The 72,089-nt window shown below is 31.7% G+C and overlaps 2 protein-coding genes and 1 long non-coding RNA gene across 3 annotated transcripts; all 3 read left to right on the top strand.

The window, feature by feature from the left end:
- The first annotated feature begins 4,007 nt into the window (after positions 1–4,007).
- LOC127715214 (uncharacterized) lies at positions 4,008–20,378 on the top strand. Its single transcript, XR_007988234.1, has 3 exons — positions 4,008–4,130; positions 8,653–8,850; positions 18,904–20,378. It is a non-coding gene; the product is annotated as an uncharacterized LOC127715214 (long non-coding RNA).
- A 22,810-nt stretch (positions 20,379–43,188) lies between these two features.
- LOC127715150 (WSC domain-containing protein 2-like) lies at positions 43,189–47,072 on the top strand. The gene is made up of 5 exons (XM_052221172.1): positions 43,189–43,230; positions 43,488–43,676; positions 44,243–44,367; positions 44,953–45,091; positions 46,841–47,072. Exons 2-5 carry the CDS (start codon positions 43,508–43,510, stop codon positions 46,849–46,851), a joined length of 444 nt encoding a protein of 147 aa, XP_052077132.1. The 5' UTR covers positions 43,189–43,230; positions 43,488–43,507; the 3' UTR covers positions 46,852–47,072.
- Positions 47,073–67,218: 20,146 nt separating this feature from the next.
- LOC127715151 (uncharacterized) lies at positions 67,219–70,719 on the top strand. The gene is made up of 5 exons (XM_052221173.1): positions 67,219–67,274; positions 67,539–67,727; positions 68,280–68,404; positions 68,772–68,910; positions 70,596–70,719. The coding sequence occupies exons 2-5, from the start codon at positions 67,559–67,561 to the stop codon at positions 70,604–70,606; spliced, it is 444 nt and encodes a 147-aa protein (XP_052077133.1). The 5' UTR covers positions 67,219–67,274; positions 67,539–67,558; the 3' UTR covers positions 70,607–70,719.
- The last annotated feature ends 1,370 nt before the right edge of the window (positions 70,720–72,089 follow it).

Below are 72,089 nucleotides of genomic sequence, written 5' to 3'. Positions count from 1 at the left end.
GTCACAACAATAATACTGTTATGCGTACATAATGTTATTTAACAGGTGAAAAAGTCATAAAATTTACAAGCAGTAAACATTTAAAAAAAATAATCTTGAACTCTTTCGTCTTTCGTTCTATCTTGCAATAGGTCATCAACCAACCACACGAAGAGTTATTTAAACATCCTTTTATAAGCGGACTAAGTGACACCTTTTCAAACACATATAATCGGTACACGACTGCAGTATGAACAGTAAATCTAAAAGTCCTCAATTCTATTGGATGTTCTGCGTATATCACGTGCAACAAAATTTTAGAGATTGTACCCAATAGCAAGTGCATTATTGCTGAACGGAAGTAGGCAAATCATAGTGTATGTCCCAATAACCACTTAGGATTGTGGGACGAGGAAGCGTTCAATAAAACAAGTTACCGGAGAGTGAAGACAGATAGAATAAAAAATCCTTGTTAGCACAAAAACAAGCCAATCTCAGATGTTAAATAGATAGAAAAAAAAACCAATGAAACACGTTCATGGTGAAATGAACCAAAAATATACTCGAGATGATAAAGGGGGAGGGTTGAGATTATTAACAAAACACTCTTTAACCCGAACTATGTGTCCATGTGCCAGTTCCAAGTCATCAGGAATCTAGTCAGTTGTTATTTTAAGTCATATCTTATTATTTTAATGATCTGGTGGACATTTTGTTAACGGCAGATCTTCGGTCTCAGTTAAATTCACAAGTGTTCACAACTGTTTAGGCTAGGGGTTACTACGAACATGACATATAGTATGTATACTTGTATGTTGCTGGAGTCTGTATACTGACCTTTAAATTTAGGTAATTTATTTGAGATGCTGCATGATCGACTTATACCCCACTTCTTCTAATACTCATATGAGAAAGAGAGGAACCTAAAATAGCGCTTATAGAACAAAAAGATCTACTGTAGACGTTTTGAACAAGAACACCGAACATGCTTATATCAGTCATTATGGAAATTGAGAAGAAACATAAACAAAACGCTTGGGAGGCAAAAAATAAAAAAAACACGCTTATAAATAATTAAGGTTTCGTGTTGCTCATTATCAGTTTTCCATGTTGTGTTTTGTGTACTGTTGTTTGTCTTTTGGTCTTTTTCTTTTTTAGCTATAGCCATGGCGTTGTCAGTTTATTTCGACTTATGAGTTTGAATGTCCCTTCGCTATCTTTCGCTTTTTTTAAATACCATCTGCTGTGACCTTGAAACTAAGGTCATCGTCAAAATGATATTTTATAAGATAAAGAAGTTTTAAAATTTGAGGAAGAATAAACAGGTGCCCGTGAAACACTATACGTGACCATTATTGACGTAGATGACCAAGATATTGACATTTCTGTAGATAAACCATGACTTTCTATGTTCAATAACCTGCATGATCTTCATCTATATAAAGATAAATTCAATCATTTGATAGTTGTAAAAAGCTATAAAAAAGTTTTAAAAGTATTTAACAAGCTAACAAGTCTCCATTGATTAATTTGATATACCATTATTACGTGACATTTATGAATCATGTTGACAGGTAATTATTGATGGAGTAATATTAAAATCAATAATGATCGAAATTTAATTTCTTCCTAGAACGCATTATCAAATGTTTTCTTTGAAATGTTAAGCTATATTATATAGCACATCATATTGTATTTCAATTAACACTACCTATCTTAGGAACTTTACACTTAAGGTACTCTTATAGGCAATTATTTTGTGTATTGGAAGACAAACATCCAAGTGATCAAATTTAGTTACAACTCTCCTTCCCACTTTGCCTAGTATGTATTTGTATTACTTAGCAATGTTTGCTTGCTTTGAATAGGCAGGAAATATTTGCCACTGGACATTAATCAACAATCATCACATATGTTGAATTTAAGTCAAATTGAGATATTTTTAATGTAAACATTCTTATATGTATATGTACGCCGCAATAAAATTATACATGATAAAAATAACTTCTAGGATTGAATATTACTTTGGATATATTTTCTTAATTAATCGTTATGTTTACACTTAAAAATATATATATAAATATAGATATATAAAGTTAGATAAATGTTACTGGAGGACCTGTGTTGGATAGGTAACGAAAGAAGAATTCTGAAAAATTATATCATGTTCAGGAGGGGTATTTGCGAAAATACAAGTCGCGCGAATGTTTTTTTTTTCTTCTCAAGACTGGTATTTTTCTTAAATACACCTCCTGAACATGAGATATACGTTTACTTACACAGAATATCAGTCGAGATTATTATGTTAAAAACACAAATTATTATTCCCCTATATTTCTTTATATCTATACGTTAGCACAAACAGTCGCATATAAATAAAAAAACAGCGCACAAATAGTCAATCGTCTCTGTTGAAAAGGCATAAACGTTTTGCCAAATATCACTACAGGCAGGATACAAAGAGATACCCTCATGCATATACCCCGGCGGTAATCAAATATGAACGACATTCATTCGATAAAACAAAATACATGGAAAACATACTGACTTTATGTTTACATCTGTTTTGATGCGAGCAACACTGACGAGTCTTGTGTAAACCCGCGTCTGGCGTCCTATCTTATAAGCATGCTATCTTTGGTAAGTTTTTTTCTAAACCTATAAAAAACAAAATCCTTATCGAAGGTTTAATAATGAAAAACAATCCATGAAAAGATCTGAAATTAAACTATTAAGAATTCCTTAAATAAATGTTTTATTGAAGCAGTCTATATGCTCTTCACCAACTAAATAAGCATTCACATATCTATTTTCTTATTTTTACAGCATTGTGCAGCAGTAGTTTGATTTCACTAACAGCAACGCCATTGATACAAACATTTACCTCACATCCAGGCTATGATGGACATACACGATATCCTGACGGGTAAGTAATACACATTTATGTTTTAAATACATGCCTTGTACATAAGTTTATGATTAGTTTGTTAAGTACTTTATTTAAACATGAAAAATGATTTCTTGTATACAATTGCACAAAACGGAAGATATTAATAAACATGTAGTACAATGTATGTGTCTTCCAGTTTCTTGTCAAATGATGATTTACTTTATGTTATACATCTCGATAGAAAGGTCGACTACAATAGTCTTCTACACTAGACGATATTATCAAAATGCAAAAAGTTTAAGTCGACAACATATTTGCTAAGTTTTGTAGGGTTGACACACAAGTAAACTGTCGGTATACTAATGGGTACTTAGAGTGCATCTCTTCAGACTGACTTGTTGTACTTATATGAAGTTGACTAATACAAAACCTTCTCAAAAACAGAATTAAAATCGCCTTGCCTAGTTTTTTAAAATCAGTTTCAAATGTATGGATGGTTTCATGTCAGTCAATAAGTAAACCCTCAATTCAGTAAGTGCTTCTATCTCACATATCCAAGTGAACTTGACATTAGGGATACTATATAATTTAGAAGGTTTGCTTCATATTTGGGTCTTATAATCACATGGTATTAACATTTTCGCAATTTATAGATTATATGCGTGCATGTTCATATTATACGACTTCATTAATAGTAACAGGGGTATGCTCCAGAAGCCAAATCGCTCCAACAGGGTTATGAGGAAGAACGAGCACTCACTCATACAAAGAGTTGTTGCAACTGATTTAACTTTCTCATTCTGACCGTCCTTTTCTGCGTATTTATTCGCAGTCATAGGGGCGCCTCCCTCTAGCAACAGATTTTCTGGCGGATAGGAGAAGTCAAGAGGACCTTATTTCTGTGCCTTTGTCAATCCTTTGGATTGATTTTTTTCCAGTGTAGGCTTTTACCGGAATCATTTGGCCAAGTTTAATATGTTCATTATATAAACTGTTATTAAACTACATCGCATTGGACATTTTAGTCCTTTTGCATTCCAGATATCAAAATATCAATTTGCGTCTTTTTCTTGCCAAACAAAAAGAAGAAAAAATACAATTAATTTAATTATAATTCCTTTCTTTGTTTGTAGGAACTATACACAGGACTGGTATATAACAACAAACTGGATTAACCACACCATAAAAATACACTTTGATACTTGCTTCATAGAAAATTCTAAAGATGTATGTTTGTTTGATTACCTTTACGTGTATGATGGTAAGTATTTGATACAGGATAAATTTGTATTTACTTATACATTTAGATCATATTAACATTAAAACAGTAATTTTTATAAACTTCCTTTTTAGCTAAAAATGATGGTAATAAACTATGTTCTTTACTGTAGTTCAAAATAACAGCATTTTTAATGTCTTTATTAATTAAATAATGTATAATACTGCATGAAAACAACCCCAAAGATCCTGATTCATGCGCTCGATTTTAAGATAGATACTTGAGTTGAAAATGAGGATGTTTGACCGGGAAATATATCTCTGGATTTTCCATCTGAAAGGTGTGGGTAAAAACTCTCAAATTTTTTAATCAGAAGTTTTAAAAAGTCATTCTATGATTGCTAGGCAAAAATTTAATGGCATAGTATTAGTAAATCCCAGTTGGACTAAAAAAAAAGATATTGTCCATGGATATTGATTTAGTGATTTCCGACCAGTGTCAGATATTACATGCATACCAGTACTGTGATATCAATATGAACCCTATCCTGGATTTTTTGCGTGTTAGTTCATAAGGTAGCAATCCACAGAATAAAATTTTAGCCGGACAAATTATTTACAATTAGAGGCGACCAGTTTTTGCCTATACTTCAAATCTCTGGTGTGTCCCGGTGGTTTCAAAAACTCAATGAACAAAGGAGGTGGTATGATTAAAGCCATTATCCCCCACCCCCCAAATAGTTAAATTATCTAAGACTTTGAAATTATGTATGTTAATTTTATTGATAAATGAACATATTGATATAATCTGGACACCTTGTACAGAAAGGGTGCATGTGATGTGACTATGACGCCATTAACATTGAAAATCACATATTTGTAAAAAAAAAAAGACAAAATTTATCATTTTACGCATAGTTTTTTGACGAAATAGATATGGACCAAGGCTTGGCCTATAAAGATAATTCAAATACGTTAACATGTTTATAGTAAAACACACCTAGAGAAAAACGTTTGTTTGGTTGAAGCCTTGGCTCACATCTACATGTACATAAGATGAACCGATCCAAAAATGAGGCTTTTCGGCATTTTTGAAGTTATGCGATAAATCTAAGTAATTAATAAAGTTTCAATAATTAGAGCAAATGTAATTTCAAGAAAACATTCATCAATATACTAATGTCTTATGTACATCATTCTGCTTGATACATAATACTTCATGATTTTCAAATTCAAGGAGCCTAAACATTGGCCTTATTATACCTCCTATCACAACCAACAGCCTGTGAAATAGTTCAGAAAATTAAATATGTTTGTGCTATAATATTATTTATAGATAAGTACATTTCCTATGGTTTACAATAAGTCAACTAGCAATTTGGAGACCAAAAGGACAAAAATGTGAACAATTATAGGTCGCCGTGCAGCATATCTATAGTAAGCTATTATAATAGGCCCTAGGATAACAAAACGTGAAACAGTTCAAAATAAAAACCAACGACCTGATTGTACTACAATAACATATGACAAACAATTTGTGAGGACAGTAACCAAAGACAGCAACTGTATTACAGGTCCGTGCCTTTGAACAGGCGTATAAATAAATATGATTGTAATCGCTCGTCGCTCCCTTAACAGGGACAGTCGTGAAACAGCAAAACATACGAAAAAACTGTAATAATCAGGTATACAAGGTTTGACTTATCAGTTCGGCACGAATCAAAAAAGCTATGTTTGTGTGTTGTATAGTTTAAATATACCATAGTAACGTTACGCACGCTGTTCCTACAACCCCTAGGATTTAAAACAGAATCTTCGAAATTTCCTCCGCAAAACAAAATAAAAATGTTAGCAAACACGAACCACTATGAAAACAAATTCAGTATATGTTTTAAATTATGTTTTTATAGCTCTTGATCATATACTAAGTAATATCTAGTATATTTGAGGATTTAAATAACAAAGCTATGTGAAAAAAAACGGATGTCCAACGTTACATTTATGAAAAACTGTTTTAACTCTTATATATAGTGATCCTATTTCTTATTCTCTGATCTTCCTGAAACTTGGCAGGAACAAAGACATGTGTCGGTTCTCTGTGGCGTTAAAGCCGTTATTTTGCCAAATTTCATTTGACTTGGTGGCTGCATATTAAGCTTGAATAAGAAAAATGTCCAACGACGTTTTTCGTTAACTCAACGACTGAAAGTGAATTTTATAAGTAGATATAGCAGAAAATAAATAAAAAGAGTAACACAATAATAACATCTATCAAAAGTACAAATATTTGCCTCATTGTTCGTGAGTTCAAATATTGCAGATTCTATAAAATCTTCTCTACACAGTCGTTTTTCAAGCGGTAGCCATTTTGTCCAAGTTGATATTTCATTTTTCAAAGCAGTTAACGCGTATTTTTTAACTGATATTTCAATAAGTTATTTATAATTGATCAAAACAAAATTTAGATACACGAAGAGTACAAAATGCCAAGATTCTTTTCTTATTAACTACATGTTTGGGTTTTAAAGGAATAAAATGCTTCCACACATTACAAAACGGTAGCCAATTTGTCCAAACGTCTGAAAACGTCGAAAAATCCGAAAAACGCTAATTTCCGACGTTACATGTGCTAAAGTTTCAAATAAATGCTCATGATAATTAAAACAAATCGTGTGGTGAAATTTAGAAAAAGATGATGATGGCTGCCGAAAAAAAAAGAATATTGCATGTTGCTATAGACTCCGGCCGGGGACATAGATTCGACACGGGTTAACTTTTGCAATTTTCATTAATCGTTTATAGCTTTTAACGATTTATTTAAAAGAAAGGTGAAATGGAAAAAAAATCACATTACATGAACGAATACATGAACTTCGTTCAACTTTTGCAAAGACAAATTGGAGACACCAAGACCGTTCTCTAAATGTAAAATGCGAATTTTAATTTATGTTACGGAAGTACTCCGAAATAGATCATTTAAAGTCGTCACTTTAGTAAGGTGCATTCACCAATATTAAAAGACTTAATACAAGTCCACGGAATGTTTTACTTCGCGATTTGTCCTGCTATTCATGTTATAACTGTCGCGATGAAAGTAATTCCTGCACTAGCGAAGCCGGAACTTTTCGCAAATATAAACTTGTGCATGAAATGGAGGTAATTGAAAGACAAACAGCGACGAAAACCGTGTCATTGAATTAATAAAACCCGGGATTGTAATATTTTTTTTACGGACGATCCAGGAGTAGATTACTATATTCAAAATGTATATCAGAAGTTAAAAAATTTAAGCAAGCAACTTTAGATGACTTGGGAAATAATTCTCAAGCCAAGGTTCAAGTAATTGAAGCGGTGTATTTCGACAAATTATGTGCCAGGGAAAATACAATTCTATTCAAATTAACCAAGGGTAAAAATGTTTCGATTTACTTGTAGAGTATCAGATATATTTGCATTTGGGTTGAATTAAGATATAGAAATTTTAAAATGACAGATGATTTGCACCATGAAATTAAACATCCTATGATAAAAGTTTTGTACATCTAAAAAAAAATTATTTATTTATGGAAAACCGTATACAAGTACTTCCGTCCCAGTTTTCCTTCCTACATTACTTGCGACAGTACTGCATTTTTCGGCGAAATAACTTAAAGGGTAAACATTAGTAAATCAATTTCCACAACTTGAGGTAATTTATGATGAAATGACATCACAAAAAGAACAGAACCAGAATCAACCAACAACATATAAAAAAACGAATAAAACTTGCAAAAATTAATCAAAGTCAAAAACTCTCTTTGACGCTGCATTTTTAGTGTAACGTGTTGTAGGAACATCGTGCACAACGTTAGTGTACCTCGTTGTGTAAAGAAGGTTTCTAAAGTTAAAGCCTGTTCCCAAATCTAAATCAATATATTTTGAATACAATAGTGTTTCTACTAACAATAACAAAATCATTCTTGATCTCCACTTGAAGATATGTAATCCTTTTTTCTTTGAAATTAAAGTGCTCTTTTATCTATTTCTAAGAAATAAAGGTGCAGGGGCGTATGTCAATGTTACAGCAATCGAAATCACGAAGAAATGAAATGATAGCGTACTCTATGTTATAGGTTTTGATTACGTTGACCATTAGGGAATATTTGTGGTATGGATTAAGTTGCACTAGTCGTAACCACAATCTTTTCCTTCTTCCCTAGTTTGTGACATTGAAGAATGCAACTTTTCAAAGGATTGATGGTTGCCACTTGAACACATCAAATTTACCGACAGTTTTTGCAATAGCATTCCTTTATATTTTAGTACGAAAATGTTCGGAAATTCTCAAAGCACGACCCAGAAGGAAATGCTACTACTTTTGAATAAAGGTTATAAGTACTTTAAAGTTGAAAATTTACCAGTATCTAAAAGTATCAGAATTTAGGGAATTTTTAAAAATATTCAAAAAATTGCAAATATGAGCATGTCTTTATTTAATTTGAGTACTAGTATTGAAATGCTGCTTATATAGGTAAAATAGAATTGTAAATTTTACAATTCACGGACAGTTTTAAGTCTTTTTTAAGGGGCAAACTCAAGTAGTACAGAAATGATGAAAACCTGTTGTGGAGATAAACACAGTGCAACATTAGAAAGTTCGACTGGAGAGATGTATTTCTTGTTTGAGACAGACAATACGGTAGGAGACACTGGTTTTGAGATCGAATACTGGTCTAATGGTATCACAACGACAACTACGACAACGACAGTGGCTCCTTCTACCGGTAAGTTAGTTAAATATGTTGCATTCTCTATACTAATAAGCAAAGTAAATGTATAACATATGTGATCAGGTTTTTAACAGACAGTTCAAACTAATCATGTGGTCTTTTATATCTTCTTGCATGAAGTTTTCGAATATTGTTATTCGGTTTCATTTTACATATACTTATATTCTTTATCCTTGATATATTAACCATATTTTAGTTCAGTAGTGATAATTATAAAAGTTTGTGGCCCAAATTGTGAAAAACCTAATTCTAGTGATTTTGAAAACCCTTTTTACTCATTTAACGTCGTTGTATAACATATTGGAGGTGTACTTCTTCGTTTAATATATTTAACACTTATCGAGTATACCTTAATGAAACGAAAATGTTGAACTCTTATCAGAGGTAAAGCTAATATGTTTTATCTTTCATATACACATTAATTATAATACATGTAGATCATCAATGTATTAATCAATCTATCTATTTATTCAAGGTAGGATTTCAAAACTTCTTTAATTGTGCCGAGTGAAGAAATGTTATACATGTACATGCATACAATGTATCACTGAAAAATATTACTATATTGTTATACGTGTTGACCAAAGAGAGACAACTTTGCAAATTTTAAACGCTACAGACTTTCATTTTACACAATGTTAACTGATTCATGAAATACCCAAGAAATTATATACATAAGATTGATGAATAATTTTAATCATCAGTTCAAAATACTAAAATGGTAGAAAATAAATGCCTGTAGAGTATCTCAGGAGAAATATTTCTTATCTTAAGCGTCTTTATCATAAAATATCCATATGACTTAAACGTGTGTATAAATAACATACATGTAATATGTAAAATCAGCATTAGTACACGGATGTTGCAAATGCCAATTAGGAATTAGGACATGCAAAATATTCAAATTCTGCAGAATTTACAATATAATAGACTACTTTGGATTGGTTTTTGTTGAAAATATGTGTGTTTAAGTATTTATGCATTTAACTACTAGATACTAGCACAGACAGCACTTACATTACAACAGTGCAGATTAGCAGCGCAGGTAAAACTACAAGCAGCGCAAGCAGCAGCGCTACATCTGATAAATCTGGTACATCTGGTATGTCAAAATAAAATGTTGTACTTGATTTTGCTGATGCTTTGGTCCGTTTGTTTTGTAGTGCAATGCTATGTTTTATTGTAAGCTTATCAACAATTGAATACCACTTCATTCTTCTTCTAATTCCATTATCTTTATTAACCCTGTGAATTCCCCAAATATTCGATGTTTAAATGCAACAAACTAGAATTATTTTAACAGTAAAACGCTAAAATAAATTAGTAAAATTATTACTAAAAAAAGGCTGAACGTCCCTTTTCTATCAACTTTAAGATACTAAAATGGAGATTGTCTGAAGGAAGCTGAATGTATATTAAAAATTGACGATGTCATTTGTATGTGTATGATGATATATTCAATCATATATTCACTTAATTTCTAGTTAGTAAATATGCTACTATTGGTAAATATAAAAATAGTTGCGTAGACACATTTTATACTAAAACATTTATAATTTACATTTTTTGAAATTGTTAAAATCAAATCAGTTGCAATCGGATTTTACAAATAAGTGTACAAAAAGTTTAAACACTTCATTATCAGAAATTAAATGTATATCTTTATCTCTCAATTCAAGCTTTGTATACACACTCCTTACACTTGTATGCTTGTAGACGCAAGTGTGATATCAACAATTCAGTCCTCATCACATGATCCTGAAGCTAATACTGTTAGCACTATTTTAGATCAAAATTTTCAAACAACTACTGGCAATTTTTCACAAACGTTGGGTATCTCCACAAGCCGGGCCAGTGGTACTATTACGGGAGGAGCATTCAGTACTGAAACACATAATCCAAATGATTATAGCAGCACTGCTTCATTGGACGGTTCCTCTACAATAATAAACAAAGAAACTATTGGTACGTGACAATTTGTTTTACGTTAATTACGTAAATTACATTTTTTTATAGAAGGCTTAAAAAAAAAGAATTTAATTATTGCGATGTGTTCTTCACTTTGAAAAAAAATAAACATTAAATAATGCATGAACATTTTTATTAAAGCAACACAATTTAAGGTCAATCAAAATAAAGAAAGAACCGCCCCTTTGTAGCTATGAAGCGAATATGAAGTTTTTTTTCATATTGAAATATGATCAGTATAAATTTTGTCAATCTACTATGGTCGTTCAGTTCAGTAAGGTAGTATTATGATAATATCCTTATGGTAGAAAAAATCTACATGTCAACTAACCAGACTTTCAGTAATATCAAATAATTACTTTACGCAGAAGAAAGTAAACGAAATTTTATCCATAAATATACAGATATATCATTAGTAAATGCAACCTATAAGCATAGCACTTCAAAATAAAACGAGCTATAGATTTTCTTTGTATGATTTATACTGCAGACCAAAACTCGAACAGCAGCGCAAGCGCTTTCACAAGCACAACAATTACTATTGCACAACATAACAGCGCTTCATCAAACACCACAACTTCTCCCTCCACAGTATCAGATGATGGAAAGGGTAATATTTATGTTGCTTTTGTTGTTGTTGTTGTTGTTTTATGTTACTATTCGTCTATTCGATTTTTGCATTGTAGGAATTTTTTCTTCGACTCTCTCTCTCTCTCTCTCTCTCTCTCTCTCTCTCTCTCTCACGCACACATTGAAATGTTTAAACTTTAAAGTAAATCTATTTTTTTACATTTATGTGATTAGAAATATTTATATGTATGCATCTTTCAATGATGACTTAATCGAATGTAAATAGCGATTAATTCATTTTTGGAATGCCTCTTTTCTGTTTCGTCATGTTACAATTCCCTCAAAGTTGCAGACGATATTTTGTAACAAGACATTTTCCTTAAGTCCGCAAATCGAGCCATTGAACTATATTATTCCGAGTATCGCCATCAAAATCACAACCACATACATTGAACAGGTGGTTGTAGACAACAATGGGTATGTTTGCCTCGTACAGTGTGTGTTTTTGCTCAACAGAACGAACGATGCACAACAATTCGCCAAATTGGTAGTTCACTATATCAGTCCCAAGAAGAATATTTTATAGTTAAAGTTATACTCAAATCGTGACCCTGTGGTTACACCATTTATTCTATAACTCCTTAGATCAACCGTAAGCCGTAAAATTTGAAACGAAAGATCTAAACATTATTTGATTAAACCTTAATTCCTTATATGACTTATTTTCATTATCCCAATTTTTCACCGGAATGTAGAAGCTAGCGTCTAAAATATGAAATGAAATGTTGAGGCCCTACGTTTCTTCTGACTAAATTTAACAGTAAAAATGATTTAATTAACATTTGTTTTACAACATGAGGAGGAAAGACACCAGTGCGGTAGGTATAATACACAGACAAACATGTTTCGAAGTAATTAATATAGGATCATTACTAGGTTTGAAAAGACCGATTACATCTTACCTGTCATTGTCAAATGGAACATATGACAGCTAATCTATAACGGTCATTGCAATGTATTTCATCGAATTAAACTTCATAACGTACATTTTTGTAGTTTTTAAAGTATATTGTCTTTGCAAAACATTATTTATCTATATTTTGTCACTTTCTGTACAATAAAACTTTACAGAAACATCTCATCTATTTTTTCTTTGATTATGCTAGAAAGTATCAAAGTAATCAGAATCGTTAATTTACATTTCAGACTATATGTTTGTCTGCAGATTTTAATGCTCAGTTGCGTGGTATTAAGTTGTTCCGTTGTCAGAACTACGCAATGTTAGCCATATTTGTCTGCTTTTTGTCAATGTTACCCTTTAGACGACAAAATAGCTCTGCACTATTTTTCTTAAAAAACAAAACCGCCATTTGAATGTTCAATGATGAAATATGTGCGTTCACTATAAACAGATATTCCAAAATATAATTATTTTATTTATTTTTTTAAATAATTCCATTTTGGCAAAGCTGTTCCCTATTTGATTTCTAAATTGAACTATAATGTTTAACAAAAATAGTGGAACAGAGACCATGCCCATCATGTTTTACTTTAAATTTTCTGAAAGCTATTTCAATACAGTTAAATGAATAGGTTAACTATTTATGAAGATTTTTTTGATAGCTTTCATTCAAATAAGGTTGTATCTTAAGGTAAAATAAAAATAGAAATTGACCCCCTGTTATCGATCATTGCCAAAAACGGACAGAACAAATAACTAAATATTAAAATCCTAACTTAGTAACGTGTACTTTAAACTGAAACATGCCTGTCACGTTTAAGAACGAATTACAAATTGATTGATAAATTTGTGCTAAACGATTCAAAGAAAATTGAATTCTGCAATAAAAGGTTATTCTGATTATTCCACAGATCTATTCAGATACATATCTCAATTCTAGCTTAGTCTGATAAACGATCAACTTTTCCATTTTAAACCACCATTGTATACTGTATACATGTATGTATAAGATAAACTAAGTTATCGTATATACTAATAAGCAAAGTTCATGTATACAATATGTGATCAGGGGTCGTGTCAACGAAGCTGTCTTAGGACTAGGACGTGTCTCCGGATGGTCTTAGGATACGTCTTAGTCCTAAATCAGGTTAACGAAAGTCTCCTAATATAAGATATGTCCTAAATTTGGTTCTAAAGTTAGGATATATTTATAGGTGTTTAAGGATGTTCCTTAAAGTTACGTTTTCCTAAGTCGAAATAAAAAGAACAACTATGGCCTTCTGTCAGATTTGAAGAATTTATCTTTTTGTAGATACTATCCCATGTCTTCTCTTTAATACTAATCGTCGCCACAGTTGATAGCTTGTTGAATAAAATGCCCCTACGCTTTTTTACTTCGGCGAGCAGAATTTAATAATAATAATATTCTCTTTTTCAACAGGATAATATATTTAGTCCAAGGACTAGTTTACAATAAATTTCATTCATTATATACATATATTACAACATAAAGTATAAAATTCAGTAATAAAAATACTAATACAAATATTAAACTATTATACTGGTATTAGAATTAAACAGAATATTCTCCAATATATGTTTATTTTTAAAGATGCAAATGTGTTAAATTTGTAGACAAATTGTTCCATAAAACACTTCCAGATATCAACAAGGAGCGTTTATAGTAAACAATTTTAGTTTTTGGAACGAGTAGCATATTACAAGTATTTGTCTGTTTGTTCTAGAACTAACCTGATGCACACATCTAAATACATCGAGATATACTTTACGTACTAAAATTGCTATATACAAAATAATCTGAAAAGGGCATCCATCGCAGCTCTCCAAAAAGTATGTGTGACGATTTCATATAATTACGCTCATTTAAAATAATTCGTGATGCCCTTTAGGGGAGCTTAAAATTCTATCATTATTATCAATACTTTTTGCACCTGACCAATAATTTAAATGTGGAAACCATTTGAATTTGAACTTCGGTTTCAGAAAAAATAGACTTCTTTTCTTACTAAGGCTGATTCAATATATGTAATGAAATGGATAGGACACAGTATATATAGCTTAAGTTGCTGCACGATAATAGCCTTTACGATGGTTTTGTTGAAATTCAGTTTAGTTATTGTATGAAATTTATTTATCATTTTTAATAATTTATAATTATGTATATATTAGTATTAATTTGCGTTATTTTTTTTTCTCTCTAAAAATATGCAACTACCCGCCCTTTAGATATGTACTGAAATACATTAATTATGAAGTAAAGCTAATATGTTTTGTATTTCATATACAAATTAATTATAATTGATCATCAATCTATAAATCAAATTAATTTTAGGTGGGATTTCAATACCTCTTTAATTGTGCTGACTGAAGAATTGATATACATATACATGTATACAATGTAACATGGTAAATGTTTATAAGTGTTGGTCAAAGAGATACAACGTTGTATAGTAAATTCGAAAATTATAAACGTTACAGGCACATTCTTAACACAATTTTAACGGATTCATGACATAACCAAGAAATAAGATTCATAAGAATGATACAATATTTTATGCATCAATTCAATTTACTAAAATAATTGCTTGTATGATTATCTCAAGAGAAATGCCACTAATCTTTAACGTCTCTGGATCATAAAATATATAGATGATATAAAAGTGAATATAACTGATATACATGCACTTATGTAACATGAGCATTAGTACATGGCTGTTTCAATTACTATAATAATATGTGCTAATGTGTTTAATTATGAGGACATTTTATTGGATATCATCATGTTAAGATTTACAATATAAACAAATGGAAGTTTTTAACGACCTTGACTGGCTATACAGCCCTTGCACGGTCCAATATAATAGATTAGTTTGGATTAGTTTTGGTGAAAATATTTGTGATTAAGTATTTATAAATTTAACTATTAGATACTAACACAGACAGCACTCACACTACAATAGCACACGTTAGCAGCGCAGATGCAACTACAAATGCCGCAAGCAACAACGCTACATCTCATACAACTGGTGTATCTGGTATGTGCAAATACAATGTTGTATGTGATTTGGTTAATGTCTTGGTCCTTTTGTTTTGTAGTGCAATTCTATGCTTTGTTGTAAGCTTGTATTCTATTATCTATTATTGGATTATCTTTAATAACTCTTTGAAATCTCCAAATATTTAAATATAAAACTAGCCAAATAACGCTAAATAAATAAGTAAAATGATAATAAGACAGGATGGATACACTCTTTCCATTCACTTTAAGATAAGATGCAGTCTGATTTTACAAATTAATCATACTGACGCTTTAAAATATGTCATTATAGAAATTAAATTTTTATCTTGACTTCTCGATTCGAGCTTTATATGCACACTTCTTACACTTATATGCTTGTAGACGCAAGTGAGATATCTACGATTAGGTCCTCATTACATGATCTTGAAGGTAATACTGTTAGCACTACTTTAGATCAAAACTTTCAAGCAACTACTGGCAATTTTTCCCAAACATCAGGTATATCCACAAGTCGTTACAGTGGTTCTATAACGGGACGATCATTCAGTACCGATACACACAATTCAAATGCGTATAGTAGCACTGCTTCAATAAACGGTTCCTTTATAATTACAAACAAAGAAACTGATATTATAGAATTGTTACCAAAAAATTTCTTCAATACTATTATCTTGTCTAATTGTTAAAATAATTTTTGTATAGGAGGCTTAAAAAATGAAAGAAAGAAAGAAGATATTATTCACTCTGATCTATTGAAGAGTTTAATTATTGTGATGTATTATTTACTTTTATGAAAAATATAAACATTCAATTATGCATGAACATTTCAGTTAAAGAAACACAATTGGATGTCAATCAAAATAAAGAAATAACCACCCCTTTGTAATTATAAAGCGAATAGAAAGACTTTTTTCATAATGAAATATGATCAGTATAAATGTTGTGGCTGTTCAGTTCAGTAAAGTATTATTACGATAATATCCTTTTGTTAGTAAAGATCTACATGTCAACTGACCAGCTATTAAGTAATCTCAAATAAACACTTTACGCAGGCGAAAGCAAACGAAATTTAAGCGTTATCCATAAATATACAGGAATATTACTAGTAAATTCAACCTAGAAAGCATAGCTTGCACTTCAAAATAAAACGAGCTATATTTTTTATTCGTATGATTTCTACTACAGACCAGAACTCGCACAGCAGCGCAAGCGCTTTCACAAGCACCACAATTACTATTGCACAACATAACAGCGCTTCATCAAACACCACAACTAGTCCCTCCGCAGTTTCAAATGATGGAAAGGGTAATATTTATGTTGCTTTTGTTGTTGTTTTATGTTACTTTTCGTTTTTGGTTTTTTTTTTGGCATTCTTTGAATTTTTTCTCCGACACATGAGATTGAGGGATTTTTCTCTAATCAAAATCTGTTTTTCTACATTAAGGACTCTATCGATTGTCAATAGCGATTATTTCATTTTTGGAATGCCTCATTTCTGTTTCTAAATGTTATAAATCCTCTAATTTGCAGATGGTATTTCATAACTGGACCTTTTGTGAGTCCGTAAATCGAGCCATAGAAACTATATTATTCCGAGCATCGGCATCAACATCACAATCACATACATTGTACCTGTGGTTATAGACATGTGGTAATAGACAACAACAGGTGTATTGCCCCGTACAGTGTGGGTTTTTGAGTCAGCAGAATTAACGATGCACAACAATTCACCTTGATGCGCCAAATTGGTAGTCCGCTATATCATTTCAAAGAAGACCATTTTATAGTTAAATCAATACTCAAATCCCCACCCTGTGGTTACACCATTTTAACACCATTTATTTTATAACACCTTATATCAACCGTAAGCTGAAACATTTGAGACGGAAGATCTAAACAATATTTGATTAAAACTTTATTCCTTATATGCCTTATTTTCATTATTCAAATGTTACACAGGAAAGTAGAAGTTATCACCTTAAATATGAAAAGAAATATTGTGGCCCTTCGTTTCTTCTGACTAAATTCAAAAGTAAAAGTGATTTAATTAACAATTGCTTTACAACCATGGCAAGAAAACATTGCGGTAAGTATAACAGATAGGAAAAATTGGTTTTAGTTATTCATATACGATCATAACTAGTTTTGAAACGACCACATCTTACCTGTCAGTGTCGTTGCTATCCTTGGATGTAGATAGTTATTGAATATGTCTAGTAGCGCATTATCATAATAGTTATGTATGTAACTTAACATGCTATTTATTGTTTTTGAATAATCATTTTTGATAAGTTAGTTTACTTTTTACAAAATTAGGGATCAATGGTTTAATATGGAAAAGTTGTTTTTCCATCAATAAATTTATAATTGCAATATATTTCTAAATATAATCAGAATAATCTTTTACCACAGATTTTAAATGAATATTCTTTAAATTGTCCAACACATGTTTATCATTTAATTTAATTCATTCGTAAACTTACCTTGTTCCCATTAAAAGTGCAGGTACCAAGTTAGGGTTTCGATTTTTAGTTATTTCGTCTGTCCGTCTCTCGTTTTTGCCAATAAATTTTGATTTTTACACTACATTTCCAGTTTTGAAGTTTAACATATATGTTATTTTCTATCTTTGAGTGAAGCACATAAACATATATGGTCGCCTTCAAGACTTAGTTTACAACATCATAATTTATACATCAACCTACACATCAGTTTCGTTTGTTCCGTTATCTTATTCACAATCCAGTGCATATCTCCTCATTTGTGACTGCACTAATTACCTTTACCTTAAAGACAATGATTTAAATATGAGTAACAGATAGACATTTAATTGTTTCAGATTTTTCAAGTCGGTGGCTTTTATATCCGACTTTACAGTATTGACTATTCTTATTGTTGAAGGTCGAACACTGGCTTATAATTGGTTATTACCACTTTACTTTAACCCTAGTGGATAATTGTCTCATTGGCAATCATACCACATCTCCTCATTTTTATGGTAAGTGTTAAAAAAGTGAAAACTATCTTGAAATTCGTTATACTTTTCATTACAGCTTGTTTTAATTTTTATCATCAATTGTTATTATCATGTTTAATTATTTATGTGATAATGTGATATGCCAAGTTGTCTGGTCAATCCCTTTTAATGTATGCTAGAGATGCCAGGAGAGCCAAAGAAATAGAATTTTAGTAAGTCCACTGGATAAAATTTCCTTCCAATTTGAGGTAATATAAATGGGCCATTCTTATATCATTTAGCACGATGCATGTTTCTAGAATGAGAATATTTTTCATCAGGTACGGTTAACGTAGACGATTTTTAAATTTCATATTCCTTTCCAACTGCTTTGTTTTCCCTCCATAATTTGTTTTATTATCTTATACCCTTTTTGGTTTATATAATGACAATGACAAATAAACAATGAAAACGATGACGGCCTTTTTTTTTTATCAAAAACTTGAAATATGTTAATAAGGCATATCATGCATAGTTTTTGTTTATTTTTAGATAACACCCGTTATATCATCATAGCTTGCGTGATCACAGGTCTGTTAGTGATTATTGTAGCTGTCCTCATAGTGGTTGTGGTCATGAAGAAAAATAAAGCAGCTACTTATCCTCGACCATTCTTGGTTGATGACGGAAAACCAATACAGCCGGACTCAAGGAATACCAAATTCAAAAATGGCCAAAAGATGATGGCTTTCCCTGTTCCACCACCTACACCACCGCTGCATACAGTTATGCCACAGGCAGAAACAAATTTGTTTGATTTAGAACTTCCGGAAAAGGGACGTGCTAATCGTCTGCCTCCATTGTATAGTTCAATCGACACATCAAACACAAATTGAGATTATCAATAGATTTATATGATTTGTACCCCAATGCATTATAAAGGCATCTCGTCAAAAGTTAATATTTCTCTTTTTTATTCAACACTTTATTGTCAATCGATTATTCAACATAGCAACATGTCGGCATTATATGAAACACTTAATTACAATTGTTCACTAGTTCACACAATGTAGGCCTGGAATTTGCATTTGGTAAGGTTAATAGTTGTTTTCTTCATGTGCAAAAGATTTCACAGATGTTTTTATTTTCCGTGTCTTAAAGAGGTAGGTTATGCACCTTTCCTCCCCAAAAAAACTTTATCTGAAACTTAATGAAATTTTACTTTACAACATGTCAAGTTAACTTTTGAAATTTCAATAAGAAATTTTCCACTAAAACAACTGTTTATGATCAGGTTACTGTATTGCTCACGAGATCTTTTTTGATTTTTTTAAAATGCAAGTGATACATAGGTTTATTCGTGTTTCTAACATAGGATCTCTGGAAAACATGCAGCCATTGTGGACTTCTTGTCTTTCTCACTTCGAGAAAAATTATAATATCACAAAATACAAATGTTGATTTTTTACATTATAAGCTAGCTAAAGCAAAATTATTTTCTTTAGAAAATATGTACTGAAATCCCTCATCAACTTTAAAATTACCCGCTGCAAAATGGCGGCATATTTTTTCGCAGCAGTACTTTACATTACATTATATGTCAGATGAAAATATAAAATTTCGAAAACTCCCAAAAGGCAAGGTGAGAGAGTTAACTCTTGACGAGGTTCATACATTGAGATTTTTCAGGGCTTTCAAACATCAGCATTACTCGAAGAAGAACTTCCAAATTCTAATTTTTACTGTAGATAATCTACTTCACTGGAATAATAACTAAACATACAAACTCTATTTTGATTTTGTTTTCTCATTTCTGTATTTTCAGAGATAGTTGTGCTTAAATTATATCTTTACTTTGAATTAAACCTCTTTGTGTTTTCTGTAAAAAAAAATGCAATAATTAAATAAATATGAATATAAAGCAATGTATCCTCGATTTACTATATCAATTTTAATCTATTTCACGCAAATTTTTGAAAAACTAGAATGCTTCTATGTAACGGTTGACGGTGAAGAAACAAATCTATACAATCTTCAGTGAGTGAGATTTACACTAACAATGATTTTACTATGAAAATACTTTGCATACCACTAAAATATAAAAGGACCTTGTTTATGTATGTCCTGTATTCTCTTACTCATATGGATTCACACTGCAGTATTAAAATGTATATGTGATTAGACTCATTTTAATTTATTTGTCAGATTTTGTTGTTTGATGTTTATTTTTATACGGTTGCTTGTTAAATAGTGAAAATTTTATATTGATGTTTCTTTGATTATCCTTAAAAATTGTGTTTTCATGTAATCGAATTTGTATTTTTATTTGACCGGTAACTGAAAAACAAGTAACGGATACAAGTATATGAAACGTTTGATGATATCCCAGCACATTGTTTTGTTTGTTTACGCATTATTCATATTCTCATGTAAATAATTCTTTTTTTGTTTGTTAGTATTTTACAGCTTTTAATTTTTTTTAATTTAGAAGACAATGTTACATAAGAAGCTAGCTTCTCTTGCTACATGTGGGAAGTGAGGTTTTCAGTTAAAATGTTAGACAGCTTATCACTTGCTTTATAAGAGAACTACAAAATGTTGTTTGAAAGGCATTTAACCGACATTAAAGTTTAAATAAATAATTTACTGTATACTGGAACTGCTTTTTTTCATAAATGTGGTTATTTAAATTTCACTTAATTGATAAGCATATAATTACAAATTAGAACTACTTAGATGTTACCAGGCCTAAAATCGAATCTCGCCTAGAATATGTAACAATATAAAACCTAATGATCATCACATATTTTTTGTCTTTCTTTAAATTTTGAGTTACAATTAATTCCTTTAGCAAAGTCGATCATAGAGGGCAATTTTTACTAGTTTCAAAATCTCAATAATAGTTTTACAGCTATCAATAAATATGTCCAAACTAATAAACTAATTAACAAAGAACATCACTTTCAACGACAATAATTTTTTTCCGATATATGATCAAAAGTCAGTGTAGATTTTAATTAACCTGCTTTCGATATAGTAAAAACATCAGGCCCAAACAGATATAAGAAAACACGTATTAGAGTCATTTAGCAATTATATCAATCAAAGATCAAAATGAATGTATAAAAAATCTATTGCCTATTTCGTTTGTAATAATTTAAATATATATTAAATGTATATATTTATATTGTCATAGATACATCAAAAGCAAAGGCAGTAACTAATTTTACTTCTATTATCGAAAATTTTATGCTGAGACTTACTCTCTTGCAACTACATGTTTTACCTCAATATGTTCAAATAATGTCAATGAATGCTTCAGAAGGAATTACAGCTAGATTTCTAATGTGTTTATGTTTAATATTAAAGTGTAATATATATTATAAATACTTGAAAGTCCGCCATGTTCTATTTTATTTGAGCTTTGTTACGTAGTCCACTATTTTTGAATATATTTTATATCAAACATTTATTTTAATACATGCACATTAATTTGGTTATCACTCCAAGGCATGACTAATTTTGACTAGTAAATAAATTCAAATGTTGATAACACTTTTGAAAAAAATAAAGAGAATTAAATTTATGAATAAAAATGGTAATAGAGAGAAAGATTAGCAAAGAAAACAGCGACTGCACGGTCACGCAGTTAGTCTGAAGATAACGGAGAGACAATCAAAATCACAAGTCGAAGAAAGACAACATCATGATTCAAAACGGAAATTATAACACTTTATAAGTGTTATGCGTCCAAAGCGCTTCTCTAGATTAATCTTCATCAGGAACGCTGAAAGTTAGGATATTGAAAGTCAAAATGTATAAATACCAAAACACGAAGAGCTATTTTTTCAAAAACGGACCTAAAATAATGAAAATAATGACATAATCTACCCAATTTCACTTTGCCTGTGGGAGTTGGAACTTAGTTTTTTAATAATAATTTCTAAACTTATCAACGGAGAAACTAACAAAGGTATGTTATAAATTGTGTCAGTCTACTGGGTTGATGATACACTCGAAGACTTATAGTACATAATAGTACAGTGGTACCGACCCAATGATAGAAAATGATGAAAAGACCCCCCCCCCCCCCCCCTTCCCCTTCCCCCTAAAAAAAGATTGCAGTTCTGCTGTACGGTTGACACCCGTTGCACTAATTGTATTTAAATCATCGGTAATAGTCGATTGATTTCGTTAATGAGGAGGATTGGTAGATGTATCTTGAACGAATCTATCCCATCGAACTAGAGATAAAGGATACTACAGATACAGTTAAGTCTACCTCATATCTTGACTTACATCTAGAAATTGACAATGAGGGTCGGTTGAAAACAAAACTTTACGACGAAAGAGATGGTTTCAGCTTCCCAATTGTGAACTTTTCATTTCTATGTAGCAACATTCCAGCAGCGCCTGCATACGGAGTATATATCTCCCAATTGATACGATATTCCCGGGCTTGTATTTCCTATCATGATTTCCTTGATAGAGGATTGCTGCTCACCAGGAAGCTATTAAACCAAGAGTTCCAAATGATGAGGTTGAAATCATCCCTTCGTAAATTTTACGGACGCCATCACGAGTTGGTTTACCGTTATGGAATAACCGTTTCACAGATGATATCGGATATGTTCCTTATGTCGTAACTACAATACCCTTCCCTTTTCACGAATGTGACCTACCGAATTAGACTTTTTACCGGATTTGTAATAACATAAGCAACACGACGGAGCACCTGAGATCACCCCCAGTTTTTGGTGGGGTTCGTGTTGCTTAGTCTTTAGATTTCTATGTTGTGTCAACTGTACTATTATTTGTCTGTTTGTCTTTTTGTTTTTGGCCATGGCGTTGTTAATAGATATAGGAAGATGTGGTATGAGTGCCAATGAGACAACTCTCCATCCAAGTAACAATTTATAAAAGTAAACCATTATAGTCAGTTTGTTTTCGATCTATGAGTTTGACTGTCCCTCTGGTATCTTTCGTCCCTCTTTTGTCTACACCTATTTGATATTCAAAATTATTAACATTATTTAAAACATTGTTGTGACGTCATTCTATTGTTGTACCCGTTCTTTATTTCATTTCAGTGATTGGACTATCACTCACCTGTGAGAAACCATTATGTTACCTTCAATATTTTAAAGAATAACCCTCCTCTTTCTTAAAAATATTGGACAGCTGAAAGTAGCATTATTGATTCTTACAGGTAAACGATAGTTCAAGGACTGAAACAAAATCAATCAATTCACACAATTTGTTTCTTCATGTGGGGAAAAATTTACAACGAAAGAACAAATGACAATTACACAAAAACAATTTATTGAGGGTACCTTCCAATACAATAATTTCTTCACTCGACAAGACGGTTTCTGTTTCTTGAAAAAAAACTTGAAAATTGATTTTAACACTGCCAGCGTCAATACTTATTTCACAGCCGTTTTTCTCATGTTTTGGGTTGTCTTCATTAGCAAATTTGGTTGACAATGCTAGATGTAAGTTTTTTTTTTTGTTGCTTTTAGGTTTTGCAAAAGATTTCTGATATCCTCGTCCATCTTTGGATATAAAAATCGACTTCTGGTGTTGCTCTCATTCTTCCTAACATCATTGTCAGCTACAATCAAAAGGAAAAAAATTAAAAAATGCTTCTAACGCTAGATAGATCATCATGCCGCAATACAAGGACCACAAGTACAATAATTCTATTATCATAATTAGGAGAAAATCGTTCATCTGAAGTAGATGTTTACCAAGTGTTGATGTGCAAGCCACATATTGTTCCTTGGACAATCAAGAATTTGATTAACAACCTAAATTTCAACCTGTGTACAAGGTGCAAATCGAGAACTTTCTTCATGAACAATAAAACCCTTTCCTGCATTAAATTGATTGAAAAGGAGGGGTTATAAATAAAAGTATTTTTACTATATATAACATCAAAATACGAATTACATTTATTTCTTTCCAATGTATTTATGAACAGTTTCAAGCACTTCAATTTAATTTAGATCTCGAATTAAAACCCCAGAAGGAATAAGGAAGTAATAGGAGAGGACTACATTTTAATATATATATATATATATATATACAAGTCTAAATTGAAAACAACGTTCAAACCTATGATTGCGTTAGATAATCAAAGTACTGAAGTACTGAACATCGGATGACCGCAAGTTCTTGTGGATGGTCACAAGCACTTGTCTCAGAAAATAAATCACAACTCTATACCTGAAAGTGAGGTAAATGTACGGATATAAAAAAAAAAAAGAGACAAGTTCGTGCGTGGATGATAAATAAATGACAGGGAATTCAACCTCACCGTAATAACTGTTATATTGTAGTGATACAAATCAGTATACTCTGGTTTGATGTTATATATTATATTTATTATTTGTATATTACAGTTACATGTATATATAATTTTCATCCATTTGTATATCATTCTATTCTACTATATTAATAATAGTGCAGTGCAAGTGCATAGTGGACACTCTTCTGTAAAAATTCGATTTTTCTAATAGATTGGATTTGAGTAGGCATTCATATTTTCCCGCAAAACGTACAATCTCCCATGCAGAATTATCGGTCCTTGAGAGAGAGAGCAATTTTTATACGTGTGCATGCAAAACAAATTTCTTGGTAGAGGGGTCTAAATACAGCACAAACAACAATTTCCAAAAGACCAAAAAAAAGTGAAAAAGTCTATTTTTACAAAACGCATTTGACTAACAGGTCGAACAACTGATGTTCTTAAACCCTGCTGACTGCCATTGGCGATTGCCAAATAAATTGATCACCAGATCTAACAAAATGGATCTTAATATTAATTAAATACCAATCAGAAAACAATAAACTTGTGGAAAGGATGGTATACCACAAACATGAGGTGCAAAAATTTGTACACCATATCCGGATTTCGACAATAAATGTCTCTTCAGTGATGTTAGGGATCGAAACGGTATTTGGAATATATATATACACTTTGCCATTATTAGCTGCTATAACTAAATCCTCCTTGTTGTCCGCACTGAAATCGGATATATCTGAATACAGATTTGATTTAAATCCAAAGTTTGAAACAATACAATCACTATATTCGACATCACTATCTTCCTTTTTTGTAGAATATATACTTTCATCGTCTTTATCCATTTTAAGACCCCAAACGCATGTGAAGGTATTCACGGAAAATATATAATGTAGTCATAGCGCATGCAAACAGCATGATACACATTCACTGTGTCTTGATGTACATGTAAGCTATACATGTATTTTACCTTCAAATGTACTTTATTGCTGTCTAATATTTAAGTTGAGCTACTGTTTAAAGGGGCCAACATATAGGATAATATTAATACAGTTTATCCAAAACAATTTACACACTTGATGAAAATAAATCTTAACAAAAGTTTGTATTTGTTTGCTTTTTTCACCTCCTTTGACAAGTTAAACAATTTTTTGTGTAAGATATAAGCCTCAAACAGTTTATTTTGTAAAATATTGAACAGGTTATAGGTATATTGATCCAATATCCATCCGTTTATAGTATGGATCACATTTCCGACCTAACATTGATTACGTGCTACGTGTACAATGTTTCGAGTTCTTTCGGAATTTTATTCCAGGTACAAAATGTAACTCTCTTCGGAGGTCGTCCTTATTGTTTTTTATTCTTTGAATATTTATTTTTGTACGTTTTATTAATTATTGTACGTTTTATTAAAGTATGGATTACTAGTTTGTGTAATTAGATTTAGTTTATATACGTTTCAGTATGCATTTTTTATTGTCAACGCACCTTCCTTTAGTTTTATTGTAAATGTAATTAATTTTTATTAGACGACATTGATTTATTTTAGGTGTGTCTTAATTATTTCTCAAATGTTCCTGTTTCTTTTGAATGCTATTGTAGGTTTATTATCAAAGAGATTTTTGAACTGTGGGTTGTATTGAATTATATGCCAATGTTTTCTAATAACGGTTTGTAAATTTTCCGCATCAACGTGGTATTGTGCTATGAAAGAGATATTATAATAGTTATCTGTGTTTTTGTTTTTGATGCTTGTTTCTTTGTTTGTTAATGAGTTTAATCTTTCTGTATGAGAAATATCTCTTAATATTTTACTCACAAAAGTGTCTTTATAACATCTCTGAATTGATTTTTTTATAAGTAATATAATAACAATACTAATATAATATAATATAATATAATAAATACTTTTTTTAAAGAGGGTAAAATCAGTTAGTACAATACTAATCTGTCCTGATGCCCTCTGAATAACTCAAAATATAATGATATAATATATACATAGAAAAAGGGTGAAGGTTTGGTACCATTTAAACGTTTAAACCCGCTGCATTTGTTGCACCTGTCCTAAGTTAGGAATCTGATGTTCAGTAGTTGTCGTTTGTTGATGTGGTTCATAAGTGTTTCTCGTTTCTCGTTTTTTATATAGATTTGACCGTTGGTTTTCCCGTTTGAATGGTTTTACACTAGTAATTTTTGGGGCCCTTTATAGCTTGCTGTTCGGTGTGAGGCACGGCTCCGTGTTGAAGACCGTACTTTGACCTATAATGGTTTACTTTTATAAATTTTGACTTGGATGGAGAGTTGTCTCATTGGCACTCATACCACATCTTCTTATATCTATATACATGTAGGACTCTAAAGTGCGATGGGGACGCTAAAACGCGATGGTCACGCTAAAGTGCGATGGTCTACGATAAAGTGCGATGGTCTGTGCTATTTAATGGAACACGCTAAAGTCCGATGCCTCAATACGCTAAAGTGCGTTTTTCTGCGAAAGTGTGTTTGTTCGCAAAAGTATGGACATGTGCAACGTAAATAGCATTATGACGTTACAAGCTGTTTGTATACAAACAAAAAAGGACATGCCGGTAATCAAGAGTGTGTGTCCAGATGAAGGGTTTTTACTAGAAAAGAAAGAAGAGAGAAACAAATAATCCCAATCCAGAACATATTTGGTCGGTGCTGGAAGAGGTTTACTTGATTTGTAAAAAGAAATTTGAACAAAACACCTGGGTGCCGAAAAAATAAAGGAGGTCGGGAACTAAATTTACAAATGGGAGAAACAAGTATTTGAAAGTATTTAGCCAACTTCATGTATGATGACGATATTTGTTCATTGTACCACAGAAGGGGAAGGTGTATACCGTAAAAGAGATTGAAAACGGCAAGATACACCAAGTGTCAAAGTATTTGATTCGTCCAAATTTAATTTAGAAACTCCTTCTATGTTTGTAATGCCATGTCAAATACTTGCATGAAATAAAGTCTACTTTTTTACTTTCTAAGTGAATTATTCTATAATAATTGTTCAAATTTGATATACTTCTACTAGACAGTAACCTAACGACCAGATGTGTAATATCATAATATGATTGCCAATGAGACAACTCTCCATCCAAGACCAAATATAATTAATGTAAGTATGAGAAAGTATTTTGATACGTTTCCAGATAAATATTGCCGGAATGGCTTTGAGTGGGATTCCGTCTATGGGAACGATTCACAATGCGGGGTACTAGCTCTTTATTCACACACAAGTCGGCAGTTCAATACAATAAACATAAACAAATTGGTAAAGTCCAAATTCATTTAATAAAGTCCAAATATAATATATCAGTGTTACAAATTAGTTATTTTAAGCCAAAAACAATATATATGATTGCGATGGAAAATCCGAACGCAGTTCATGTGCTCTCGTTGGCATATCCAAACGGAGTCCCTTAATAAAAATTTATCTTTCTTTAAATACCAAATAGCGTTGCTAACAACAAAGTTAGTAACGGTCATTTTGTCAACAGAAATTAGATAACAGATTGATTCCGTTTATCAAAGAGAAATTATTTACATGCTTGTGTATTGAATTAAACATAATTGATCAAATAAAAATATTGAATAACCGTAAGATTTCAGTTCAATCTTGACCATAAGTATTGACAAATATAAATTTATAATCTAACATGTTTCAGGTGTAAACAAATATTTCGGACATTGAAATTCATTATGAATTTCGAGATCACTACTATTGTATAAATTAAATATGCCTGGTGCATAAGAAATGTACACGTTAATAAACTGTCATAGAAATCAACATATTTAGATAGTTTTGAATATAAAATTTAGTACAAAAATAATGTGTGACAACTATTCCCTCAGTCAAGAAAATTCGTCCCGAATTTAAAAAAAAAACAACACTGAATTTAAGGTCAAACAACAATTACTAATAAATGTTCAATATCGCCGAGATTGTCTGTTCCTTGTGTAAAAAGTTCTGTGGTTGGTGTGTCTTTGCTGTTGTAAAGCCATCTGATTTTGGTTGTTTTCAATTTCCCTTATAGTATTGATCAATCCACAATTATCACTCTGTAATTGTTTTATTTTTTGTTCTAATCTATCTATTTCAGCGTACTTTTCACTGCATTCCCTAAGTTTTATGTGTGTTAGATCTTCCCAATAGTTTTTCATGCGATTAGAATCATTTAGTTCAATTTCTAAACTTTCTAGTTCATTTTGAATCTGCTGGTTCTGGTATGGAGAATGTTCCAAAGATAAAAATAGTTCTTGATTTTGTTTAAGTATTTCATTTTGTTCCTGTAAGCTGGAAGTAAATTTTTCCATGTCCGAAGCATAAACTTTATATTGATTTATGATATCTTTATGATGCTGCAGCTCATTTGTAAGTCTTTTGAATTCCAAGTCTTGTTTGTCTGTTTTCTTTTCCTCGTCCTTAATTAGTTGTTTTAGATTGATATTTTCTTGTTTGATCCTTTGAATTTCCAATGTCTGGTAAAATATCTGAGGAAAAACGTTTCTAAGCTCATTGTTACTAATTTCGTTGAAAGGTAAAACTGACACGAAATGTTTTCTTTCTTTAAAGTGATGCAGTCGTTGCATGTCTCTCCGTTTTGCAGAACTCGATTTAAGTTCTCGTTTTCTTCGTTTGCGTAAAGATAATATGTCTCTTTCCGGAGTGCAATCGTTTTTGATTTCATGTCTCTTTATTCTAGCTGAACGGTTCAATGTATCTTGATTGATAGACTTTACACTGTATTCCGAAGGTATTCGGTTGTGAATTCCCTGGTAGTGTTGTTGCCACGGCATATGCATCCAGTAGTATGTCGACTCATGTATGTTGTGTGAATGTCTTGATCTCTTCGTTTGATATCCACAATCCATTGTTTCAAAGAATAGGCGCCCGAACCTACTATGCCACTCGCTTGTTGTATTGCAAGAGGTTCCTCAGATCGATTCGATACTCCACCAATTTATGAGAAAGTATTTTGATACGTTTCCAGATAAATATTGCCGGAATGGCTTTGAGTGGGATTCCGTCTATGGGAACGATTCACAATGCGGGGTACTAGCTCTTTATTCACACACAAGTCGGCAGTTCAATACAATAAACATAAACAAATTGGTAAAGTCCAAATTCATTTAATAAAGTCCAAATATAATATATCAGTGTTACAAATTAGTTATTTTAAGCCAAAAACAATATATATGATTGCGATGGAAAATCCGAACGCAGTTCATGTGCTCTCGTTGGCATATCCAAACGGAGTCCCTTAATAAAAATTTATCTTTCTTTAAATACCAAATAGCGTTGCTAACAACAAAGTTAGTAACGGTCATTTTGTCAACAGAAATTAGATAACAGATTGATTCCGTTTATCAAAGAGAAATTATTTACATGCTTGTGTATTGAATTAAACATAATTGATCAAATAAAAATATTGAATAACTGTAAGATTTCAGTTCAATCTTGACCATAAGTATTGACAAATATAAATTTATAATCTAACATGTTTCAGGTGTAAACAAATATTTCGGACATTTAAATTCATTATGAATTTCGAGATCACTACTATTGTATAAATTAAATATGCCTGGTGCATAAGAAATGTACACGTTAATAAACTGTCATAGAAATCAACATATTTAGATAGTTTTGAATATAAAATTTAGTACAAAAATAATGTGTGACATAAGCAACTATAGGTTACATCCTTTAGCGTGGAGCCTTGGCTCACTGCTCATAACAAGCTATTTAGGGCCACACAATGGTCAGCGTAAAACAATTAAAAAGAGAAAGACAACGGCCTGAGTTATAAATCAAAAATTAATCGAAAAACTAATAGGAACACGGCAACAAACGAAAACCATTGCCAGAACCACATTCCGGCTACACCATCGCACTTTAGCGTTTCAAACCAACACACTTTAGCGTGTTATATACCATCGCACTTTAGCGTGTCATACCATCGCACTTTAGTGTGTCATCTCATCGCACTTAAAAAAACAAACAACCATCGCACTTTAGCGTCTGACACCATCGCACTTTAGCGTAGGCCATCGCACTTTAGCGTGACCATCGCACTTTAGAGTACCATCGCACTTTAGAGTCCTACATATACAGCTTTTTATGCAAAACAAATGGTGAAAAACATACAGATTCGTTTCATGAACATACTTTCTTAATGATGTACAAGACAAAAATATGGATTTTTAAAATATAGATAAATTTCTGTGATAATCATTATTTGGTTGGTTTTACATGTTTGTTTATGAATCTGATAATTAGCTTTTTTGTTCTAGAAACAAGAAATTATGATACCTTTGTTTGAACTTTTCTATCTTTTCTATTTCTACAGGAATAATGTTCCAAAGAACAGTACCGGAATATTGAAATGTCTTTTGCATAAAATTTGTTCTCGGACGTGGTATGAAAAGACAATTATTGTCCGATGAAAGCAAGGAATATCTTGCATTGGCATTTTGGTTATTGTTAAATAATTGACACAGAAAATCAGGTGTAGTACTATTTACACATTTATGCATTAGTACTCCTTTGTGATATATGATTCTTTTTTGAAAAGTTAACCATCCTAATTGTTTGAATAAAGTTTTTGACAGTGTATCATATGCTTTGTTAAGAATGATTCTGGCTACCCTTTTTTGTAATTTTAACATTTTTTCCATATTTGAATTACTTGTTTCTGTCCATATTGTACAGCAATAATCAAAGAGTGGAAGTACATATCCATTATAAAATAAACATGATGGAGAGTTGTCTCATTGGCACTCATACCACATCTTCTTATATCTATAAACCTTTTTGTAGAATATAATGCTTCAATCGATTTAGTAAACCTAGTCTAGTTGAAATTACAGTACATACATTGTTTATTTGTTGATTCCATGGAAGACAATCATCGATTAAAATGGCAAGTAATTTTTCACTTTCACTGTTTACATTTTGTAAAAGAATTCCACTGTATTCTATCTTCAATGTTTCTTGTATGCTTTGAAGCTTCCTATGTGATCAAACCAACATAGATTTGGAGTTTTTAATATTTAAAATCATATCATTATTTTCACACCATATTTTAAAAGTTGCTATTTCGTCATTAAGTTTATCTCATATATCATCAACGGATTTTGAAGAGTATTTAAGTGTTGTGTCATCCGCATACAAATCAGGCTTTGTATGATTTAGTGGAAGTGGGAGATCATTAATATATAAAAGAAATAATAAAGGGCCTAGAATACTGCCCTGAGGGACACCAAATGTTACTTTTTTACCTGAAGATATGTTGGTATTTATTTTTACTTTTTGAGACCTGTTTGATAAATATGATTTGAATCATTTAAAAGAATGAGAATCTAATTTTGATAATAAAATTGAGTGATTTACAATATCAAAAGCTTTTCTAAAATCTAAGAATACAACTCCCGTGTAGTTTCCTTGATCCATGTTAATTAACAATTCTTCAACAATTTTCGTTAGAGCTGAGTGACAGGAATGGCCGTGTCTTAACCCAGACTGGTAGTTATAAATCAAATCAAATTCTATCAAATATTTGTAAATTTGGGAATAAATAATCTTTTCAAAAATCTCTGATATAATTGGAAGTACAGTTATTGGTCTATTATGTTGTTCATATCTTTTACGTCGCCACTTTTATGGATAGGTGATACTCTCGCACACTTAAAGGTCGATGGAAATGTACCTGTACAAAGGCTTAAATTAAAAATATGCGCAACAGATTCAAAAGTTATTGGAGCACTAATTTTTTGAATTTTAGGACCAAAATCATCCAAACCCGTAGATTTATCAATTTTAACTTTTAATAGTTCATTAAAGACTTCTATTGGAGATAAACAATAACATTTAAAATGGTTGTCACCAACTTTTCTTCAATAAACTCTTTTAACTTTGGGGATTCGAAATTTGATTTTGGGTTAGGAATAATTGATTCAGCTACAGTACCAAAATGATCATTGAAGTGTTCACAAACTTTTCCTGGTTCACTGACCTCAGATCCTTGAAAAGTAACACTTGTTATTGGGCATTTGGACTCTGCATTTAAATCTTTGAGATGTTTCCAGATTTCACTAGTTTTTGAATTAGACTGTACAGCCTTTGAGAAATAGTCAGTCTTACATTTATTTATATTGGCGGATATTAAAATCACCAGCTAAAACTATATGGTCATGATAAGAGTAAGCCTTTTCTATTTCATTTTCAAAGAAGTTATACCAAGAAGTAATACTATTTGGAGGTCTATAAATAAACGATATTAAAAGGATTTGAAATGTCTTGGAAAAATCTCAAACCACAAAGATTTAATATTTTCGGATTCAAATTCACATCGTCTAGTGTATTTTATACTGTCAGAAAAATAAACTATCCAACCTCCACCTTTACTTGTTTTCCGATCTTTTCTTTCAAATGTAAAACCTGAAATTTCTAGCTCTTTTGACTTGTCGTGTCATTTTTCTGGTGTTAAAAATGTTTCACACATTCCTAGTACGTGTGGTTTTTCCCAATCTTTCATTTTTGTAAAATTGTATTTTATCTCATCTAGCTTTGGCAGTAAATGTTGAATATTTTTAGACCTTTTGTTTTTTGATGACCATAAATGTGTTTTTTATAATCATTTTCATCTAACTGTGTTTTTCTTTTTTCTAAATTACACGAAGTCTCAGTAATAACCTCTTTTGTATTATCAAAAGTCATATTAATAGGAGAAATAATCGAAAAATCATAAGAGAACAAACAATTGTCCAAATTTGTACAGTTACTTAACTTACAAGTATTATTAAAATTTCTTTCATTATTACATTATCTATGTCAGAAGTTCCTAGTAAATCTAAATTTGAACCACATGAGCACACTGAAAACTCATTATTACACTTTAAACATATATGTAGGCTAGACATTAAAGCACTTAATTTGTTTTTGCAAACAATTTTGAATCCCTAGTTTGCATACATATAATTGAAAGGTACAGGACCATTTAGTTGCCTGTAACCTTGAGTGTCTGTGATGTACTGTTTTCTACAAAGTTTTTGTTTATGTCCAATTTCATGACATGAATAGTATGAATAACACCGTATTCTCTGCTTAAATCTGCAGCTCACTTGGCTGTGATTTGTTTCTCCACAATTGAAACAAGATTTTGGCGAATTTTGTTGACGAGCCTGGCTTTTAAATTTTGAATGAGTAGCACGTTGCGAACATATATTTCTATTTGTGCTGTTTCTTTGATGAAAATGTTTTTTGAAATCCGAAATTTATGTCCGATTTTTCTCGGCCATTTTCTGTGTATGTATTGGTAAGTATGAGTGTAACATCATTCATGTTATATATAAGTATTGAATAGATGTTCCTTTCTTGGTGAGGTGTACTCCGTCAGGATATAAAATACCTGAATTAATTTACCGTTCCTGAGTACATAGCTGTCAATGTGGTTTATAAACTCTATGTGCATCTCACCACACAGGTCCATCAAACATTGATTGTGGTCAATCATATGAACTCCTTCCCTTGGTAGTAAACCACCAACAAGTATCCTAATTGACGGATTTTCTTTATTTAGCATTGTTAATAATGATCTAAACGAATCTCTAAATTCTTGGACAGAGACTTTATTTCCAACATCGTTTCCCCCAACCTGTTATATGAGAGTAGTATTTGTTAAAAGGTCAATTGAAGAGATATGCCTTTTTATCGACTGGACAGTTCCACCTCTATTGGTATTTATATTAACTTCCTTTTTTAATATTCTAGTTTGAATTCCTTTTGTTATTGAACTTCCAATGATGGGAATGTTTTTGCCATATTGCCGTTGTTCATTTAGACGGAGTTTTAACTTTTGTTTTTGCTGCTGTTTTTCATGTTAAGGCAATCGGCGAATCGGAGAACTTATTTGCGTGGATGATTGGCATACGTGACGCGCTTACGTAACTAACATGCAATCTCGAACTTTATACAATTATTTTCACAATATTCGTCCAAACAGTTTTCATGACAATGGTGGTATGGAAAGGCAATTTTATAATTAATTGGACTATAAACTATAAGACATAACAGATTATCTAACAGAAACCATACCAGAAACATCAAAATAAATCCATGAATGTTGGATGTAGAAAACACCGAGACACGCCGCACAGCAATGCAAATTCAGATTCAGTATAACAGTCATATTCGGGAATATGACAATGATGGTATGAAAGCCAATTTTATAATTATTTGGACAACAAACGATACGACATAACACATTATTCAACCGAAACCATTACAAAAACATCAAAAATAAATACATGAATGTTGGATGTACAAAATACCGAGACACGTCGTATAGAAATGTAAATTCACTCTCGGTATAACAGTCATACTCGGGAATAGGTCACGTTCGGTACTTAGCAGACAGACGACATAGATGTTAAACCACAATCTAAATAAAGGCAACAGTAGAATACCGCTGTTCGAAACTCATAAATCGAAAGAGATAAAAACAAATCCGGGTTACAAACTAAAACTGAGGGAAACGCATCAAATATGAGGAGAACAATGACACAACAAAAACACAACATTAAAATGTAACACACACAGAAACGAACTATAATATAACAATGGCCGTTTTCCTGACTTGGTACAGGACATTTTAAGATGTTGGTGTATTAATTTCTTTCTACCAGAATCAATGAACACTATATCTACCTTCAACGTTTGTTTATGTTTTCTTTCATCACGGTTTTCCTTCGAATTTGCGCTGTGCGGTTGCCGAAGTACTAACGAGAGGTCTCGTTGTTAAGGTCACTACATACGGAAAAGCTATTGGCGATTTAAAGTACGTGGAGACAATAATCCAATAGCAGTACAAAAAGAGAAACTCTGACAGGAGCACAATTGTTCAGAATGATGAGCTCTACAAATTGTCCATATACGTCAGACTTATCATACGACTTCTTATAGGAGTTATTGCCCTTAAATGACAAATTTTATCATTTTTTTCATTTTTGCCTATTATCTTGAAAACTATAATAGATATAGAGGGATACTTTAAATTGCCAAAATGATCAGCAAGACAAGTTCTACAAATAAGTCATGGTCGAAATCGTCAGTCGACTCCTTATAAGAGTTATTGCCCTTCGATAACGATTTTAACAATTTGTTTTGCGTTTTTGCCTTATATCGTAAAAATTATAATAGATAGATAGAAACTTAAAATACAAAAATGATCAGCAAGACAAGATCTACAATTAAGACAATTTTGAGGAAATCGTCTTACGACTCTTTATAGGAGTTATTGCCCTTAAATGACAAATTTTACCATTTCTTCATTTTTGCCTATTATCTTGAAAACTATAATAGATAGAGGGTAACTTTAAAATGCAAACATAATCAGCAAGACAAGTTCTACAAATAAGTCATTTTGTCGAAATCGTCAGTGGACTCCTTATAAGAAGAGTAATTGCCCTTTGATGACGATTTTTACCATTTTTTTGCGTATTTGTCTTATATCTTAAAAATTATAATAGATAGATAGATAGAAACTTAAATTTGTTAAATTGATCAGCAAGGCAAGATCTACAATTAAGAGAATTTTGCACAAAAACACCTAACATGAAAACAAAAGACACAAAGTATTAATCTATGAATACTCCAAGCAATTAAAAGCCAGCTCAAAGCAAATTACATTAATGAAATAAATCATGTTCTCCCGGACTTAAAATTATAAAACACATCCAACGGATTTAGATTTAAGAGGTTATAAAACAGTATGAAAAAATCATGATCTTGTGAAAACTCAAGAAATAACTAAAAAGTACAGCATGTAGGACCATACGATTTTTTCTTAACTGTAAAGCAATACATTTTTCATTATGTTATGATTTATCAAAAATTAAATCAATATTAATGTTATAACCGGGAAACAAATAATTGTGTTAAATTATTAACCTTTCCGAAAAAGTATGTACACTCTCGCTACTGAGGGTATTAGCTGCTTATGTTAAATTAAGATTCGTAATGACCGTATAATAAATTCCTTAATGGCAAAATAGAAAGTATGTTGTTTACAGTCACTCGACCTACCCTATTTTTTTCTTCCATTTTTCATTAAGCAAAAAGAAGGTCATAATGTGTCGCCAATAGACTCAATTAAAACATTATTTTTTAAAAGATAATAAAAAAAATCCCTACCTTTTTACCTTGATTCTGTCATCATATGTAAGTAAACGCATGTATGTTGTTTTGTCATAAACAATCTTTTGTAAGAACTGTATGCAAAGAGAACGTGATAAATATGCTATATGAAATAATAATATTATAAATTCAGCCCTAATACACATAAATCAGCATGTTGAATTCTGATGGCTTCGTCCTGTTAACATTAATTTTATACATGTAGTGATATGATAAAGAATATATTCGATAAAAAAATTTCGTTATCCGAGAATTGAAATTAACACACGACTCATTTACTTTTGCATACAAATTCGTTCACTTAAAATTGTTACTTTATTTTTTGATTCCTGTTGATTATCTGAAGATTACTGACGATGAACGCATTGCAGGGGATGTTTACCCCTTTAGGTTTAAAATGATTCAGAATGTTTTAAGGATGTTCGCTACTCTGTTTCAAAATAATAAGCTTTTTAAAAGACTGTTATAAATTGATAGTATATAAATAAAGGAACTAAAAAAGCAGATAAAAATGAAGGGTCCGTGTGCTTGTTTTCGAGATATAAGCCATTGAAAATTTGGCGGGAAATGATTCTCTCTAGATTTTTCATACATTTAACATTGGCACCTTTTTTCTATCTAAAAGTATAAAAAAATAACAAGGATTTAATAAGATTTTCAAAGATGGCATTTTAAACTATATTTAATCAAATTATGAAAAGAAAAGTAGGGGTTAGTGGGCAAAAATTTTTAATGGCACTACATGGATAAAACCAGAGGATTCCGAATATCTGGCAAAAATTCAAAAACAAGAGGAGCAAACATCCTTAAGACAATATACATGTAGTTATATCATTTTTTAAACGAATCCATAAAATAATATCTTTGATGACCTCCATATGTTTAAATATATAAGTTGCATAGTTAATGGATTTTCTATGAAGCAGATACATACGTTGTTTTTCTTACTGATATTTTTGTTCACATGCAAACACGAATACTTTGAATGCCACTTTAAAGAACTTTGAACTAGTGTTTTCTTTTACAAATTCACTTCATACTGTAAATTTGAGCACTTTCAACACTTCTACAACCCGTATAAGCTACAAGACAATAATAATAATAAATAAATAAATAAAATTCTTTATTTAAAGAAGGTAACTCATTTAACAATGACATGTTAATCTTCCCTGAGGCTTTCAAAAACTATTAATACAAGTAGAAGAAAAATTACAAGCAAAATAAAATAAATAATACAGTTATATAAAGCAGCTTAAATATTGAATAAGCACATATGCATTCAATAGAAGAAGAAAAAATACATTAGATTCAGGTATCTTCATTTTGTACAGTTAAAAAACAGTTTGAACATAAATTAAATTTGATCTTAAACATGTTAAAGATATGTAAACTATTATTTGGCAAACTCTTCCAGGGTATAAGACCAGAATATTTAAATGTTCAGAATTAGGTCTTGGTACATTAAGAAGTCCTGATGTTGTAGACCTGAACGAACAATTATAATGATCAGTACAAGCAGTAAATTTATTAGATAGAAAATCAGGTGTTAGCCCATTCATACATTTAAACATTAAGACAGCCTGAAAATATTGTATCCTCGTACATATAGTCATCCATTCAAGCTTTTAAAACATTAAAGTTGATAGAAAATCAAAAGAAGCAGAGCAGATAAAACTAATCTTGCAGCACGTTTTTGGAGCTTATGAATCATTTCCAGATTAGTTTGTGGTAAGACCCCATACTGTACAACAGTAGCCAATACTGGGTAATATATAGCTATTGTAAAAACAGAATAAGACCCTTTATTGGTAAATAATTTTTCTACTTTTTTAACAGGTATATTCTAGTTGAAATAATTTCACATATTTTATCAATTTGATTTGACAATGACAGATTTATATCGATATGGATTCCAAGAAGTTTTCAACTTCAACATTATCTAAAGCGATATTATCTTGTGATAAAACACATAATAGATATAAGAAGATGTGGTATGAGTGCCAATGAGACAACTCTCAATCCAAGTCAAAATTTTAAAAAGTAAACCATTATAGGTCACATTACGGTCTTCAACACAAAACATTCATTGCAGCTTTCCAGTGTTCTGTCTTATCCAACAAGCATACATTTTGATTTCATGTTCACACAGAACCATTCCATTCTACCAATTACAATTAAATGCTTAATCCATGAAAACGGGGTATAAAAATGCATAAGTAAAATGGTAAACAGGAATACGACAATACGACAAGTAACAGTACACGTAAACCTAGATTGAGGATCACAAATTGCGCTTAAAATGGGAGTGAACTCATGTGTTCTGGAATTGGTCAGCAGTTCCTATTTTACCTATGACTCCGTCTTGTCACAATGTTGTCACAATATGTTGAGGAGTCATATTCGGTGAGAAAACAGACTGTGCATTGTCGCTTGTTTTTAAAGATTGTACATAACCGTATTCATAAACCATGTCAATGTGGATACTTTAACTTAAAACCTGTCCAATAGAATAACCAATTTAATGTGAAACAAAGTTCAGAAAGACTGTTATCGATAGACAATAACAAATTGTCACGTTGAAAACTTTATGCTATGAAATTATGTTTTTCTTCGACTTACAGTTTTTGATTGTCCCATTGGTGTCTTTTCCCTCTTTAAAATCAACCTTATCGTTTTGTTTGTTTGTTTGTTTTTTGTCCTCCGTGAACTTTTTTGAAGAGTTTTAACTTTTGTTTACTACTATGCACTTGTTTTCACTGCATGTAGAATGCTAGTTTATATGCATATAAAAGGAATGTAAAACATTACGAGCTATTTGACCTTTTGGCGTGCTAGGTATTTATAAATCCCGCCATTGTGTTATTGTGCTATGGTCATTTTTTGTATTCTTGTCTCACATGTATGCTTATATGCTTTGCCCATAAAGTGTCTATATGTCATTTTTGTACTGATGTACTCCAATTTTTGACATTTTTACCTATTATTTCAGTTTGTTTTTCTTACACATTTTTATCAAAATAATCAATATAATAGAATTCTATGCAACTGTCATACAAGTGAGAGGTTAAGATAGCGATAAAACCAGGTTTAAAGCAATATTTTCTACATAATGAAATGACTGTACCAAGTCAGGAATATGACAGTTGTTTTCCATTCGTTTGATGTGTTTGAGCTTTTGATTTTGCCATTTGAAAAGGTATTTGTTTTGTTATGAGTTCGGTATTCTTGTTATTTTACTTTTCACCAATATCTTCCCAGAATTCTCAGCTTTTTTTCTGAGAACCCTTGGTTCAATAGTTTCCTTGTATTGTAAGCAGTAACTCTTTATCAAGTTAACCATGAAAGAAAAAGCAAGATTCAACTCGGGGAAATATTCTCCATATGCAATGATGCAGGCGCGTTGGAATGTTGCTACATAGAAACGGAAAGTTCGGAATTTAAATCCTGAAATCCCCCTTTTCTCTTACAGAAGAGTTATTTATCGATCCTTTTGATAATATTCAGGTATGAGTTTATATATGAAGTAGACTAAACGATATCTTTGGTAATCTTTTTTTAATGGGATACATGCGTACAACAAAGTTAATAAACTTGCAATTATTTTAAGTGATGACATCACCTATATAGCGGAACGGCATGTTAATAAATAATACGCTAGCTACCTCCATTGAAAAGCTCATGTGTGCAGTTTGCCTCACGTCAATAAAAGAACAAATGGTCAAGAAAAGGAGCACAGTTTGTTCCAATACGAATGTCGATTGTCTCCTGAAAAAGACGTCATATGAACGTAACGTATAAAAAATCCTTACGGCCTGATTTCCGTAAATAATAATAAACGATGTGCAAATATAATATAAAGCAACACACGATAACCATTGAAAAACAGGCTCCTGACTTGGAACAGGCACATACAGAATGTTATATGGGGTTACATGTTTTTGGGTGACCTACCCTCCACAGCATATGACAGTGGTGTAACAGTGCAACACCAGAACAAACTATAAAAATAATTTATACGTTCAGTGTATGTATTGTTTTTGTTAATATGTCTTTTGATTGAGTTAAGAAATTTCAATTGATATTTTATAGTGTGTCTTTCTATGTTGTGATGTTACACTATTGTTTCAGGTAGAGTGAATGTTGGCGCCTATTAAAACGTTGAAACCGCTGCATTTGTTTGCACCTGTCCTAAGCTAGGAACCTGATGTTCAGTGGTTGTCGTTATTTGATGTGGTTCATAAGCGTTCTCGTTTCTCGTTTTTTTATATAGATTAGACCGTTGTTTTCCTATTTTAATGGTATTACATTAATCATTTTTGGGGCTCTTTTTAGCTTGCTTATCGGTGTGAGCCAAGGCTCCGTGTTGAAGGCCATACTTTGACCTATAATGGTTTACTTTTACAAATTGTGACTTGGATGGAGAGTTGTCTCATTGGCACTCATACCACATCTTCTTATATCTATTGATAAATTAGATTGACACAACACCAGCTAACAAAAATATATAAGACACAAAGTATCGATATCGATATGAGTGTTATCGCAATTATTGAAAGCTAGTTCAAAGACCAAATAAAAATCATGTTTCTAAGACAAAACATCCAACAGTACACATCAAATGAATTTAGGGTAAATACGCCATAAACAGGCAAAGAAAACATGATCGTGTGCAATGCAAAAATATAGGTGTCGACAGAATGTAGGACCACAGTAGATGTTCTTAACTGCATAGCAATATTATTTTTATCATGTTAGCAGCTACCTCTGATCCCTTTCAATCCCGACCAATGGAATTCCAAACAAAACAAACAGTCAACAGTATTAAAACTCACCGACAACACAATCAAAAGTAAAATAGCTATACAAAACACTACCAGGCTTATGATTTTGCTCGGCAAACGCGTTGTCGGTTGTCATAGCGAGCTACTAGAAATGATCATTACAGTTCATGAAACAAATCAAATGTATAAAAAAAGAATTATTATGGATATTTAAGTCTATATATTTATAAACAGATTTTTCAAGCGTCGCCTAAAATATTTTGACAGTGAATACATTGACGCAAAATACACTTACTGTTTCAATATGGTATAATGTTCTATACTATTGCCAAAGAAGTACAAATCAAATAGTCAAGATTTTGCATTAATGTGCCTTTTACCGAATTAAATGTTATTACATGGCTGTATAAAAAAGTGTATATTTCAAGCAAAAATAGCATTGTTTTATAAAATAACGTACGTGCAAACTTCAGCTTAAAAAATCCGGCTATTTGATTGTAAGGCCAATTAGTCTCCAAATCATAACTTGGCTAAAAAAAGGTGGGATATAAAAAAGAAAGAAAACAATTTCATTGCTTTAAAGTTCTAAGTTGGAAATCAAAATAAATTTTCAATAACATAATGTAAGACCCAACAGTAACAGTTTAAACCTGGCTGTGTCATTTAGTGTATATAGATTTATAGAAAGATGTGAAGGTCGCCCTTTAACTTGTTTGGTTTGTTTACAACATAAGCAAAAATTACTAGTTTGAAAATAACGTCTTTTATTCAATTTCAGCCAGTTAGAGTAAACTTCCATATCAGAGATGTCCCATCTCCTCAAATATCATAATATTAAATATGTTACTGAAGACATTTAACGACATTTAGCTTTTGATTTAAATTAATTTCAATTCAAAAGAATCGATTTATAGTAGCACATCTTCTTTTTCCTTCAAATGTTTATGTTTCCTATCGAAGGCCGCTGTTTTTTCCAGGTACTCTGGAGTCCTCAGCCAAAACCTGCCTGTCACAATATAGCCAAGAGTGCTGAAAATGGCGACAAAAACAATAACCAAATCAATCGGACTTCAGAATCAAATATAAATAATTTTAAGAAAAAATTTGCAAAGGAAAATTACATTTGGAAAATTATTAAAAAATAAATAAAGATAATCGGCTTTGAATTTATCAACATGTATATAACATGATCATGTAGTCATTGTCAAAATGCCTGACCCCATGACACGCTATATTCTTGCATACAACATGTAATTCCAGTTCACCAAAGTTATAGAGAACCAGTGTAATTTATTTAAATATCATATGGCAAATTTCAGTAGTTTGAAAAAGAGCTCTTCTTTACGGAGTATAATAACCTTCTTTATATTTATCAAGACAAACAATAATATTTTCCTTCCGGGAAACAATAGATTTGGATTGAAAAATATCTGTGTCATCATTAAATAGGAAACAAAACAAATTATTAAGGTTTAAACACGTTTCCGAAAGGAAATTGACATAATGTATAAATAATCAGTCAAATTGTTTTCATACACCTTTAATCTGAAGTGCTCAGTTAAGCTTTTAACTTGGTAAGTTATTATGTAAATTAATTATCGTAAACCTTTATACACCATGTTATATATTTCAATGCCTTATTAATATTACAGACACATGCTTATCCTGTAATTTATACTTTTCTTTTTTAAAACTATCTACTACATATTGCTAACATTTACAACCATGTTCGACTTTCAAATAAAACATAAATATTTCATTGCAGGATTTATCGCCAATTTAGGTGCTAAGTAAATCTATAAATCTTCACTAATAGTTCTTTGTTTTGCAGCAACAAGTAAAAGAACGAATATGATTGCACTTCTTCAGTTGTGTATTCTGGCTTTGGTGTCTTACTATCAAATAGTCGCTGCTGTTGAGGTGACAATAAATGGACGTGCTCAATTCGATCTTGCTGGTAGCGAATTTGCTGAATATGTTGACCAACAAATAGAACAGTTGAGACAATTCAGATATGAAGGTAAGAGTTGTTGTCTACGTATTACATTAACTTTTTCATGTAATAAAAAAAAGAATTGAAAATAAACATTTCTTTGATTTCAACATATATCAGATTAGAGTGATAAACAATACTTTGGCAAAAACAATATTTTTTAAAAGAGAGACGAAAATACTTAAAGGGACTTTCAAACTCATAAGTCGACAAAAAACTGACAACTCCATTAAATTAGAGGCGATAGAAAGTAACAGATGTTCTAAATTCGTTGATCATTTAGAAATATGGAAACAAAGAGAAATAAACGGAAGTTAATGCATTAATTTCAAGCTCAACAGCGTCGATAGATGTAACGTTTCTTCATATCCATTCATCACCCGACATACGAATCCAGAATGTCCCGACAGGAAATAGGACGCAATTGGTAAATAATTCATTACTTTTTTAAAATTATATAAATCCAACGAACATATATAAATAACTATGAGAGGTGACGAAGTCTCTGTTATTCGTTAAGTCATAATCGAAAAAATCATATAGTATATTTATGATTATTTGCTGATATTGCTAATAATGATGCTTTATTGCAGGTTATATTGGCTGCTTTATTGATAAGCGCAGTAGACATCTGAGGCATCATAAAGGTAACTTCAAAGACATGAATCTGGAGAAATGTCGTGCATTGTGTACAAACTTCGAATATTTAGGCTTACAAGTAAGTACTCATATTCTGTAGGATGTTTTGTAATGTTCTTCTGTTCTGTGTTTCCATATTTTAGTATTTTTCTACAATCAAATTTCTTTTGTCTCTAAATGTGATATAACAAATATAAAAATCTTAGGTACACCAAACAAATTACTTAAAGCCTTTTCAATTTTTTTCTGTAGTTTGAAGTTTGACTATACCAGAAAACATTATTAAACAATATATTGTATTTTGTATATCAAATCTAGGGATTACGTTTATTGTTTAAAAGAGTATTTTCTATGTATTACTTTATAAAGATTATTTTTATGCAATTTAATTTTGCTTATAAAAACTTTTAGAATAGTAATCAAAATTTTACCCTTGACATACTTAAGTATAGTGTTGAAGTATTTTAACTATTAAAGAGCGCAAAAGATTCCTAACGTGTTTAGACCGTATTCGTTATGAGATTTGCCACATTTAATTCCTACTACTACTATCTATAATTGGAGAAGTTGTGTGCAGTTATCCCTACGTTGTGTCTGTTATACTTTCCTGATTGATTTGTCTAATGCAACAGTTGAAATAAATCATAAATATATATGTCAACAGAATAGTGACCAATGCTTCTGTGGAAACAAACTAAATGACAACAACTACCCAGGAGTTCCAGACACCCAATGTTCTAAGAAATGTAAAGGAGAATCTACCAGGATGTGTGGGGCTGGTTGGAGAAATTCTATCTACAGAGGTATAGTTATATATTTTTTTATTTTTATCTTATTTTTGTTGTAATTAAGTTTAATGTGCATCGTAGGATTAAAGGTATGGAGTTGCAAAGAATAGCAACTACGAAAATTATCGACAAAGTATGACATATAATGTCTTTATCGATTTTGACCCTTACCGAATCGACTCGTCGTCCCTCATGAACACATCGAAAGTCGCAGGCAAAGCAGTTTACCTGTATGCTAAACTTTCCAGAATTATAGACAAAGTATGACATATAATGTCTTTATCGATTTTGACCCTTACCGAATCGACTCGTCGTTCCTCATGAAAACATCGAAAGTTGCAGGCAAATCAGTTTACCTGTATGCTAAACTTTCCAGAACACCTGATACTATTACTGTTTTTATAGCAGTTCGTATTGACAAAACATTATACAACACAGTTTTGAGTGTTTGCTGTTCGTATGTCTTTTCTGGTTCTTCTGTTCGGCCGTTTCGTTATTTCTTTTATGGCCCTGCCAACAATGTTGAGTGGATAATTGACGATTGAATTTTGATGGTTTGTTATTTATCTATTAATATCCAGCTTCCTTTTTGTAGACACGTTGAAACGGATTTTTTAACGGGCTAGTTCTCAAGGCAAAGTCTGTAAAGAGACAGATCATCCTTCCCGACAACATAAATCAGACTTAAAGCCGATGAAACAACGTATGCGTAGATGAAAAGCAGCAAATACCAATCATAAATATAAAAATAAGGAGATGTGGTATGATTGCCGATGAGACAACTATCCACCAGAGTTCAATTGAAGTTGACGTAACCAATTAAAGGCATCCGTACAGACTTTAAAAATGAGAATATCCCATACCATATAGTCCGTTATAAAAGGCCCGGACATGAAAAATATGAATCCATTCAAAAGAGAAAACTAACGGTCTAATTTATAATTAAACAATTAACGTAAAACAAATATGATAGACATGAACAAACGATAACAATGAACTACAGTCTCCTGACGTGGCACAGGCACTTACATAATGTGGCGTTTTAAACATGCTTGTGAGCGCTCAACCCTCTCCTGATATGGGACAGTGGTGTAACAGCACGACACAAGAACAAAGTCTGATTTTACATGGTCTGTGATCAAAGTTAACCTTCGGACGAATTTATTAAGTGCACGTGTTGTTTTCATTATCCTCAACTTCATGAACTTCAGGCGAGCATACGGTCATCAAGGTGCAAAAACGGTTACCAAATGATAGTATTAACGTAATAATCTCTTTAACGACTGTAACAAGGAGGAATGTTATATTTGAAATAAGACTGCTATATACTTAAAAACTATATATCAATTGTGTAGCTCTGATAGACACGTGCACTTTCTGTGAACCACTACATATGTATATGAAGGTTTCCTTGTATAACGACAAACGTGATGATTTGAATATTTAGACTAATATCATCTGCATGAAGGGTATTGCATGTTTTTCTTTTTTTTTTTTTTTTGTAATCCCATTCCACAAACCTTTCACCGTTAAGTTGTATGTATTCGTGTTGTGTTTCAATGTTGTCCTTACGTGTTGTTGACAATAGGATTTCAATTTCTGATTAAACTCAATTAGTATGAAAAAAAATCTAGCGCAGGTTAAATGGGACGACTTAATTTTTCTTCAACATTCAATTAATTATGTTAATCATTTGTATTATATTCGTAATTACATAACAACAACTAGAAATATCTGTTTTAATTAATTATATTTTTATTTCAGTTAAACCATGAACATGATGAACTATCTATGAGACACAAGGAAGATATATTAGCATTTATTTTGAACGTATATCGGAAATATAAATTCTTTCATTTTCAAAACGGGTATAAATGTGTCTCAAAAGTGTATATATATATATCTAGTATCGTTTTAAGAACAATGTTAATGAATGCCGGGAAAACATGTTCATATCTGACCATATTTGTTATGAAATAAAACTTACTTTTCATTAGCCATTGGTTTTTGTATTCAATAAGTGAAGTATGAGTTCATTTACCCATTAAATATATACACAAAAACATAATGCTGACGCATTATTTTCATTAACTCACTGTTGATAACTATTTTGTTCTGACCTTCCAAATGTTTTGATTTGAGTGCCACTGGTGTGTCTCATGAAGACGACACGTGTCTGGTGTATCAAATAAAAATGAAAAAAACACGTTATAAATTTCATGCGTCTGAAGCGCTTTTCTGGATTAACCTTCATCAGGATCACTCAAACCCGAATGTTTGAAAGTAAAAAGAATGTATTAAAACTGAAACAGTAGAAGACCTATATGATCAAAAAGGACCCAAAAAATAGCCAAATCCATTGAAGGTCAATTTTGCCTGAAACAGTAAATGTTCATAAATGTAAAGCAATATTATTTATATTATGTTAGCAGTTATCTCTGATCCCTTCAGTCAAACAGTCAACATTATTATACAAAAAAAAACTCATTAAAAATATCAGGCTCATAATTTTGCTCGGCTTACATTATTATGTACTTATTGTCGGTTGTCATAACAAACTAGTAGAAATGATCAGTACAGTTCATAAAACAAATCAAATGTATAAAAAAAGAATTATTATGGATATTTTATATAAATAAGAAGATTTGGTATGAGTGCCAATGAGACAACGCTCCATCCAAGTCACAATGTATAAAAAGTTAATAATTATAGGTCAAAGTACGGTCTTCAACACGGACCCTTGGCCCGCACCGAAAAGCAAGCTATCATGGGCCCCAAAATGACTAGTGTAAAATAATTCAAACAGAAAAACCAACGGTCTTATATATATATAAAACGAGAAATGAGACACACTTATGAACCACACCAACAAACGACAACCACAGAACAACAGGCTCGTGAAAGTCTGTATATTTATAAACAGATTTCAAGCGTCGGCTAAAATATTTTGACAGTGAATACATTAACGAAAAATACACTTACTGTTTCAATATGATATAGTGCTCTAAACTATTGCCAAAGAAGTACAAATCAAATAGTCAAAATCTTGCATAAATGTGTCATTTTACCGAATTAAATGTTATTACATGGCTGTATAAAAAAGTGTATATTTTAAGCAAAAACAACATTTCTATAAAGGAACGTACGTTAAACATTCAATATTAAAGATCAGACTATTTGATTGTAAGGCCAATTAGTCCCCAAATTGCACTAATGAAAAAATTGAATATTTAAAAGGAAGAAACAATTTCATTGCTTTAAAAGTTCTAAGTAGGAAATCAAAATTAATTTTCAAAAACAGAATGTAAGACCTAATAGTAACAGTTTAAACCTGGCTGTGTCTTTTAGTGTTTATAGATTTATAGAAAGATTTGAAGGTCGCCCTTTAACTTGTTTGGTTTGATTACAACATAGCAAAAATCACTAGTTTGAAAATAACGTCTTTTATTCAATTGCTACCAGTTAAGATAAAATTTAGAATGGAAATGGGGAATGTGTCAAAGAGACAACAACCCGACCACAGAACAGACAACAGCAGAAGGCCACCAACAGGTCTTCAATGCAGCGAGAAATTCCCGCACCCGGAGGCGTCCTTCAGCTGGCCCCTAAACAAATATATATACTAGTTCAGTGATAATGAACGCCATACTAAACTCCAAATTGTACACAAGAAACTAAAATTAAAAATAATACAAGACCAACAAAGGCTAGAGGCTCCTGACTTGGGACAGGCGCAAAAATGCGGCGGGGTTAAACATGTTTATGAGATCTCAACCCTCCCCCTATACCTCTAGCCAATGTAGAAAAGTAAACGCATAACAATACGCACATTAAAATTCAGTTCAAGAGAAGTCCGAGTCTGATGTCAGAAGATGTAACCAAAGAAAATAAACAAAATGACAATAATACATAAATAACAACAGACTACTAGCAGTTAACTGACATGCCAGCTCCAGACTTCAATTAAACTGATTGAAAGATTATGTCTTCATCATATGAATATCAGGCACAATCCTTCCCGTTAGGGGTTTAGTATCATACCATCATAACATATATGAGAAGAACATAACCCGTGTCATGCCAACAACTGGTTTTTAAATAAATGTGTTTAGTGCCGATGCAAAGACCCTATAAGTGAATCAATATTAACGCCAAAATATGCAATCTTTAATGACCTGACAACAGTATCGTAACTATATCCCTTCTTAATAAGTCTATTTAGAGGTTTTGTTAGTTTCAGAGGTGAATACTGACATTTTTGTGCTTTATAAAGAATATTTCCATAAAAAATTGGATGTGAAATACCTGAACGTATAAGAAGTCTGCATGTTGAGCTATATTTACGAATGATGTCCTTATACCGATGATAAAATTTAGTAAATGTTTTGACTAGTTTGTGATATCGAAAACCCTGGTGTAATAATTTTTCAGTAATACATAAATTTCTCTCGTTAAAATCTAAAACATTGTTACATACACGAGCGAATCGTACAAGTTGAGATATATAAACACCGTAAGATGGTGACAAGGGAACGTCACCATCTAAAAATGGATAATTAACGATAGGAAATGAAAAATCATCTCTTTTATCATATATTTTAGTATTAAGCTTTCCGTTAATGATATAGATATCAAGATCGAGGAAAGGGCAGTGGTCATTGTTAGTATTAGCTTTATTTAAAGTTAGTTCAACAGGATAAATTTCTTTAGTATACATACTGAAGTCGTCATTATTGAGAGCCAAAATATCATCCAAATATCTAAAAGTATTATTAAATTTGTGTATCAGATGTTGTTTCGATGGGTCTTTACTGATTTTTGTCATAAATTGTAACTCATAGCAATACAAAAAAAGGTCCGCAATAAGTGGTGCACAGTTAGTCCCCATTGGAATTCCGATAACCTGACGATATACGGAATCTCCAAAGCGAACAAAAATGTTATCTAGTAAAAATTCAAGGGCATATATAGTATCAAAGCATGTCCAATTGACATAGTTTTTTTGTTTATTGCTACTAAAAAATGACCTAAAAGAGTTTGAACATATATATTCACATTCTGACTTTTTAAATGCCCATTTAATTAGGTGTGTGAATTTTTTCTTAATGAGAATGTGAGGCAATGTGGTATATAGGGTAGAAAAATCAAAACTTTGAACAGATTCAAAATCACCAATATATGCATGCAATTTATCAAGTACTTCCAACGAGTTCTTGACACTCCAAAAGTAATTAATTCCACTATTTTCGAAGGCCTTATTTGAACAATTTATTATCAGGTTTTTGATTGTACCAAGTGTACTGGTAAGAAGAATAGACAATTTAGTAGTGGAACAATGGCTTGAAGACGAAATGAATCTATATTTGTAAGGTGTTTTGTGTAGCTTCGGAAGCCAATACATAGTTGGGACTTTCATTGTATTTGGTTCTGCTTGTAAAGCGGTAGCTAAAAGTTTATGTTTGTTACAGATGTCGTTTTCTGAAAATGGAGTCAGTTGGAATGTTGGTGAATTGGTGATTTCTTTTTTCAGAATCTCAATGTAAAATTTACGTCAAACAATAATAATATTATTACTATTAAGAGTATACTTCCATACCAGAGAGGTCCCTTTCCTCAAATATCAGTATATTAAGATATGTTACTGAAGACGTTTTACGACATTTAGCTTTTAATTTAAATCAATATTAATTCAAAAGAATCGATTTACAGTTCCCTTCGAATGTTTATGTTTCCTTTCGAAGATCGGTGTTTTTTCTAGGTACTCTGAATTCCTCCACCAAAAACTGCCTCCCACAATATAGCCAAGCAAGAGTGCTCAAAATTGCGTTTAAAACAACAATCAATCAATCGAACTTTATAGTCAAACAATTTATCAATCTGTATATAACATAGTTATCTAGTCAAAATGCCTGACCCCATGACACATTATAATCTTGCATACAGCATGTAATTCCTGTTCATCAAAGTTACAGAGAACCAGTGTAATCAATTTAAATATCATATTGCAATTTTCAGTAGTTTAAAAAAGAGCTCTTCTTTACGAAGTTTAATAATCTTCTTTATATTTATCAAGACAAACAATAATATTCTCCTTCCGGAAAACAATATATTTTGTCTTAAAAGATATCCGTTACATCTTAAATAGGAAATAAAACAAATTATTCAAGGTTTAAACTAGTTTCCGAAAGGGAATTGACATAATTTATAAATAATCAGTCAGATTGTTTTCATACACCTTAAATTTGAAGAGCTCAGATAAGCTTTTAACTTGTTAGGTTATAATTTAAATTAATTATCGTATACCTTTATACGCAACGTTATATATTTGTATGCCTTATTAATATTACTCACACATGCTCATCTTGTAATTTATACTTTTCTTTTTTAAACTTTGTACTACATATAGCTGACATTTACAATCCTTTTCGACTTTCAAATGAAAAACAGTTTGTTTTTCCCTCAGCGGGTTTCGAACCCTTGCTTCTGTGACATCGTGGCAACACCGCCTATAGTGTCCTAGATCACTCGACCACCTAGGCTACATAAAAATATAGCTTTCGGTGGTCGATGTGATGCTTTTCCTTGTCGACTTTATCTAGGGTTGTAACACAGTACATGATGTATAGTGGCAAGTAGATGGTGTACCTTTCAGATCAGCTATTTTGTCTGTCGTAAAGGATGATAATGTTACTTACCATGTCGCCACATCAAATTTTAATTTTGATATAACCATGATAACCGTCTAAACGAAATATATATATATATATATTATGGGTTAGAGTATAGAAATAAAAAGGTGTGGTATGAGTGTCAATGAGACAACTCTCCATCCAAGTCACAATGCGTAAAAAGTAAACAAATATAGGCCAAAGTACGGCCTTCAATACGGAAACTTGGCTCACACCGAACAAGAAGCTATAAAAGGCCCCAAAGTGACTAGTGTCGAACATTTCAAACAGGAAAAACAACGATATAATCTATATAAAAAACGAGAAATGGGAAACACTTATGAACCACATCAACAAACAACAACCACTGAACAACAGGCTCCAGGTGCAAACAAATGCAGCGGGTTTAAACGTTTTTACAGGCTCCAACCTTCACCCTAACATGAAAGAGTAGTGTAACATTACTACTTAGCTCTGTATAACCACGTGTTCCGATGGAGAATGTCTGTCATAAAGTTGTCACATGTTTAGACGTGAATATATTTAGAAGAACTCTTTTGACTTTACACTGCAAGTTCTCATAATGAATAAAAATACCGTGTGATTCGAAAAAAAGGGTATATATACATATATATATATATATATATATATATATACACCAATCTAAATTGAAACAACGTCCAAACCTATGATTGCGTTGTATAAAAACCGGAATTTTATACGTGTGCATGCAAAACAATTTTCTTGGTAGAGGGGTCTAAATACAGCACAAACATAATTTTCAAAAGACCAAAAAAAGACAAAAAGTATATTTTAACAAAACGCATTTGACTAGCAGGTCGAACAACGGATTTTCTATATATATATATTCATAATTACTCTAAATATCAGCACAACAATGTTAAATCTGAAAATTTTCGGGAGCAAATTTTTGTTCTTCCCTCGCCGGGATTCGAACTCATGCTATTGGGATATCGAGACAACACCGCCTGCACTGTGTCCAGCGCTCTATGTTTTTTATCATTAAGATTATTTATTAACTATTTACATAAAAGCATCAAGAGACATACCTCTTTGGTGCCATCTTTGGTATGTACAGAGTTGTTAGTATTAACCTTTTTGTTAGTATAGAATTCCATCGAGATATATTTTTTAAAAGACAAGTGTTTATAAAACAATTAATGATTTAATATCTATCCAAAGAGAGATAACTTTTAATATCTATCCAAAGAGAGATAACTCTAATATGTTATTCGCAAAAGTCAAACACACCCTTTTGTCATGTCATTTGATGGAAAACCTTTCTATTTTAAAAAATTGTATTGTTCAGTAAAAGATCCAAAATAAAATAATCAGAAACTACTTGATTACAATTGCAATCAATTTGATATATATCTCATGTGTTTAAAAAAATAAAATTGTTTTGTCATTTTCAATACGCAGTAAGGAATTATTGCGTAAAAAATATTTGTTGAAGATCTGTTGTTGGTGGTTTATTTTGTGATAAGTGTATGCATATTCTATATATTTTCTAATTGTGAATTTGAATAGTCTCACTGTATCTATATTTTTATCATGAAAAACTTTAAGATTGCGTGTTTTGACAATGCATAATCTAGCTACACTCAGAAAAAAATAAAAAAAATATGTGTTCACAATCTTTGAACGACTGAGGTACCCAAATATCATCAGTTCCTCATAATTTATCAAATTCACAACATTAGGGGGATAATCAATACAAATTTTGTGTAACATATCTTTCAGAAAGTTATGTATCGGGATCAACTTCGGACATAGGGCAAACAGGTGTAACAAGTTTTCTGTACATAGACCGCACGATTTGCATGTGTCGCTGTCCTCTTGACCAAATCTAAACAACTTGTCTAAGGTAAAAATAGCCCTGTGTACAATCCTATAGTTCAGACAATGACAGTCGGTAGATTGACCATTCTGATTGGTTACTGAATATAATTGAGTAAAATTGATCGACGGATATTTTTCAGCCCAAAGCTTTTCAGCTGTGGGCGTTTCAAACATTTCTGACAGTAAGAGTTTGTAAAGAAATTTTGTAACTACCCCTAGAAAAGGAACTTCTCTGTCGTTTTCTAGACAAATACATAGCTTCGGAACTCTATCGGTATTTAACGGGTTTATGGTTTTCGGTAAAATTTTCCACTTATCAGGAATACATCTTAAAATCTTGTCGTATGCAGTTTTTTTCGTGTGTTTTTTCATCAGGAAAATTTTGTTGGATTATTTCTACTATCGAACCGGAAGTAAAAAATCCGGGAATAAATTCATATCAGATGTCTTTTATCTGGATCAAACCTAAGTGAATGAATTTTTCGAAAAGAAGAATTTCACCGTTTAGCTTTATATTGGGATTACAAAAAATAGGATTATAGTACACATGTTGAATTTCAATTTCAAATTTTAGCTTGGATTTTATTCTATAATAGGCATTAAATATTTCTTGATAATGAAGTGGTAAGTGTTTCAGATATTTGGAATTTAATTACGTGAACACAATATTTTGTTTTAAATCCATATTTTCAATTTTGTAATAAAATAATCGAGCGCACTTTTTCCAAATTGGTTGACAATTCGGGTCAAGATATTTTTTGAGGAATTTTAATCTAAAAGCTTGCATTTTTAGAAAAATATCTAGAATATTTAAACCTCCTGCTAATGTTTTGCCAATTATTGTTTGATACTTTACAAGATGAGATTTATGCTGCCAAAGAAATTTTAAAAGCTATTAATCTGATTTCGTTTTTAAAGTTTTCTGGTAGCGGACATACTGTTAAAGTATAATAAAATCTAGACATAATAAGAGAAGCAAGAACAACCGCTCTACTAGGTAGTGTTAAATCTCTTTTATTCCAAAAAAAAATAAAATTGTTTTTATTTTTTCAATTTTATCTTTCCAATTCAATGATTCGCACAACTGATTATCTTTAGCAACATGAATACCTAGGACTTTAGTTACAGTTTCACAACGTTGAATTTGCAATTATTTAGTTCTTGATCATTTATGCTACTAGAACCTAAGCTCAAAATTTCAGATTTTTGTTTATTAATTTCAGTACCTGACGTCTCGCTATATAGGTTCAAAATTTTAAATGTTTCTTTTATAGAATTTTTGTCGGCAGTAAAAATATTAGGATCATCTGCATGTTGAAAAATTTTTGCCTCTTTATTTGAAATCGGAATAACAACACCTTTAATATTTTTATTCTTTATTATGGCCTTCCCTAACGGTTCCGCAACTAAAACGTTAAGGAGAGCAGAAACGGGACATCCTTGTTTTATTGAATTATTTAGTTTTACATATTATGTTAAAAAGCCATGATTACATTTGACGCTACTATTTACATTTTTATGAAATATTTTATCCACTGAATGAATTTTGGACCAAAACCAAATTTTTCTAGAACTAAAAATAAATAATCATGATCAACTTTGTCAAAAGCTTTTTCCTGGTCAACTTTTATAAGAAAGGCTTCTAAATTATCGTTTTCAATAATCTCAATTAAATCTCGAATGCTTGCAGTTGTATCTGCAATATCTCGTCCAGATATACAACACGTTTGATGAATAGAAATTAATTTCGGCAAAACAAATTTTAGTCTGTTAGACATTATTCTAGCGACTATTTTATAATCCACACATAATAATGAAATGGGTCTAAAGTTTTTTGACATATTTTTGTCTCCTTTATTTTTATATACTAAAGTAATTATGCCGTGTCGCATGGATCTTGTCATATTTTTTTTCATCTTCAATGACTTTAAAAATTTTCAGAAATATTTCTCCAAACAATTTCTACAGTTAGTCCATCGGGACCCGGGGATTTATTTTTACACATACTAAACAAAGCGGCTTTTATGTCATCTAAACTAAATTCTGCTTCTAAATTTTCCATATCATCTTCAGAAACTTTTTCCGAAATAAAATTTGAAATTTCATTTGCTTTATCTTTGTTTATTGATGTACAAGAAGATAAATCTTTATAAAATTTATGAACTTCATCAAGAATTGCCTCCGTAGATGTGACTATATTATTATCACTATTTTTAAATTCTTTTATAACATTACAGTTTTTTTATATGTTTCACGCTGTAAAAAGTATTTAGAATTCTTGTCACCATCTATTGCCCAATGGGCTTTAGAATGCAAAATCACTCCTTTACAAATGTTTTCTTCGTGACATTTTAGTTTCAATTTAATTTTCTTAAATCTATTTAAATCAACATTTTCATTATTAGCTACAGCCAATGATTTTTTTTCAAATTCTCTTTGAATTTTAAAATATTCCGATTTTTTCGGCAAGGGATTTATCTTGCGCAATTACTTTTGCTAGTTGTTTTATTTTATATTTTAAATTATCATACCAAACCAAAGGTTCTTCATCACAGAGAGGACATTGTTTTTCGGTTTCGATTAATTTATTAATTTTATTTACAAACTCTTTGTCATCTAACAATTTGTTATTAAATATCCATAATCCCGGGCCTCTCTAAATTTCACTAAAATCTATATTCAGATTTACAAAAGAACGATCGCTGAACGAATTATGTTTATAATAAACGTTCTTCACAAATATAGAAAAGGATTTTGGAAAAAATATAAAATCTAATCTGCTCTGAATCAGATTATTTTGTACAACACGACGCCAGGAGAATATTTGTGACGTTGGATTTCTTGCTCGCCATATATCATAGATATTAAAATTTTCGTACAACTGATTTATTGACTTGTATGATTTATCTTCTGTGTGATTGGTTTTTCTGCACCTGTCAAGTTTTGACAAAGATGTGTTTATATCACCTAACAAAATAATATTCTCCATATTTATTAATTTTTCACTCAAGTTTTCGAAAAAGTAGTTCTCTCAAGAACCGAATTAGGTGCATAACAATTAACAATATTTATTAATTTATCATCTTGTTGTAATTGAATATGTACACATCTACCGTCAAAACTTTGTATATAATTTACTTCATGTTCAACCTTTTTACTTATCAAAAAGGCAACATCTTGTCTATGTGTTTCAGCACTCGAGTAAAATATTTTACCAATCCAAAACTTAGAAAAACTAGTAACTAAATCATCTGACCAAAAGGTTTCTTGGATAGCTACAACATCATAATAGTTCTCCGAACAAAATGAACAAAACTTTGGGAATTTTGATTGATCTCTCAAACCATTAGCATTTATAGACACAATATTAACCATCTGTACAAAAAGTAAGAAAGTAAGTAACTTTAGTTCTATGAACTTGAACTTGATAAGTTATTACGGGGATCCCTCCTTAATTTTTTAAGCTCATCTTTAGTAAATTTTGGAGATGTAACGAAACGCTCCCTTCTAATTTTACTCACATTCGCAAATTTAGCTATTGATTCTTATCTGTATCAGAGGAATACAATTGTGTATCTTAATATTTTTTGAACTACTATATATTGGCGAGTGACAATTTTCGAAAAGACGCTTAGTTAACGACTTTAATGCACCCACCTAACATACGGCTATATAATATATCATTCGAAAGATTATTATCTGTACTTTCATTTTTGCCCGGTCGTCAATAATTCGTACGGTGCAATTTTCGTTAAATCAAGGTCAAAGGTCTAAACTGAGCATTCCAAATGTTTGCTATAATTACACAAAATGCCATTTTCAGGTACTTGTATGGCATTTTATTCCCTAAAATTGGTCTAAACCTTATAAAACAAATTACCATGATTTCAAATCAAGTGCAAACCTAAATGTTGATTGCGCTTTATTAACAAAAAATTGCATTTCTTGAAAAAACTTCAAAAATTATAAAATTGCAATAAAATCTAAATGTTTTCTGAAATTTGAATATTTGTATGCCAAAAATAGAATAGATTTATTGTTTATGGACCGAGGGAATTTTTTCATCATTTTAAACTGCAATTAACATGATGTAGGTCCAGATGCAGCCTTCTAATGAAGCTTTTTTAGTTGCCCCAAAAAACACCATCTGCAAATAGGGATCATTTAGCTTTTGTTTTTGCTAGATAATAATGCTAATATCGGCAGATAATGATCAACCATATTTAAAAAAAGGTTATGGAAGAACTTTAAGGAACAAAAGAAGTTTATTTGGTAAAAATTAGTTTCCCGATGTGGAAAGACATGTTACGAAGATTATGCTCGTTCAATGTTCGAAAGAAAACTGTCTGTACCATGCGCTTTTCAATGTCAAATCCGGCGAATTCCTTTTAATGTTAACCCATTATAATATACTTTGTTAGTTGTTTTATTAAATATGACTGAAAATTAATAATTCAGATTTATTAAGATTGAATAACCTTCATGAACAACTGTAATCACCATACTGGTTTATGTATTGTTCACACAATTCGGTATAGTGTTTTAAGAAGATTTGTTTGTCTGTCTTACTTTTTCGCCATGGTCATGCTGTCATCTGTTTTTCTTCGACCAGGGTTTGAGACTGCCTCCATATTATTTTATCCCTTCTTTCAATCAAAGAAAAGAAAACCATAAATTTCAAAGCTGAGCGAAAAAAGACAACAGAACTTAAAATTGATGCAAAAAATAAGTTAGTAAAACAACTTAAATTAGCGAACTCCAAGTGAAATTTCAAAACAGATAGTCTCTTATCACATATCAAAACCAAAAGCTGAAACACATCAAACGATTGGAAAACAGTTGTGATAGACCTCGTAGTTCTCTCTCCATCTCTATCTATCTTTATATGATATAGCGGAAATGTAGGAATCATCTTTTCCTTACGTCCTTTTTTTTTTGTTCTTTTCATTCACATATCCATATGTTATTCTCAAAATTGTAAGAGCAATATTCCTTCGACATTGCTTGGCAGAATTATGGAAGTTCAAAGTGCACATTTGGAGGTTATATGTGAAGGGATTTGTTTCATAATAGACATATTCAAATAGCGCTAAAAACAGTAATCGCTTTAAATTTGCCAGAACATACCTGCTTTCAAGCTATCTCATTAAGTTAACCCTAATCTTATTAAAATGTAGTTCTTTGATTTCGTTATTCTCATGCGATATATGAGCAGGCGAGTCGTGATTGATCTAAATTTTAGTCAGATTGTTTTAACCCATGTTTTTAATACTTATACATAACATTTTGTACGGTTTTTTTCATGTCAACTTATATCACTATTGTTGTGAGATCTTCGCACCATTAGAAACTTGAACCGAAAAATATGAAAATAAAGCGAGAAAATCGCAAAAAGTCGCTGTCAGATCAATAACAGAGGGCTCAGTGCACAATAATTATCCACAAACATAATTTAAGATCAGATTACATGAAACCAATTAAAAAAACTGGATAAATTCAACCACATTTTTTTCATTTCTCACAATTGTATAGATATTTTAGAATAAAATAACTTCATTTTAACCATATGTATTCTTAATATACACGTATTATCTTTAATATGCCAATGATCAACCAATGCTTAATAGATGATCTACTAAAATAGTAGATCGTGCTCTTTTTTTTAAATGCCTAAAATGAAAATATTATGTGGCAAATCTACATTGAAATTTTAATGCAAATCATGGCCAATAAAATTTGAAATAAAAGCGGTTCAAATGCATTTATATTTTTGTTTCTATTAAGAAACTTTACTTATAACATTTAGCTGAAGTAAACATCAACATTAATACTGCTGTGTTTGGTTAGAGGTTGCCTACTTTTACAAAAGGTGACCAATGCTGATTGGTATATTTGTGTTGTGGCACATACACAGTAACTTCGTCCTTGATACTAATAGCTATAACTAATGTATTGTTGATGGGGATTGCCAGTTTTCCTTCCGAAGGTCGGTGGTTCCTTAGGCATTCCATGGGCCTAAACCATTTAAAACTGATCGCCGCAAAATACTTTAGAAGCCAAAAATGATAAACCGAAAATTGCGTCAAACACCAACAATCAATCAATCATCTTTATATTAAAATGTATTAATATGTAAACTATTCAGGGAGTAAATTTTATTAATGGAAATGTATGTATTGTTATTGCGAATTGATAGATTTCCCAATTCAAAAATTAATGTAAGTAAATATAATTGCGAGGGTCTCAATTTATTTACAAGAAATTGCGTAGTTGGATAGGATTAAATATATTGGCCAGGCATGGAAAACATTTCATTGGCTAGCTTATAATAGTTTTCACTTCCTCATTCAATGCAAGATGCAGTATAAGCAACCAAGAAAACATACAAATTCCATTCTCAATTTTAAATATTGAAATATTGAATTATCAAAGTTTCGCTCCCAAACTTTTCCCTAAATGTACGAATTTTCTGTGTATTCTATCCTTTAACATTTTTGCACTTTTAAAATTTGTGTTTTTCAACATAATATCGACTACATACAAATTGTTTTAACAAAGAACAGCTAAAAAAGCTATTTTCTTGCAGATGGCGATATTTTGGGCAACTGCATGATTGTTATAATTGGCTGTTTAATTAACAAGAAGCGTAATTGCAGTAATTTAATGATGTCAAAAACATCCTAAGCACTAAATAAAATATGTTATTTGGTTTTATGGTAAATAACAGTTCAATCACAGACATAAAATTTGATTTTCATGCATTTTTGTCGTTTTCATTGGAATTTCTGGAAAACACCGCTATTTATTAAAAATCCGACATTAATATTTCAAAGTGCTTTTGATATGTTACTATTAACACCTGTTCTAACAGATTTCCATATGTCCATACAAAATATCATTATTCAGAAGACAGAATATGCAAAAAATGCTGACTTCTTGTAAAATTAGAAGTTGTCCGTCCTTGACTTTCGTTGTGATTTGACAGAAACTGCACCATACGAATTTTTGACGACTGGGCAAAAAAGGTAGTGCAGATGATGTGCTTTCGAATGGTATATGGTTAAGCCGTATGGTAGGTGGGTGCATTAAAAATAAAATTTTATGGTTAATGTCACTCGTCTAATACGATTTTGGCAGATTTTGGTACTTTCCAGTAAAACGTACTAAAGTATATGTAAAATTGAAAATGGAAATGGGGAATGTGTCAAAGAGACAACAACCCGACCATAGAACAGACAACAGCAGAAGGTCACCAACAGGTCTTCAATGCAGCGTAGCCGTCCAAACGTTGCATTTTTTCTTCGTTTTTTTCATTTGTCAATGGGAATGCTTTACTTTATTTGCTTAACATGTACAAAATATTTTCATAAGTATCTTTTCAACAGTACAGCTCGTATTGCTTCTGTGGAAACGAATTGAATGACCACCGCTACGCGAGAGTTCCGGACACCCAATGTCGAATGGAATGTAAAGGAGAATATATCAGGATGTTTAGTGTTTTGTAGAAATTCCATTTTCAGAGGCATTAGTCTTATTATTCTTTTTAGTTTGTGTCGGAGGAGATGCACATTAAGTTTCCCCAAAACAGTCAAGACAATATAGTATGAAATAACCACGTCTTTACCGATTTTAACCCCTACAGAATTGAACTCGGCATCACTCATAAATGGCCGAGTATTGCATTCGAAGCAGTTTACATATATGCTGTTTTCATAGAAATTTGTTTATTCGAAACCATTGCTTTTAGTGTTCGCTCTTCGTATTTCTTTTCTTGTTTGTTATTCTGACTGCTTGCCTATTATTTTATTACACTTCCTGTGTTGGGTAGTTAATTGAAGATTATATTTGCGATGTCTAGTTATTGTTTAACATCCAGCTTTGTTAATACTAAACCGATATAATGAACCAGATTTTATAACGTTCTAGTTTATAAGGTAACATTCAGCAAAAAGCCATGTCTACCTATCCGGACACACTGTTCTGAATCCGGCCTTTGATTAAACTTATATCTTTCTCACTTGACGCCAACATGCTTTCGTAAGAACAGAAGCAGCTAGCTATCTTCTGGATGTATCAATAAAATTTCACCAAACATACTAGACTTATAATTCTGTATCCTTTTGTCTACATAAGACTGATCAAGACAAAAGTGTTGACTACGAAAAGGTTACTAGCAGTACAATCGATCCGATGGATGTAAAAACTCGTCAAAGATACTAGGCTAATAATTTGCTACGCAGGGTCCGAGTATGAAACACTTATACATTATTCTCTGTTAAAATTCGGAAATAAAAAGGAAATTATATGTGAAATTGAGTCTGCGTCAAAAATTGTAACCATAACCCCATAACACGATAGATGCCATATGTGGAGCAGGATCTGCTCATCCTTCCAGAGCACCTGATATCACCCGAGGTTTGTGTGGGTTTGTCTTTTGATCATTTTGTATTTTCCCCATGGCCTTTTCAGATTGTTTTTGACCAACTTTGAATATCCCTTTGGTATATTTCTCCCTCTTTTTTACATGGAATATATCAATGGATGTAAAATTGCATAACTGATATCTTACTTATAAAGAATTTTTGTACGAGAGCACGCGCAAGTTGTTTTCAGGCAATTGTGAGGCCATTCAATCACAAAAGACATTAGAGCAAAATGTAACAAACTGTCGTGCGCACTAATGTTTCTCATGTCAACCAAGATATTAACAAATTCATTAAATTGATGTCCGGGGTAAACGGTAACTTTTAGACAACCTTTTACAAAATACAATCAACAATATTTTAAACCTGAAATAAAACTTGAGAGTGATGTGAAACTCTACAAAAGACTGTACATCCTGATTTTTACGGAGATGTTGTTTACTGTGCCCGGAAATTTAAATACGATTCTGGTTAACTGGTCGATCCTTAAAATAAACTTATTCTAAAAGGTTACCAATTCAACACTGTTATTGTTTTTGTTGGTTTTAATATTGATTTTCAAACCAAATTTTATTTTTATATACATATGCACATTCATGGCTCTAAAATCTGTCGATACCTGTATCTTGGCATTGCAAAAGGTCATGTTTTTCTCTGACTGTAAATGACGTCTTTACACTTAATTCATTGGATGTTGGACTGATTGATATTTTAGTCTTAGATGCATTACTTGTTTATAAGTCGTTATTGGCTTTTGAATTAGCTGTCAGTAACTGCCAGTACTCTCTGATCTGTAATTAGTGTCTTTTTTGTTGTGGGGATGTATAAGTACCCCGCCATTTCTGGTCTGTGTTTTTGTAAGTTGATAAGTTAAGCCTTTTTCAACTGATTTTTATAGTTTGTTCTTATGTTGTACTGATACACCACTATCTCAGATAAGGGGAACGGTTGGCGCCTCCAAACAAGTTTAACACCGCCATATTCTGTATGTGCCTGTCCCAAGTCAGGAACCTGTAATTCGATGGTTTTCGTTTATTGCTGTATATCATATTTGTTTTTCGTTCATTATTTCGTGCATACATCAGGCCGGTTTTTTTTCTCGTTTGAATAGTTTTACATTTGTCATTTCGGGGCCTTTTATAGCTGACAATGCGGTATGGGTTTTGATCATTGTTGAAACTGTTACCTTTAGTTGTTTCTATATCATTTGGTCTCTTGTGGAGAGTTGTCTCATCGGCAATCACACCACGAGCATAATAGGTGCCCACATTTGTCGACCGGTAACAATCTGTCCTCCGTGAACTTTTTTGAAGAGTTTTAACTTTTGTTTACCTCTATGCAGTCTTTATCACTGCATGTAGAGTGCTAGTCTATATGCATATAAAAGGAATGTATAGACACGTAAAACATTACGAGCTATTTGACCTTTTGGCGTGGCTCGGTATTTATAAATCCCGCCATTGTATTATTGTGCTATGGTCATTTTTTGTATTCTTGTCTCACATTTTTGCTAATATGCTTTGCCCATTAGAGTGGTTATATGTCATTTTGTTTTCCTTTGTTGACATATTTGTTTGTTTTTATAGTGATTAAGTTTATAAAACAATGCAGCTGACTGCTGTACCCCAATTTTTGACATTTTTACCTATTATTTCAGTTTGTTTTGCTCACACATTTTTATCAAAATAATCAGTATAATAGAATTCTTTGCAACTGTCATACAAGTGAGAGGTTAAGCTAGCGGTAAAACCAGGTTTAAAGCACTTTTTTCTACATAAGGAAATGACTGTACCAAGTCAGGAATATGACAGTTGTTTTCCATTCGTTTGATGTGTTTGAGCTTTTGATTTTGCCATTTGAAAAGGTATTTTTTGTTATGATTTCGGTATTCTTGTTATTTTACTTTTCACCAATATTTTCCCAGAGTTCTCAGCTTTATTCTGAGAACCCTTGGTTCAATAGTTTCCTTGGATTGTAAGCAGTAACTCTTTATCAAGTTAACCATGAAAGACAAAGCAAGATTCAACTTGGGGAAATATTCTCCATATGCAATGATGCAGGCGCGTTGGAATGTCGCTACATAGAAACGGAAAGTTCGCAATTTAAATGCTGAAATCCCCCTTTTCTCTTACAGTAGAGTTATTAACCGATCCGTTTGTTAATATTCAGGTATGAGTCTATATATGAAGTAGACTAAACGATATCTTTGGTAATCTTCTTTTAATGGGATACATGCGTACAACAAATTTAATAAACTTGCAATTATTTTAAGTGATGACATCACCTATATAGCGGAACGGCATGTTAATAAATAATACGCTAGCTACCTCCATTGAAAAGCTCCTGTGTGCAGTTTGCCTCACGTCAATAAGAGAACAAATGGTCAAGAAAAGGAGCACAGTTTGTTCCAATACGAATGTCGATTGTCTCCTGAAAAAGACGTCCTTTGAACGAAACGTTAAAAATCCTTACGGCTTGATTTCCGTAAATAATAATAAACGATGTGCAAATATAATATAAAGCAACACACGATAACCATTGAAAAACAGGCTCCTGACTTGGGACAGGCACATACAGAATGTTATATGGAGTTACATGTTTTTGGGTGACCTACCCTCCACAGCATATGACAGTGGTGTAACAGTGCAGCATCAGAACAAACTATAAAACTTAGTTGTAATAATTTATTCGTTCAGTGTATGTTCACTTGTTTTTGTTAATATGTCTTTTGATTGAGGTAAGCCATTTCCATTGATATCTTATAGTGTATCTTTCTATGTTGTGATGTTACACTATTGTTTCAGGTAGGGTGAAGGTTGGCGCCTATTAAAACGTTTAAACCCGCTGCATTTGTTTGCACCTGTCCTAAGTCAGAAACCTGATGTTCAGTGGTTGTCGTTTGTTGATGTGGTTCATAAGTGTTTCTCGTTTCTCGTTTTTTATATAGATTAGACCGTTGTTTTCCTGTTTGAATGGTTTTACATTCATCATTTTTTGGGCCCTTTATAGCTTGCTGTTCAGTGTGAGCCAAGGCTCCGTGTTGAAGGCCGTACTTTGACCTACAATGGTTTACTTTTACAAATTGTGACTTAGATGGAGAGTTGTCTCATTTACTCATACCACATCTTCTTATATCTATTGATAAATTAGATTGACACAACACCAGCTAACAAAAATATATAAGACACAAAGTATCGATATCGAAATGAGAGTAATCGCAATTATTGAAAGCTAGTTCAAAGACCAAAAACCGCTAATGAAAATCATGTTTCTAAGACAAAACATCCAACAGTACACATCAAATGGATTTAGGGTAAATACGCCATAAACAGGGAAAGAAAACATGATCGTGTGCAATGCCAAAATATAGGTGTCCACAGAATGTAGGACCATAGTAAATGTTCATAACTGCATAGCAATATTATTTATATCATGTTAGCAGCTACCTCTGACCCCTTTCAATCCCGATCAATGGTATTCCAAACAAAACAAACAGTCAACATTATTAAAACTCACAAACAACACAATCAAAAGTAAAATATAGATTCTACCACTGCATCGAGTGTGATACGATATTTATCCAATCGAGACAGTTAAATTTTCAAATTTAAAACACGAGGCTCGCCGAGCGTTTTCAATATTTAAAATTTAACTGTCGAGAGTAGATAAATATCGTATAACACGAGATTTGGTGGTGGAATCTGTTTCTCTAATGATTTTCTAATAATGTGCAGGCAAACTTATTCCTTCTTGTCGAATGATCTGCAAACAGATGTTTTCTTTCTATGTGACGTCATCAGGCATTGTCGCCTTTTTTCATGCCGTCACAATAGGAAATTCAGAGGAAAACAAGAAAATTCGACGTCATAATCGGATTTTAACGAATTAAGAACTGAGATCAAACGAACCACACGTTGATTCAATTTTTTTATACAATGGGTGCAGAGAGGGATAAATTGACGAAGAATTAGAGAAATAACTATACAAAACACTACCAGGCTTATAATTTTGCTCGGCAAACGCGTTGTCGGTTGTCATAATGAGCTACTACAAATGATCATTACAGTTCATGAAGCAAATCAAATGTATAAAAAAAGAATTATTATGGATATTTAAGTCTATATATTTATAAACAGATTTTTCAAGCGTCGCCTAAAATATTTTGACAGTGAATGCATTGACGCAAAATACACTTACTGTTTCAATATGGTATAATGTTCTATACTATTTCCAAAGAAGAACAAATCAAATAGTCAAGATTTTGCATTAATGTGCCTTTTACCGAATTAAATGTTATTACAAGGCTGTATTAAAAAAATATATTTTAAACAAAAACAGCATTGTTTTATAAAAGAACGTACGTGCAAACTTCAATTTCAAAAATCCGAGTATTTGATTGTTATGCCAATTAGTCTCCAAATAATAACTTGGCTAAAGAAAAATTGGAATATAAAAAAGAAAGAACACAATTTCATTTTTTTAAAGTCTCAAGTAGATAATCAAAATTCATTTTCAGAAACATAATCCAACAGGAACAGTTTAGACCTGTGTCTTTTAGTGTATATAGATTAATAGAAAGATTTGAAGGTCGACCTTTAACTTTTCTGGTTTGATCACAACATAAGCAAACATTACTAGATTGAACATAACATCTTTTATTCAATTTCTACCAGTTAGAGTATACTTCCATACCAGAGAGGTCCCATCTCCTCAAATATCATAATATTAAATATGTTACTGAAGACGTTTAACGACATTTAGCTTTTGATTTAAATTAAGAAAAAAATTGCAAAGGAAAATTTGCATTTGAAATAAATAAAGATAATCAGCTTTGAATTTATCAACATGTATATAACATAATCATGAAGTCATTGTCAAAATGCCTGACCCCATGACACACTATATTCCTGCATACAACATGTAATTCCAGTTCACCAAAGTTATAGAGAACCAGTGTAATTTATTTAAATATCATATTACAAATTTCAGTAGTTTGAAAAAGAGCTCTTCTTTACGAAGTATAATAACCTACTTTATATTTATCAAGAAAAACAATAATATTTTCCTTCCGAAAAACAATAAATTTGGATTGAAAAATATCCGTTTCATCATTAAATAGGAAACAAAACAAATTATTAAGGTTTAAACACGTTTCCGAAAGGAAATGGACATAATGTATAAATAATCAGTCAAATTGTTTTCATACACCTTTAATCTGAAGTGCTCAGTTAAGCTTTTAACTTGGTAAGTTATTATGTAAATTAATTATCGTAAAACCTTTATGCGCCATGTTATATATTTCAATGCCTTATTAATATTACAGACACATGCTTATCCTGCAATTTATACTTTTCTTTTTTAAAACTATTTACTACATATTGCTAACATTTACAACTATGTTCCACTTACAAATAAAACATAAATACTTCATTGTAGGATTTATCGCCAATTTTAGTGCTACATGTAAGTAAATCTATACATCTTCACTAATAGTTCATCTTTTTGCAGCAACAAGTAAGTGAACGAAGATGATTGCACTACTTCAGTTGTGTATTCTGGCTTTGGTGTCTTACTATCAAATAGTCGCTGCTGTTGAGGTGACAATAAATGGACGTGCTCAATTCGATCTTGCTGGTAGCGAATTTGCTGAATATGTTGACCAAGAAATAGAACAGTTGAGACAATTCAGATATGAAGGTAAGAGTTGTAGTCTACGTATAACATTTATTTCATGTAATAAAAAAGAATTGAAAATACATATTTCTTTGATTTCATCATATATCAGATTAGAGTGATAAACAAATTTTTGGCAAAACAATAATTTTTAAAAAGAGAGCCGAAAATATCAAAAGTGACATTCAAACTCATAAGTCGACAACAAACTGACAACTTCATTAAATTAGAGGCGATAGAAAGTAACCGATGTTCTAAATTCGTTAATCATTTAGAAATATGCAAACAAATTTAAAGAGAAATAAACGGAAGTTAATGTATTAATTTCAAGCTCAAGAGCGTCCATAGGTTTAACGTTTCTTCATATCCGTGCATCACCGAATCCAGATTGTTCCGACAGAAAATAGGACGAAATCGGTAAATAATCCATTACATTTTATGTACCAAATTATATAAAGCCAACGAACATATACAAATAACTATGAGAGGTGTTATTCGTTAGGTCATAATCGAAACAAAATCATATAGTATATTTTGTTTATTGCTGACATTGCTTATAATGATGCTTTATTGTAGGTTATATTGGGTGCTTTATTGATAAGCCCAATAGACATTTGAGGCATCATAAAGGTAACTTTAAAGACATGAATCTGGAGAAATGTCGTGCATTGTGTACAAACTTCGAATATTTAGGCTTACAAGTAAGTAATCGTATTATATATGATGCTTTGTAAGGCTCTTCTGTTCTTAGTTTTCACATTTTGGTATTTTTAAGATTATTTTTATGCAATTTATTCTTCTCATAGAGACTTTTAGAATAGTCATCAAAATAATTTTACCCTTGACATGCAGTATAGTGTTAAAATATTTAAACCATTAAACAGGATAAAAGATTCTTAACGTGTTTTTACCGTATGCGTTATGAGTTTTTCTATGTTTATTTCCTACTACTACTATCTAAAATTGGAGAAATTGTGTGCAGCTATCCCTACGTTGTGTCTGTTATACTTTCTTGATTGATTTGTCTAATGCAACACTGAAATAATTCATAAATATATATGTCAACAGAATAGTGACCAATGCTTCTGTGGAAACAAATTAAATGACAACAACTACCCAAGAGTTCCAGATACCCAATGTTCTAAGAAATGTAAAGGAGAATCTACCAGGATGTGTGGGGCTTCTTGGAGAAATTCTATCTACAGAGGTATTGTTTTAATTTTTATTTTTGATTTTATTTTTGTTTTGTTGTAATTCAGTTTAGTGCGCATCGTAGGGTAAAAGGTACGGAGTTTCAAAGAATAGCAATTACGAAAATTACAGACCAAGTATGACATTTAACGTCTTTATCGATTTTGACCCATACCGAATCGACTCGTCGTCCCTCATGAACACATCGAAAGTCGCAGGCAAAGCAGTTTATATGTATGCTAAAATTTTCAGAACACCTGATTCTATTACTGTTTTTATAGCAGCTCGTATTGACAAAACATTATACAACACAGTTTTGAGTGTTTGCTGTTCGTATGTTTTTTCTGGTTTTTCTGTCCGTCTGTTTCGTTATTTCTTTCATTGCCCTGTCAACAATATTGAGTGGATTATTGAAGAGTGAATTTTTGATGGTTTGTTATTTATTTATCAATATCCAGCTTCCTTTTTGTAGACACGTTGAAACAGATTTGATAACGGTCTAGTTCCCAAGGCAAAGTCTGTAAGGAGACAGATCATCCTACCCGAAAACATAAATCAGACTTAAAGCCGATGAAACAACGTATGCGTAGCTGAAAAGCAGCAAATACCAATATTAAAAAAATAAAAATAAGGAGATGTGGTATGATTGCCGATGAGACAACTGTCCACCAGAGTTCAATTGAAGTGGATGTAAGCAATTAAAGGCATCCGTACAGCCTTCAAAAATGAAATAATCCCATACCGTATAGTCGGCTATAGAATGCTCCGACATGAAAAATATGAATCAATTCAAACGAGAAAACTAACGGTTTAATTTATAATAAAACAATTAACGTAAAACAAATACGACAGGCATGAACAAAGACAACCATTGAACTACAGGCCCCTGACGTGGGACAGGCACTAAAATAATGTGGCGTGTTAAACATGCCTGTGAGCGCTCAACCCTCTCCTGATATGGGACAGTGGTGTAACATCACGACACAAGAACAAAGTTTGATTTTACCTGATCTGTGATCAAACCTTCGGACGCATGAAATTTATTAAGTGCACGTGTTGTTTTCATTTTCTTCAACTTCCCGAACTAAAGGCGAGCATACGATCATCAGGGTGCAAAAGCGGTTACCAAATGATAGTATTTAACGTAATTATCTCTTTAAAAGAATTTTTATGAAGACGGTTACAGGGAGGAAGATTATATTTGAAATAAAGGCTGCTATGTTTTTAAAAATTATATGACAATTGTGTAGCTCTGATAGACACATGCACTTTCAGTGAACCACTACATATGTATATGAAGGTTTCCTTGTATGCCAAATAAATACAACGTTCGACAAACGTGATGATTTAAATATTTAATTTAGACTAATATCATCTGCATGAAGGGTATCGCATGCTTTTTCTTCTTTTTTTTGTTGGTCTAATCCAATCACACAAACCTTTCATCATTAAGTTTTATGTATTCGTGTTGTGTTTCAGTGTTGTCCTTACATGCTACTGGCAATAGGATTTCCATTTCTGATTAAATTTAATTAGTATGAAAAAACATCTAGCTGAGGTTAAACGGACGACTTAATTTTTCTTCAACATTTAATTAATCATGTTAATTATGTTTTTTTAAGTTAATCATCTGTATTACATTCGTAATTACATAACAACAACTAGAAATATCTGTTTTAATTTATTATATTTTTATTTCAGTAAAACCATGAACATGATGAACTATCTATGAGACACAAAGAAGAGCTATTAGCATTTCTATTTAGAACGTATATCGGAAATATAAATTCTTTTCAATTTCAAAACGGGTATAAATGTGTCTCGAAAGTGTATATACATCTAGTATCGCTTTAAGCATAATGTTAATGAATGTCGGCAAAACATGATCATATCTAACCATATTTGTTATGAAATAAAACTTTCTTTTCATTAGCCATTGGTTTTTGTATTCAATAAGTGAAGTATGAGTTCATTTACCTATTAAAAGACATGATATCAATATATACACAAAAACATAATGTTGAAGCATTATTTTCATGTCAACCAAGATATAAACTTTATTGTTGCTTGGGATTGATGCATAAACGGTAACCCGTTGAAGAGCCTTGTTTCTAGCGGACAATCAAACAATATTTGTAACCCTTAAAACAAACATTACAGTCAATTGAGGATCATCATAATACATGAGTACATGTCGACCAGCGTCAATCAGTCCTACGTAAATGTTGTCAAAGAGTTTCACAGTATGGCTGACTTCTATTCGTTCAAAATCAACGCTCGTATATATACATGTATAGTATTTATATAATTCACTGTTTATAATTATTTTGTTATGACCTTCCAAATGTTTTGATTCGAGCGCCTTTGGTGTGTCATATGAAGACGACACGTGTCTGGTGTATAAAAAAAAACGAAAAAAAACGTTATAAATTTCATGCGTCCGAAGCGCTTTTCTGGATTTACCTTCATCAGGAACGCTCAAAGCCGAATATTTGAAAGCCAAGAATGTATAAAAACCGAAACAGTTGAAGACCTATATGATCAAAAAGCACCCCAAAAAAAATTGCCAAATCCATTGCAGGTCAACTTTGCCTGAAGGAGTTGAAACCTTAGTTTCTTTATAGTAATGAAGTTCCAATTACTGAGCTGATGAAACCCTCGGGGACTGATAGTTCACCAGCAGAGGTATCGATCCAGTGCTGTAAAAAAATGTAATCAACACGTTAAGAATTGCGTGCCTCCGAAGCGCTTTTCTGGATTTACCTTCATCGGGAAGGCTCTATTTGAAAGCCAAATTAGACGCCTGGTATCTTTGATGAGTTTTTACAACCACTGGGTCGATGCTACTGCAAGGGGACGTTTCGTCGCCGCGGGTATCAAAACCCCAGTATATCGGTATCCTCATTGTCTGTTAATTTACTGTTTATAAAATATTGAATTACTCGATACATAAAGGTAATTCTACCCCAGGCCTATATAAACCGTAGATGTCTTATTTTTCGAAATATTTGGTTCCTAATGCTCTTCAACATCGTAATTGCTTTGGTCTTCCAAATGCGTTTATTCGAGCGCCACTGAAGAGTCCCGCGTAGAATTTCAAATTGATATTTGTTTATTTTGGTATCTTTGATGAGTTTTATATCTACACGGAACTATAATGTATAGAACATTACTTGAAGAGTATTTATTTCAGAC

This window comes from Mytilus californianus, unplaced genomic scaffold (genome assembly GCF_021869535.1).
Source record: "Mytilus californianus isolate M0D057914Y unplaced genomic scaffold, xbMytCali1.0.p SCAF_9, whole genome shotgun sequence".
Lineage (NCBI taxonomy): Eukaryota > Metazoa > Mollusca > Bivalvia > Mytilida > Mytilidae > Mytilus > Mytilus californianus.
This window is presented reverse-complemented; position numbering and strand designations above follow the sequence as displayed.

Coding starts and splice junctions, on each gene's coding strand:
- LOC127715150 (XM_052221172.1), top strand. CDS start 43,508: ATGATTGCACTTCTTCAGTTGTGTATTCTGGCTTTGGTGTCTTACTAT. Junction 43,677..44,242: donor GAGACAATTCAGATATGAAG/GTAAGAGTTGTT, acceptor GCTTTATTGCAG/GTTATATTGGCTGCTTTATT. Junction 44,368..44,952: donor TCGAATATTTAGGCTTACAA/GTAAGTACTCAT, acceptor ATATGTCAACAG/AATAGTGACCAATGCTTCTG.
- LOC127715151 (XM_052221173.1), top strand. CDS start 67,559: ATGATTGCACTACTTCAGTTGTGTATTCTGGCTTTGGTGTCTTACTAT. Junction 67,728..68,279: donor GAGACAATTCAGATATGAAG/GTAAGAGTTGTA, acceptor GCTTTATTGTAG/GTTATATTGGGTGCTTTATT. Junction 68,405..68,771: donor TCGAATATTTAGGCTTACAA/GTAAGTAATCGT, acceptor ATATGTCAACAG/AATAGTGACCAATGCTTCTG.